Source organism: Pseudonaja textilis, chromosome 4, assembly GCF_049901715.1.
Source record: "Pseudonaja textilis isolate UNSWEBS1 chromosome 4, rPseTex1.2, whole genome shotgun sequence".
NCBI classification, from domain to species: Eukaryota; Metazoa; Chordata; class Lepidosauria; order Squamata; family Elapidae; genus Pseudonaja; species Pseudonaja textilis.
This window is the reverse complement of record NC_141993.1, coordinates 68377385-68449473: the sequence shown is the minus strand read 5'-3', so window position 1 is coordinate 68449473 and position 72089 is coordinate 68377385. Positions and strand designations below refer to the sequence as shown.

At 36.0% G+C, this 72089-nt stretch overlaps 2 protein-coding genes and 1 long non-coding RNA gene across 4 annotated transcripts; 1 reads left to right on the top strand and 2 right to left on the bottom strand.

The window, feature by feature from the left end:
- Nucleotides 1–9430: 9430 nt before the first annotated feature.
- On the bottom strand, nucleotides 9431–14029 carry SUCNR1 (succinate receptor 1). Its single transcript, XM_026701142.2, has 2 exons — nucleotides 13794–14029; nucleotides 9431–11614 (listed from the first exon to the last, which is right to left on the bottom strand). Exons 1-2 carry the CDS (start codon nucleotides 13794–13796, stop codon nucleotides 10670–10672), a joined length of 948 nt encoding a protein of 315 aa, XP_026556927.1. The 5' UTR covers nucleotides 13797–14029; the 3' UTR covers nucleotides 9431–10669.
- A 27273-nt stretch (nucleotides 14030–41302) lies between these two features.
- On the bottom strand, nucleotides 41303–51021 carry AADAC (arylacetamide deacetylase). The gene is made up of 5 exons (XM_026701625.2): nucleotides 50440–51021; nucleotides 46495–46717; nucleotides 45284–45353; nucleotides 44117–44288; nucleotides 41303–42167 (listed from the first exon to the last, which is right to left on the bottom strand). The coding sequence occupies exons 1-5, from the start codon at nucleotides 50575–50577 to the stop codon at nucleotides 41559–41561; spliced, it is 1212 nt and encodes a 403-aa protein (XP_026557410.2). The 5' UTR covers nucleotides 50578–51021; the 3' UTR covers nucleotides 41303–41558.
- Nucleotides 49103–71618, top strand: LOC148125878 (uncharacterized). 2 transcript variants are annotated; one of them, XR_015743599.1, is made up of 2 exons: nucleotides 49103–49446; nucleotides 71339–71618. It is a non-coding gene; the product is annotated as an uncharacterized LOC148125878 (long non-coding RNA). The 2 variants fall into 2 exon arrangements; XR_015743600.1 differs by having other exon boundaries at nucleotides 49115–49446; nucleotides 71036–71618.
- Nucleotides 71619–72089: the final 471 nt, after the last annotated feature.

Sequence of the window (72089 nt, the reverse complement as noted above, 5' to 3'; positions counted from 1 at the left end):
TGCCTTCAGTTCCCAACCTTGACAGACAGTTCAAAAGGATACTGTGGCTTGAAACCCAAACTGGAAGAAATCTAGACTGTGGACCACAGCTCACCAACAGCTGTGGGGTATTTGCAACTAGATGGCATGAGTGGCAGGTTACTATATGCACACACTTGGCAGACCCACTCATGCAAGCAGCAGGCACCAGTGCTTGCAGCCCCAACAAGCAATGGGCACCGGCACTTGCAGCCCCACTCACATGAGTGGTGGGTGCTGATGTATGCACCCATCACTCACACAAATGAAGCTGTGTGTGTGCATCTGCCCCATGCACAAAACCATCCCTTCTCCCACTCTCTCTGTACTGGGCCGTTAATCCAGTAAGTTTGGGGAACCCTGATCTAGACAATCAATTTTGAGAACACACTACCCCTCATCACTCTTTCAATAAAGTTTCCAAAAATGAAAGAATTATGAAGATGAAAGACCAGCCAGTATTTGTTAAGTATAGTGGAACCATGGGTGGCAAGTTAACAGTGGCATCTTTTAAGGTTACAGTGATCATTCCATTCTACAAGAAGATGTTGACAATAACACAGCTCCCACTATTCAACCACCCCATGTGTCCTCAAGAAGCCAAGGTTGCAAAGAGTAGATGTTATCCTAGAGAATATATAATCTAATATATCAGAATACACAGATGAAAAGGAATCCTAATTAACATTAGGTGTTATCACTTCCATCACAACATTAGGCTCCACCAATGAAGAAGCAAGATTATGAATCCCAGCAACTTTATTTTGAAATGCTGTGCAAATCAATTACAGCAACTGGGCAGAAGATTTTTTTTTGGTCATTTCTCCTCAATAGAGTATTGGATACCCTAAACAAGAGCACCAATTGCAAGTTGGCCAACAAAAATGGGAAGAGAAGCACACCATGCTGGTATGTTATAGGTCCAAACATGGACCCATACTCTTAGACTAATTGATTAAATTCACTTTTCCTCTTTCTCGGTTGGTTTTGTGGAAGTCATCTTTGCATTTCATCTCTAAAAGTGCTTCAGTAAACCAGGGATTCAACCAGGAACAGAACATAGAGAGTGGCAACCTTAAAGCAATGGTTTTGTGAGTTTATATCACTTTTAGTTGTTAATTAAACAAGCTACAGAACAATAAAGTGCTAAGGACAGACCATCCTAATCCGTTTGTCCCACAGAGGTTTGACTAAATCATCAATCTCATCCAGACAGGAATGAGGAAATCTGTAGAAATAATACCTATTTCCACAGATAGCAGGTGGGAGGAATCCATTAATTTGTTTCCTTCACAGCAAGGAATCCTTGGCATCGAAACTGAACACGTATGACATCAGAGGTTTCCCATGTGACTTTTGAACAGTTTTATTTTAATGATAGCCTAGAAACTGAACTTCTAAAAGAACCAAGATTCAAAATAATCTTACCTTAATAATATGCTGAACACTGAAATGTTTCTCAGACCAGGAATCATAAATTCTGAACTTCAAATAATACAAAATTCAGACAAGGAAATAAGTTGATGTTTTAATATAAATAACTAGATTAAAATCCCCACAAATAATTAAATCTACATTTGTAGCTTGACGTAACATATCAACTAAAGACTGTTCCAAGTTATTCCAATTTCTATGTTGTCTTGTAGGTACATAAATGCCTACACATTTGTTAACATTAACATTCTCCCTTGGTCCAAGTTTGGAAATATTCAAGTGACAAAGACTTTTTGGAAATTGAGACCATTTTCCCATTGGGATATGCTGTATATCTCATGATAAGATTCAGAATAAGGGCAGACTAGAACTACTCCAATTAATGTATGAACTGATGATGTTACCTAGTTTAGCAGTTAAATGTCTGCAAGAAAACCACCAAGCACCAAAGACTCCTCCATGTACAAATTATAAATGGTCAGTTAGTATGGATCACAATGGGATCAGTCTAGGTGCTTAAATGTCAGCAACAGGGGAGGACTCTCATGATAATATATTCATATCAGTCTTATTGATCCCATTAGTGCAGTGTTTTGATATTATAGAGAATGATCACTTAACCCTCTAGCTTGGAACATGATGTGGCTATATGGATATATGGAAATAACATACAGTAGCATTAGACAGTCATTATAAAAACTGAAAAATGATTAAAATGGACATTCCTCCTTAGCCAAAGCTGTAAGTTTAATGATATATAGTCCAGCAATGTTACCCTTATTCAAAACAAGAAAATACACATAGCATGTATGAGGAAGTGGTTGGCAATCTCAAACCTCTGGCAGAGAAAATAACTGAAACCAGAATTTCTTGGTTTAACCATAAAAGTAAGGAACTGGCTAGACTAGTCAGGCAAATTAAGAAGGATAAATCATTTTACAGGATAGAGGCAGTGAGAGATGACACCGGAAATACCAAACACTGATAAGAAGTAACAAACAGGATTATTATAAAAGCCAGTGGCAAAAATTAAGACTATTGTGTTTACAAAATAATGATACAGAATTCTGGGAACTACTTTCCCAAGGCCAGAAAGAAATAAAAATAATAATAGAAGCACAGATTTCACCTGAACTTTAGATCGCTTATTTTAAAAATAAATTTGAAGATATTAGAATACAACCCAAGAGCTAATGGGAACAGATTCAGTGAAATCATCATTAACATTGTCCTCAGTAAGTGCTGTAGAAGTTAAAAGAATAATTCATGTTAATTTACCACAGACAGCTGGCAAAATCTTGGGAGAGGAAGTTACCACCATTAATGCTTAAGACATTCACTGACTGGTGGGTGCCCATGCTCACCTCCTTGCTTACTTATATCATTAACTTAAACCATTAATGTGGTTTCCTTTTGTTTCTTTGTAGTGTGTATGCTTTGATGAAGATAACAATTCATTTCCCTTACCATATTTAAGACCCTGTAGGGAAACTGTGGCTAAGTTTATTGCTGAAGAAAAATTGATACCCATGAAGATCAGAGCATTCTATGGGCCAGGATTATTTCAATAGAATGAACACTTCACTATGAGAAGGTACAACAAGATCCAGATACACTCTGAACAAATGGGGTTATCTGGTGGCTTCTGCTCTTTGTGATAGTGGCGACAGCAGACAACAACACATAGGTATATCTGCCCTTTGTTTCCCGATCAGTGTCCACTTGAGCACCTCATAGCATTGTAACAGAACTCAATGTTGCTAGTTTCTGAGCAAGAACTGCTTAATTTGTACATATTTTAATCTCGTATTTCATATTTTAAATTTATACCATATAGTATGCCTTAACTATTTTAATTGTGATGCTTCAGACATGAACAAACAAACAAACTTCAAGAGAAAAAGGTGTTGGTACTAGGACTTTTCATGAATCTTTTTGCTTATTGTCCAGGGGTCTTCTTCTTCCTAGTGTATTCCCACAAGTGCAGGGTATGCTTTTTGGATCATTGAATGCCACTTTGCATGGTCAGCTGTATCTCCAGGGTGCAGGCCTGAGGTTTGCATATCTTTGTTGATGGTGTCTTGCCATCTCTGTTTTGGATGCCTGCAAGGTCACCGGCGAATGACTTCTAGTTGGTAGGCAGTCTTGGCAACGATGGAAGGTGATACTCTCAGGACATGTCCATACCAGCAGAGCCGTCCTTCTCTATAATTGGTGCCACATCAAAATGTTGCCAAAATGTTGTATGGCACTGAGAAAGCAACAACAGGGCAGCAACAACAGGGCTGAAAGCTATTTCCATGCCATGGAAATGCGAATGCTCCATTGGGTATTGGACATTTCCCTTCTTGACCACATCAAAATGTTGTCATTTGTGATGTGGTCAAGAAGGGAAATGTCCAATGCCCAATGGAGCATTCGCATTTCCATGGCATGGAGATAGCTTTCAGCCCTGCTGTTGCTGTCCTGTTGTTGCTTTCTCAGTGCCATACAGTATAACATTGTTGCCCAAGGATACTACTACTATATTAAACTTGGAGAGGATTACAATATCTGTAAAATTCCTTCCCTTCTATTGTATAATCTTTTGGCATTTCACTGTTGGAAGGAAAACACTGAATTAGAATTGCTTGGAGTTCTTTGGTGAAAGCCAGCTGGGTTTTTCAGATGTCCTTATATGCCCTGGCAATCTGATTACCCACAAGAAAAGAATGGCTGGTCATAAATCAAGACATGCAGCTGATTTATCAGAATTATTTATCCATATTCCCATATAAAATATGCATATTTTATAGACCGTGGAGATGTTGATCTATTTTCTATGAACTTTAGATTTTCCTCAGCTCCTGCTACTTTTTGTTTAGCTTTTTGACTATCACAAATTTAAATCTAACAGCATTTTTAAAATGAGGTAACTCTAAATTGTATCTGTTACCCTGGGAATCTCTTCCTCAATGTCAACTTATAAGAATGTTTTTTTAAAAAAAAAATCAGCTGTGAAATGAAAGTAATTTGTATGTGTTTAAAGTAATTGTCAGTTCAAGCAGAAGCACATGATTTCATGACAGAATTTGGTTTTCAGGTAGCACAGGAGTCTTAAATGCGACTACTTATATTTAGCAAACAATGAATTAAGACAGTGGTCGCCAACTGGTAGGCCAGGGACCACTGGTGGTCTGCGAGAAAATTTTGGTGATCTGTAGAGAAATGTCCCCCACAAAGCACTCCCCACAAAACAATTAATCCAGGCTGCATGAGAAGACAAGGCTGTGCCACCCACATGGCCTGCCCACACCCACTGGCCTCCATCCTTTGGCCGAGCACAAACCTGAACTTGAGTAGAGCCATACGAGCTGGAACTGGAAGGTAAGACCAATGACAGGGGAGGAAAATCCGCCCCAGGGTGGCTTGCTGATGTCAGTGGAAAAGTCGGTCCCATATTCCAAAGCTGCAGTAGTCACGGGACTGGCCCTTTGGTCATCCTAGAGCAGCTGCTCCTCCACCCGGGTGCACCAGCTTTCCCACCAATGTCAGCAAGCCACATCAGTCAAAATTCACATTAGTGGTCTGCAGGATTTAAAATTATGTGTTTGATGATCCCTGAGGTCCAAAAGGTTGGCGACACCTGAATTAAAAGTTAGAATAATGTGTATATAGCCAGTTGTGGCTTTCTCAATCAACTTTGGTTAAACAAACTGTGGCTTAACACAATGTGTCAGTCCTGTCAAAGTAGAATTCTGAAGTTTACCTAGCATCAGTGTCAATTAGCCTAGCATACATTCCTCATCTCCCCCGTCCTTTTTTTTACTCTTTTTAATTTGGTATTCATTGCTTCAATGAATAGTTGAACTTCAATCCAAGTTCAAATAGATTCACAGATTTATATATAGTAATAAAGTGTGATACAACAGAAGTTGTTTCCACTGAATCTTTCTGTGTATAAATAGATTACAGAACAGTTTAGGTTCACTAATTGGATATAAGAGTGTAGCCAAATGTGATTGTTCATTCAAACTGATAGAATTAATCTTCTTGGTTTTTACTTGTTGAATATAAATCTATGCACTTCCTTTGGATGAAAATAATTTCTTCCCATTATCTATTCCTATTTTGCCCATATAGTTCACTTATTTATTTATAAAAAAAGTTTTGGCCATTTTGAGGAAGCAAATTTTACTCTTTAATTCCCATAGTTAAATTGTGTCTGATTGGAGAGGAGAGTTTAGTTTTCATATTATAAGTTTCTCATTTTCATGTTATAATTGCTCATAAAGTAACATTTGTAGAAAGCTCATGAACAAAAAGATGCATTACCAGAGTTAAAAATTATTTTCCAGAAAGAAACTAACAGTGACAACAGCTGTATCAATTTGACAAATAAATAAGGCTGCTGAATATTTTGTTTTACTTACCATTTTTTTTTATTTCAGGGCAATATAAACTTAAAATAATCTACATTTGTTTTAGCCAATATAAGGTAACCCTAATCTACACTACCCTGAATTTCTGGCAGTCTCCTGAGCCTCTAAGGCTACTCTATCAAAAATCTGTGGGATATGTACCAACAATTTCACAAGAAAACAAAGAAACGCTTGTATTTCAATGGTTCTATAAAAATAAACACTCTGCTTCCATTTTCCGCCAAATTGTATAACTACAAGATCTTGGCTATGAACAGTGTTTGCAGAAAGAGGTTATCCTATTCCTCTCAGTCCTGAAAATCCCACTATCATTTCCATTATCCCTTCTGTTTTGATGCAGATCTTTAAAAAAAGACACAACCAATTAGCAGCAATGGACTTTTTGAAAAGAGTTAGGTGGTCCTCAACTTATAACCAGAATAGGACTGCAATTTCCACTGCTAAGCAATCATGCTCAATTTTACAACCTTTTTGATGCAGTTAAATGAACCACTGCAGTTACTAGGTGAATCTAGTTTTCTCCACTGATTTTGCTTGTTGGAAGCCAACTGGAAAGGTAAATAAATGCCAGATGTTAAACCCACCAATTTTGTTCACATGAATGTGGGGATGTTGTGACAATTATAAGCATGAGTACCAATCATTAAGTCACTTTTTCCCAGTAACTTCAAACAATCCCTGAACAAATGGTTGTAGAATAGAATAACAGATTTGGAAGGGACCTTGGAGGTCTTCTAGTCCAACCCCCTACTTAGGCAAGAAATCTTATACCATTTCAGACAAATGGTTAGCCAATCTTTTCTTAAAAACTTCCAGTGTTGGAGCATTTACAACTTCTGAAGGTAAGTTGTTCCACTGGTTAATTGTTCTAAATGTCAGGAAATCTCTTCTTAGTTCTAGGTTGCTTCTCTCCTTGCTAAGGTCCTTCCCTCAGGTGTTTTGGAGAATAGCTTGACTCCCTCTTCTTTGTGGCAGCCCCTGAGAGATTGGATAACTCATGTCACCTCTAGTCCTTCTTTTCACCAGACTAGACATACCTAGTTCTTTATGTTTTATCCTCCAGTCCCTGAATCATCTTTGTTGCTCCTCTCTGCATTCTTTCTAGAGTCTCAACATCTTTTTTACACCATGGTGACCAAAATTGGATGCAGTATTTCAAATATGGCCTTACCAAGGCATTATAAAGTGGTATTAACACTTCACATGATCTTGATTCAGTCCTTCTGTTTATGCAACATAGAAGTTTGTTGGCTTTTTTGGCAGCTGTAGCACACTGCTGGTAAATCAAGGATTATCTGTATTGGATGGCAGAGAATTTTTTTTAAATAAATAAATAAATAAATAAAGTGTCATGGGCTATAGTGCACTTTCTTTGCAGTAATAAAACATAAAAAGTTGCACACTGCGACTTTAATAGAGTTATTAGTTTAATATGTTGTGAAGACAAAAATAGAATACTTCAAATGATACTCATGCTTTCATTCCTAGTACCACAATCATCTCTTTCAGCATATTTCTTAACTTGTTTCCACTATTTATAAGACTTGTACCAGCAATTACTGTACTGCATTAGGAGTTCCAAAGATAAAAGGAAATTATTTATAAATGTATCTGTGAATATTCACTTTCAAAAGGTATTTTTTAAAAACTTCCATTTGAACCACTGACACATGGCTTCCAGGTTTTATGATGGGAGCATCCAACTGTGTCAACTTTCATGCTAAAGTAAATAGAAGCAATGCCTTTTTAAGTAGCTGAAGGAAGAAAAATCAGTTTGCCCAATCTTTGGTGTTACCCCATGCATTGGAAATAAACAATATTGTCACATTAAATAGTTCTAGCAAAATGATTTCGATGTACCTAAATGGGCTTGTTTTAGCAGTTCATCAGTTGGATCTGTAACACATATTTTCAGCAAATAAATCCTTGCTATTTTTAAAAAAATTAATCCTGCCATGTCTTTGAATTGCAGGAGCATAGATAAGCTAATGTTAATGCAGTAGGTATCTTGAGTGCAATTTGTATTTTTAAAATTTGTTTACCTAAGCCTGTCGGCATTGAATTAACATTTGTAGGGCTATGTTTAAATATTTGTCAACCCGATTTAGGGCTGGGGTGGAGCGTGGTGTATATGTGACAGGTGGCATAAGGCCGAAAAAGGCTCTATATATGCAGATAAATAAACATCTTTCCAGGTTTGAAGGTGTGTTAAAAATATAGGTCCTGCTTTCATTTAATGCTTGTGTTCTAAGTAATAATAGATTTGTCATTTGTTATTTCTAACCTATACTGTATTTTTATTCACTCTGGTAAGGAATTCAGATCACAAAGCTTAATTTAGGGGAATGAACCTTCAGTTCTATGCTATAAGACAGGGGAGACAAACAAAGCACTTAAAACAACTGATACCTATAGAATTTTGAGAACAGACTGTGGTCCCTCTCACAAAATGTTTGTCAAATTGGGGGTGGGGTTACCTACTATGAATGACTGCCATTTATTCATTTATTTATTTATAAAATTTATAGGCTACCCATCTTATCTCAAGCTCATTGTGGGTCTGCAAAGTAATGACTTTCTTCCTTTAAAAAAAAATACCATTCCAGATTGTTTTTTTTTCAGGGTCGATAAATATACTTATTAATATAGCATTTATTTATTTATTTATTTTAGATTTCACACTTCTTAAACACTCTCCCCCTCCCCCCCAATCTCCCTCAGGCAGGTTCTAATTTGCAGTCATTTTTATTTTCTAAGAATGCTAATGCACGCCAATGCATTTGATAAACAAATATGTTTTTAAAAGTGAGTGTGTTAGCAGCATTTAGAGATTAACTGTCAGTTTTCATTATTTAAAAAATAATAATTTTAAAAATTGAAATTCAGTGATAAGGAAGAAGTTTGGTTGGATAGAAAAAGTGGTATTACCAGTACATTAGCTCCAGTGGTGGGATTCAATTTTTTTTACTACCGGTTCTGTGGACATGGCTTGGTGGGCGTGGCATGGCTTGTTGGGCATGGCTTGTTGGACGTGGCAGGGGAAGAATACTGTAAAATCTCCATTCCCACCCCACTCCAGGGGAAGGATACTGCAAAATCTCCATTCTCTCCCTACTCCTGGGGAAGGTTACTGCAAAATCCCATTCTCTCCTCACCCCACTAACCTGCTTTCCAGCTCTGTTCTCCTGTGCAGGGCAACAAAAGAAGACCCAGACAATCAGCTGGGACTCGGGAGGCAGAGAATAGATGGAGGAGGGGGCCAGTCAAAGGTGGTATTCTGAACTACTCAAAATTTCCACTACTGGTTCTCCAGAAGTGGTCAGAACCTGCTGAATACCACCTCTGGTTAGCTCTACCCCTGCTTCTTAAATTTGGATGTAAGAGGGACAGAGAGTTATAAAAAGATTCAGAGTTAAAACTTAATTTTCAATCTTCAGATACCAAAAGCAAAGAACAGTTGTTGAAATGGTGTCACTGAACTGAAGAAATCTTATTTTCAACAAGATTTATTTAAGAAAATAGATAAAAAACAAATGTATAAATACAAATATGCCAAGTTATATATAAAATATCCTATTTTTCACATTTAGAGTGCTCTTCTATGCAATCCATGAAAAGTCATAGGCTCAGGGTAAAGTAACAAACCCTGGCACCTGAATGAATGAATGTATGAAACAAGCTCATATAAAAAAATGCAGACAAACCAAAAGGCAAGGATCCCAGATTCTATTAAAATTATGAAACAGTGATTTGCTTAACATCAAAAAATTACAGTAATGGCAATTCTGGAAAATGCCTATAAAGTTTCCCTGAATTCTGTGCATCGCAGAAAAATCCTTCTTTTTAGTAATCGTTTGTCTAATCCTCAAAAAACACTCAGGAGGTCAGCTGATTGAGAGGTATATGATGAAAGTTATTTAAATAACTGGTTCTAATTTATTTAGACCTTTAAAGGCTAATTACTACACAGTAGAGACAACCTCCTGGGGTTTTTTTTCTGTCAATGTTCAAAATACAATTGCATGAAAGAGAATTTGCTTTAATTCTCTTATTTCAAAGAAATTTGAATAACTTCTCCCATAATCTAATACTCTTGCATTTATAATTTAAATACTTGAAATGGGTATCCTGTTTTTCACCATACAAACCTCTCTTTAGCAATCAGCAATCTTCCACTAATGACCCAATCTCCTTGGGTCATTTTTAAAATGCCACTATTTTAATTAACTCTGGCAGCCAGTGGTGGATTAAGGCTCACTGGTTCCCTAAGCACTGACAAAACTCACATACTGTACAAAAGAAGCTATATTCTCAACTTTGAGGTGTCCCCTTTGGGCCTGGTGCCCTAAGCATGTGCTGAGTCTGCTTAATGGTTAATACACCACCACTGGCAGTTATATTAGGCATGAGTTTAACTTTCTCTTCAGAGGCAGTCCACATGCAGTACAACATACCCCAGTAATCCAGCTTGAATGGGATTCAGCTAGCATGGACCACCATTTCAAGTGTATGTCTTTCTGAAAAAGGAAGTTGCAGATGCAACACACAAAAACTGATGAAAGTCACTAAGCTGGTAATAATATCTGGCCTTTTATCCACCTAATGGGACCCAAACACGCGCCATAATATTTCAAGCTGGGATGAAATACTTGACGAAAACAACAGAATTTGAAATCCACATTTAGAATCCACTTGAGTTCATGGACAATTGACAGATTGTTAGTAAAACTTGTAGCTTGTACCCCATAAACTAGCAATCTGATGTGTTCCATCTTGCTCAAAGCTTCCTCAAAACTTCATTTATAGCAAGGTAGAATTCTTTTTAAGAAATGTCTTACATTGATCACAAGCATCTCTCTGAAGTGATCCCCCATTAAGAAATAAAAGATGGGATTAATTACACTGTTCAAGAAGGCAATAGGCCTTGTTATTGTGTAAACAGCTTTAATCAGGTTCTTTGTGCATTCAGAAGACTTCCAGAATGATGATGCTCGGGAGGCAATTCTAACATTACGCATGACATGATAGGGAGCAAATAGAAGTGAGAAAATGCTCACTGCCATAATGATTAGCACGAGAGGCTTCTCAAGTGGCAGAGTGGTAGTGATCTGCAAACTGTGGCTTATAAGGAGAGCACGAGTCTTTATGTAAAAAAACCACATGATGCACAATGGGATTATAAACCCAGTGACTGTTAAAATCAGGCTATAGATGAGGTTGGGGATGGCATTTCCTGAACTTGCATAATCTAAACATTGGCTGCCACTGCTGTTCTGAGTGGTGATGAAGTAGTATATGGGAGATAGTTCCAATATAATCCAGATCCATATGGCTACTGAGATAACAATAGCTGTGGCTCTCTTCTGCAGAAAGTGATTTTTGAAGGGGTACTTTATGAGCAGATACCTGTCAATACTTATAAAAGTCAGGAAAAGGATGCTTGTGTACAAATTAAAGAAGAGGATAATTCTATTAAATTGGCACCACGTGTCGTCATCTGTTCCTTTGGAATAACTTGACACTAGCCATGGAAGCGTGCAAAGGAAAGATAAATCTGACAGGATTAAGTTGAACAGGTAGATGTTGCCACTTTTCCAGGTCTTCCAGTAGAAAAGTGAACCCAAACCAACAACAACGTTTCCAATGAAGCCAAAGATGAATTCAAGAGAGTACATGGTGGTAAGATAATATTTTTCAAGATAGTCAGGTAGCTTCATGCATTCTCTGGTGCCATTTGTGTCCTGAAAATATAAAATAGATGTAAATAATGATATTTTTTTTAAAAGAAATTTTTATTATTTTATAGAGATTCTCACTCATCCAGGTCATGGTTGTTCCAAAGGTGCTTTTTCTGGAGACAACTGGGCTTTATTATTTATTTTATTATTTTGTCTGGTGAATATTTGATCTCAAGACAGTCTTTACTCGCATTTAAACGATAAACTGTTCTCAAGAAAAAGGAGGTCCTCCTATGTCTCTTATTTATTTGGTTCAATGTCTAAAATAAAACTACCAAATTTGGTCTACAAAAGTCCAAACGCCAATTTGATAGCATGGATATATAAAATTCTGTTCGTTGCCACCTAGTGTCATTCAGATCTTTTCAGCTGTATATTGCAGCTTCTCTGAATCTTCTTTTTGTTTCCCATGGCATATTTGTAAACAGATAATGTCCTTTTTAAATTAAAGTTGGGGGGGGGGGAAATCTTTGCTTATGACTAAGACCAGAGCCAGTAAATGTAGTGACTGATATGTTAAGAATTAACAAACACTTATGATTTGCTGTCACCTAACATTGTGATGAACTAAAGGCTGCTAGGAACTTGCATCTTGAACTTCTGGTGGGGCAAAAAACAACAACTAAAGCAATGTTTTTAGGTAAGATGCAATATAATATCTCCCTGGCTGCTGGATTCTGTACCAATTAAATTTTGGGACTAAATACAAAGGCAGCCCATGATGCTACCATGGGGTGACATGATAGCAGTATTCCAACATTTAACAGGTGGCTGTAAAGAAGAGAAAGTCAAGCTATTCTCCAAAGCACCAGAAGGCAAGACAAGAAGCAACGAATGGAAACTAATCAAGGGGAGAAACAACCTATAACTAAGGAGAAATTCCCTGACAGTTAGAACAATTAATCAGTGGAAAAACTTGCCTCTAGAAGTTGTGAATGCTCCAACACTGGACATTTTTAAGCAGAGATTGGATAACCATTTGTCTGAAATTGTCTAAGGTTTCCTGCCTGAGCAGAGGATTGGATTAAAAGACCTCCAAGGTCCTTTCCAATTCTGTAATTTTGTTATAATCTACTACATAGTAACTCTGTAATGCCTGCGGATTAGAACTTTTAAGATTATTTCCTTCCAAGATCAAACATGTCTTAACTGACACTGATAATAGGAGATTCTATGGGTTTCCTCAGCCAGCACAAATTGAGATTCACATCCAGATATTCCTTGAGACTTCAGGCTTATTGTAAAAGAATGAATAGTAGACCTACTATCTTTCCAAAATTGTAATTACCCACAATATCTATCTTTCACGGATTCAGTTTAAATTCTTCATCCAACTCATTACCAACACCGGCAGGTATTTAAAAAGCACTGGATTTTACAGTTATTCCAGAAGATACCATGATAATGTGTATTGAAATCCCACAATAATTCAATAAGTGCTAACAGAATCATCTGGCCTCAAGTACCATCAAGATAATCTGTCAGGCATTTTAACCTTAAACTCTGCAATAAACTCAATTGAAAATGTTGTCAGAATTATTTGTCTACCAGTCAAATGTAGATGAGTTCCATTGAACTCTATCAGACTTGAATCAGCTAACAGTAGTATATGGTTTTAGTCAGAATTAATGTGGCCAATCCAGTCTAAATTTAACAAGACCAAAGGAAAGGAACAAACTATCAATTCTGAGATAACTGAGAAAAAAAGTTGGTATGAATTGCATACAAAACCACCATACACAATGCCTTACTTTTGAAAATTACACATGAGTCTTCTTAAAGAAGAAGGCAATTCCAGAAAAGGCATGGATTAAAATAGTGTGTGTGTGTGTGTGTGTGTGTGTGTTTAAATTAGGGATATATTGATATAGTTTCAATATAAAACTATCAAATAATTTCATTAATAAAATAATTTCAAACTGCATAATCATTATGACTGAGGAAACAGACTTTAATATCAATACAAAAAGCAGTATTTTATTTTATTTTGCAAAATTGTTTACATAGTTGTTTAATAATCAGGATAAGATTGTTGTTTTTAACTGATACCATTAATTTAAGAATATAAGCATTCATATCTAAACATATTTATAAATACAAAGCACTGAAAAGTTCTCACAATATTCTAGTTAATAAACTATCAATTATTTGATTTGATTCCTTTTCCTTTAAGGCAACTTACCATTCTGTAGAATGGGTATTATCCTTACAAGATATGTCTTGACCATGTTCTGAGGGATGAGCCAGTATATTTGAAAAGAGCCCAAGAGAAGACTCTGCCTGATTTGCATACTGTATTGAAAGTGGTTAATGATTCAGTAGTTACTGGAAGTTTATTGGACTGAGCTAGGTAGGCAGTTCCACTGTAGCAGAAGTGTTGCAAAACTCATTCTGAAAACACTGAAATAATGAAATAGTTATTTGCCTTCAGTGAGCCACTAGAAACTAGCCAAGTGTCCCATAGTTAAAGGAACAAAATGCATTTATAAAGTTCTGCTTGAGCTGATTACACACACAAAAAAGGCTTTCAATAACCAGAGAATGTAAGAAGGAAGTTTAAAAAAACATGCATGCTTTTTTTTATCAAACATTATGCAATTAGAATAAGAATTATTTCTGTCACTGAGTCATAGAATGAGATGCTACAATGCCTAAAACTAACTACCACTTCCTTATTTACATTAATAAACCTTTAGAAATTACCACACCTTATATTCCAGTATTTAATCAACTTAAGTTAGTTGCTAGCATGAAATCCTAGATATCTCAATAACTTAAAAGTTAAGGAATTATAGTTCAGTCTCCATTATGATTCATATTTATTGAACTGGATGAGCAAAAAAAATATTGCATCAAAAATATTTATTGAACTTGATGTTTATATTTGTATGAAAAATTCTTTCCAAATCACCCTGACAAAGTCCTCATTTATTCAACCTCATAGTAGCAAATATCCTCTAACACTGTAAGTTTGAAGTGGGGGTCCTTTTGGCAAGTACAAATATCTTCCCTGTTCTACCATCAGTTCCTAATGAAAATATGTTTGACCATACTTTAATCTCATGAATACTCAGATTCTATCTATACCCAGATGCAGTTTTAGAGCCTAGCAGGTAGTTACACTAGATAATGTGGTTGTTTCTAATCTTCTACCATAAGAATCAGCTTATGGAAAGCTAGGTTAACTTCTACATTAGTGTTTTTCAAACTTGGCAACTTTAAGATGTGTGGATTTCAACTCTCAGAATTCCCCAGTACCACACTGCATCCAGCATGTTGCTTTTAAAAGTTACATAATTTTACTGATAATTTTACTGATATAATTTTGAGAGCCTGGAAATAACATGGAAGGATGTTATGAAGATAGTGTTGCTCATCCATAATATGATATTCACCCTCATCAATTCTACCACTTTATTCTCCCGCTGTGGAATGGTGAAGAGACCTTATCTTGCATTAATTTATTACTGCAGGGTTGGATTTGGCTACTGTCTGTAACTCTAGACTGTATAAGAAGTTTAAAAGGAAAAAAAATATTAATAATGGTCTACTTCTAGGAGCAATTTTCTCAAGTGGAAGAGCTGCTTCACATGGACACCATTTACTCACTTTTTATTTATTCATCAAACAAAAATGACAAATTCAAACAAAATTAAAGAACTAAATTAAAGAATTATAGGATGAGGTTTACAGAAATGAAGTTGGAATTAAACTGTGAAAGTTAGTAGCTGAAATAACTGAATCTGGTAAGATATTCCAGACATCAACAACTCTGTTACAAAAAATGTTGTTGTTTTACAATTAAGTTTAAAGCAGTTTGTATTGAAGTGCTTGCTTGCAAGCATTACATTACGATTGAAACTAAAAGAATAATTTACAGGCAAACATTACTGTGTACAATTTTATATGCAGTACCTACTTTTGTATGCATTTTTATCACCGTCCAGTCCAATGATTCGCTTACATGATATATAAGAAAAAATCTACACGACTGAAAGTATAAGAACCCAAACTAAAAGATGTAATATAATCAAAAATAAAATATCAGAGAAGTAAAGAGAATTAAAAGAAGTATACCTGCATTTGTGCGCAGATATAATATTCCATTTTGAACATCTTCATGAAAGCCAACAAGGAGAAGAACTCTGTCTAGAAACTATGACCGTTTTTATACCACCATGGAGAAACAGAGTCTTTTTTCATCTCTTTATCTCTCAGAAATAATAGGCAATAGTGGACAACTAATTAAATATGAGCCAAACATGTGCAGTGGCAATTAATAAAGCCAATGCAATCCTACAGGGATACAATCAAGATCAAGTGAGGTACTAATACCACTCTATAAAGCTTTAGTAAGACCATACCTATAATACTTGATCCAGTTTTAGTATTTAGTATTTTAGTATTTGATTTGTCATTTGCTTACAAGATACAGGTATAAGAATAAATATAGTTTTGAATACATGAGATAGATACTTATAAGAAAAATAAAAAAACAATAGGACAGGGACAGTAGGCACGATTGGTGCACTTATGCATGCCCCCTACAGGCCTCTTAGGAAGGAGGTGAGGTCAATAATAGACAGTCTAAGGTTAAAGTTTTTGGGGTTTGGTGAAGAAACCACAGAGTCAGGTAGAGTATTCCAAACATTGACCACTCTGTTGCTGAAGTTGTATTTTCTGTAGTCAAGTTTGATGCAGTTAACCTTGAATTTATATCTATTGTGTGCTCTTGTATTGTTATGATTAAAGCTGAAGCATTCATTTGCAGGTAGGACATTGCAATGTATGATTTTATATACTATATTTAGATCGGCCCAGAGGTGGTGTAGTTCTAGGTTTTCTAGTAGAGGAGCGAAGAACTCTTCTTGTGAAATATTTCTGGACTTTTTCAATTGTGTTAATATCAGATACATGATATGGGTTCCAGACTGATCAGCTGTATTCAAGTATAGGTCTAGCAAATATTTTGTATGCTCTAGTTAGTAGTGTGATATTACCAGAGAAGAAGCTACGTAGGATTAGATTAACAACTCTTAATGCCTTTTTGGCTATGTAGTTACAGTGGGCTCTAGCACTAAGATCATTTGAGATGAGTACGCCAAGGTCCTTGACAAAGTTTGGATCCTCAACAAGGTCTTGGCTATTTAGCTTGTATTTTATTTTCTGACTTTTTTCTGCCAATATGTAAGACAGAGCATTTATTTGTTGAGATTTGAAGTTGCCATTTGATTGACCATTCTGATACATAGTCAAGGTCTTTTTGAAGGGTAGTAGTATTGTCTGTGGTGTTGAATAGCTTTACATCATCAGCGAAGAGAATGCAATTGCTCTTAATATGATCACAGAGGTCATTTAGGTAGAGTATGAAGAGAGTTGGTTCTAAAACACTGCCTTGGGGGACACCACTGTTGACAGGTACAGAATTTGATAGGATGCTATAAATAAATAAATAAACAAACAAACACACTTTTGGTCACTACACTATAAAAAAGATGTTGAGATTCTAGAAAGAGTGCAGAGAAGAGCAACTGAGATGATTAGGGGACTAAAACATATGATGAACGATTGCAGAAACTGCAGGAACTTTTATGCAACATAAAAATATCATCCATGTGGATCAATTAAAAAAGTAATCAATCTGAATTTGTGTTTTTACCAATGATTATTAGGGAACTGAAGACTAAATATATGAAGAACGGTTACAGGAACTGGGCCTGGCTAGTCCAGTGAAGAAAAAGACCAGGGGAGCCATGATAGCAGTGTTCCAATGTTTGAGAGGCTGCCACAGAGAGGAGGGGATCAGGCTATTTTCCAAGGCACCTGAAGGTCAGACAAGGAATAATGGATGGAAACTGATCAAGGAGAGATTTAACCTGGAAATAAGGAGAAATTTTCTGACAGTGAGAACAATGAACCAATGGAACAGCTTGCCTTCAGAGGTTGTGGGAGCTTTCAAGAAGAGACTGGATCTGTAAGAAATGATATAGGGTGTGCTTGGGTAGGGGATTGGTCTAGATGACCTACAAGGTCCATTCCAACTCTGTTAATCTATATCTGATACCAACATGTTCAAATATCATCTATACATTGTAATCTTCTTCCTATTGTTCCATTTCTTTTGGTTTTAGCCTGATGATGATGATGATGATGATGATGATCTGTATATATTTGTATAAATCAAAGCACAAAATCATACCTAGATTTTTAGGTATGCTGGGGACAATCTTTGAAAAGAGGACAAAAGTTAAATTTAGTTCTAACATTTTATAACTGAATTAATTTAAATCAAATTACATTTTCATCCAGTGGTATATTTAAACATTATTCTCTTCTGTCTCTATTTGATCATGACCAGTGTGATTTTCGAACATGAGATTTGAGAAGTTGGGGAGGCTCATATTGTTGCTGGCTTAAGATGATAAATTATATGAGCTGCATACTTTTGTGAAAAATGAAACAAATAGTCTTTGGACAGTTTTGCTTTTTTAAAAAAAATGCATGAAGCAAACGGCTGTTGAAAATGCACTGTGTTTCTCTTCTGGGTAAACTATTTACATGAATAATGGGTGACAGTTGTCAAAGTTAGCACAAGATTATTCATACCTTTATCCTAATTGTAAATGGGGAAGGCAAAAAATGCCAAACAATTTTTGAGAGAGAGAGAGAGTAAAATCAAATTAATCATTTCAAACATCTATAAACTGATTTTGAAACTAAAGAGCCTTTAGGTTTTTTTAAAAAAAACCCTAAACTTCAAAAATATTAAGTCTGTAGACATTATTTTTAAGTAGTTATTTGTTCATAATATTGAAGGCAGCTTTGCAGAAACATGTCACAAGTTCAGCCTGACCAATCTTTAAATGAACTAAGAAGCACAAGCCTGAGAATGTGTATGAAGACACTTGCCAAAGCTATAAACAAAGATAATCAAACTACAAACTAAAGTAACTCCCCACCCAAAAAAACTAGAACAGGCATTTACAAATTATTATCATAATGTCACACTCCCTCCCCCCATCATAAAAAAAACCCCTACATGTATCACTTATGGATTGATTTGAAGTCAGCCTCAAATGTATTTACCATTTTATCAGAAAAAGCTCTTTATGGAATGGCACAAGAGGCCCTACTAAGATAGGATGGCTAATGCTGGTTGAGGAATTCTGGGAGTTGAAGTCCACAGTTTTTAAAGTATCTAACGTTGAGAAACACCCTCCTAGAACTTCCAACTATCCTCAGATGGCCAACTCCCATACAGGCAGGATACATAATAAATATTTGATTCATCAGAAATTCCCCATGTTCTCTCAGAGAGAGCTCTATCATTCCCTATGTGGATTCACTCAGTAAACTTCAATTCCTAGAATCCTTAGCGCTGTCCATGCTGTGAAGGATATTCTGGGTGTTATCCTACTCATCTGGAGGGATCCATTCCAAGGTTGACAAGACTGGGGTAGCTAGGTAAGATGGGCAGATTCTTTGAAAACCTTCATACATGAGGTGCAGAAATGATTCTTGGTAGTAGCTGTAACAGTTTATTATTAACTTATCCATAGTTTATTACACAGATATCCAGATGTCTAGAGACTGGATTTGACATTTTTATCCATGTATTCCAAGGGCCTGGTGTAGAATATAAGCTATTCGAAGTAAAGCTGTCTTTTGCAATTGATTGATGGTGATTTTGTCAGTGCCGGTGGTGTTCAAGTAGTGAGCCAGTTGTTTTGGAATTAGACCCAAGACACCTATTATTTTTGATACTACTTTTGCTTTCTTTTGCCACAGTCATTCTACCTTTACTCGCAAGTTTTTCTATTTTGTTATCTTGCCCAGTTCTTCTAACCCATTAAGGGGTTTGGGCAAAAATGTGAAAATGATTTGCCACTATCTGATTCCAGGTTTGAGGTCCCCCCCCACCTCAGTTCTCAATCTAATCCAGTATTTCTCAACCTTGGCAATTTGGAGATGTGTGGACTTTAACTCTCACAATTCCCCAGCAAGCAACTCCAAACTGCCAACTCAACTGCCAAGAATCTAGCTTTCAGGTCTCACCCAAAGCTCTCATCCAACTTGAAGGACCTGCCTAATTGTGCCTAATACAAGGCTACTTTTGGCTTCGTCGCCTTGATGTAGTGTGTGAATTATGCCATTTGGTAGAAAATGTCTTACTCTTCATTTTGCCATGTGTGTGAATGAACACTTTACAAGAATGGTTAGTCAATCTTGCTCATCCATATGAAGAAGTCCAGGATTGTGGTTTTAAATGTACATTTAACTCAAAATAGTATCTGACAGACTGAAACACAAATCTCCTTTATAAAGAGGGATGTGATTGTCAAGCAATAAAGAAAATGCAAGTGCATATTAATTGTCTGAAAAATTGACCGGGAACATACTTTTAATTTTTAAGATTCTTTTCAGTGATGAAAGAAACAGGTTAACAAAGAAAGACTACTGGAAATGAAACAGCTCTTACAATTCTCAGAAATTCTTCATACTTTACCCTTTCTCTCAAATAAGCACACGCCTCAGAAACTGGATTTGTCATTTATGAAGCATAGGATTATGTAACCTAATCAGGAGAGCTCATGTTCCCAGTTCTTTAGAAAGGCTTCTAGTTCAGTATACAACAATTTAAACCATTAAAATGGTGTGCCTCATTTGCTATAATTATACAGCACTGCTAATGAACGTCTTAATGTTTTTCCCCCAATGATGCAATAAATAGTTGCCTTACTCTTATCATGTTTGCTAATGGCATATCTATAGACAAATAGAAATTGTCCACAAATATAATACTACTGCTGGAAAACTGGTGTAGGCTTACCTAAATACAGGTATGTGGATAGGATACAGATGGGTTATGTGACAGCAAGAAGTTTGTTGACTCTTAGCAACCACATAAATCCATCAGCAGTCCTGCAGATTTCCAACAAAGTATGCATTGCCACTGTAACTGAATCCATCTCCTTTGTTGCTGGTCATTCTCTTCTTTTTTCCTTCTGCCTTTCCCAGCATTACAGGCTTTATAAGATAACTAAATAGATCCAGTATAAAATCATTTAAATTTAGTATTTTGTGCATCAAATGAGACCTTTGGATTGAATTGCTCAATGATATCTTTGTTTTTGTTTGGTTAACTATGGTATTTCAGGAGTTTTCTTAAGCACCAGTAGTTCTTTTCCAAAGTATTCATTGATACTCAGGTGCCAGTCTGCTGCATACTTTTTGTCTGCTGAAGGGTGGGACGGGTACTTTTTGAGTTAATGTTTGATTCTTGCTGATTGCCTGGACCACTTCCTGCAGTTTTCTTGGCAAGACATTTTTTTTTTTTGAAGTAGTTTGCCTATTGCTCCTTCCTATTGCAGAAAAAGAGCCCTCAGATCCTCAGGACCCAGATTGTTGGCCGCAATAGGCTGACTCTGTAAGCCACTTAGAGAGGGATGTAAATCACTGTGAAGTGGTATATAAATCTAGGTGCTATCGCTATTGCTAAATAGAACAGTCTTCATCTGGAGTAGTATAATGGACAAAATATTAGCAATTTTTTAATGCTTCTGTGAACATTTTTGTTATTTTTTAGTTGCCAAAATTCAGCAGTGCAGTGTGTTACTCTGTGGGAAGCTTCCAGTAACTTTGTTTGGTGAAGCAATTAAAAGGAATCCAAGGCATATGGTACTTATTCATAAAGTATTCTCTTTTATAAACCTCTATATTCTATGCACCTGAAATAGGTTTATTTTACAATACAGGTAGTCCTCAACTTACAACAGTTCATTTAATGACCGTCTGAAGTTACAATGGCACTGAAAAAAGTGACTTGCAATTATTTTTCACACTGTTACAGCATTCATATTTATGACTGCTGCATTATCCCAGGGTCATGTGCAGGGGTGGGTTTCTACCGGTTCTGTCCACCTCTGTAGAACCGGTAGCTCTGAAGAGCAACAGACATAGAACCAGTTCTATGTCTGCTGATGTTTTTGCCCATCCGCCCACCCGGGCTCTTACCTGACCTTTATTTCTTGATTTTTTTCAACTTCAGCTCCCCTGAAAGGCACAGCTGCAGTTAAAAAAGCAGGAAAAAAGAGCTTTTTGAAAGGCTGCTTCTCGGCACGCAGCATGCTGATGATGATTTACAGGCGCATGAGCACAGCATGCAGGGAAGCACATCCTGATCACCGAACCTCGTAAATGACCAAACTGGTAGTTAACCCTGTCGGATCCCACCCCTGGTCATGTGATCACCTTCTGCAACCTTCTGGCAAGCAAAATCAATGGGGAAGCTAGATTCACTAAATAGCTGTGTTACTAGCTTAAAACCTGCAATGATTCACTTAACAACTATGGTAAGAAAGGTCAAAACTCACTTAACCATCTCACTTAACAACAGAAATTTTGGTCTCTATTTTGGTTGTAAACTGGGGACTCCTTGTGTAGATTAACTTGCCTTCTCAAATATTTCAAAGTATTCAGAGAACATTCAGAATGATCCCAAAACATCTTTATTTTATGCAATATCCAGGGGTGGGATTCAACTGGTGTTACTACCAGTTTGGTGACTATGTTTACACGCTGCACGTGAGTGTAAAAAAACCCCTTAAGCTGTGCTGCCCGGACAGCTGAAAAGCACTGCGCGCAGGTGCACAGCGTTTGAAAAGCCTCCTTTTCCCTGCTTTTTCAACCTCACCTGTGCCATGCAAAACAGCTGAGGTTGAATAAGCAGGAAATAAAGGACAGGTAAGAGCCCGGCAGGCAGGTGGGCCAAACAGCAGCAAACACAGAACCAGTTCGGTGTCTGCTGCTCTTCAGAGTTACCAGTTCTTTAGAACCAGGCAGACCATGCTACCAGCATCCCACCCTGGCAATATCCTATTTTTTAATTTGGGTTTCAGCATATATTGCTGATGAAATTAACTTTGAAATTTTACACCTATATCAGTAGAATAGGACAGAACAGAACAATTCTTTATTAGCGAAGTGTGATTGGACACACAAGGAATTTGTCTCTTGTGCTCTCAGTGCATACAAGCAACAGAGTGATAAATCATAAGATACAATCATAAATTGTAAGATACAATCAAAAAAATGAAAGTCATAAGATACCACAGGAGTAGGTTATAGGAAAGATGAGAAGTATAATGCTAATTCAGCCCTACTACATGGTTAGATATCCTTAGGCATAAGACAGTACTGTGGTAATTAGTTTTTTATCAGAGTGATGGCATTGAGAGGGGGAACTATCACTTGCCATCCTATTTGCATGGTAGACAAATTGCAACGGCGTCTAGCAGTGGAGAAACATGGTAGCTTGATCGTCTATATTTTGTTAGTCAAATGGTGAGAGGCATAGCCATAACAACCACCACAAAATAAACTGTGCTGGCTGACATATACGTTGTATTGTAGAATGACTTTAAAAAACATAATAGTAGATCTTTACCCTTAACCTTTTTTATCCTTGACCTTTTTTTTCATAATTGTATGATTCACTTTGTACCTGTTAGAGACCAAGACTTAAAAGGTTAAACTGATAGTTTATGAAGTCTTGGACTGAGGAGTCAACATTTAAGCTACAGGCTTGCTTCGATGGCACAGACTGGAGTGATGATTTTCAGATGGGCCACCACTAACTTTTCGAAGGTTTTCATAATTACAAATGTCAAAGTAACCAGTCTGTAGTCATTCAGCTCCTTCCTGGAGGGTTTCTTGGGCACTGGGATGATAGTAGCATTTGAAGTAAGAAGGAATAAAACTCATCTCCAGTAATTTATTAAAGATGCGGGTAACGATGGGGGCCAATTGATCAGCACAGACTCTTAAACAAGGGGCCTGGTGCTATTCTAGTGTTTTGTCTATGAAATAGACATCAGAACTCTTTTTCTAGGATCATCACAGGTGTGGGACCCAGAGAGATGGAGTCAGGTGTAGAAGACTTGGATGTTGCTAGTGTATCTGAGATGGGGAGGGTAGCAATTGTTGAAAGTGGCCTCCTCTCAGGGGTGGGATTCAACCAGTGTAACAACTGATTCAGTGAGTACGTGCATTGTACACGCGAGGATTGTTTACAACTTACCTTCTGCTTCAAGCTCTGTGTGCCACACAAATCAGCTCAGCTGGAAAACCCGGAAATAAAGCTCAGACTAGAGCCAGGGTGGATGGGCAGGCCCAACAGTGAACTGGGCCCAACCAGTAGAATCTCACCCCTGCCTCCTCTCAAACCTACAGTAGTACACATTCAGGTTATCTGCCAGTTTCCAATTCCCTTCAGTAAGGGAGGGAGATCTGTTGTAGCCAGTTATATTTTTCAGGCTTTTCTGAACTGATTCCTCAGCTTTTCAAAATAGCTTCTCCTTGCAGCCCTGATTTTCCTTGTTAATACATTCCTGGCTTGATTGTACAGTATCGTATCTCAGTTCCTGGAGGCTTCCTCTTTGGCACAATGTACTTGAGCTTAACTGTGAACCGAAGTTTAATGTTACGGTACATGCATAGGCTCTTGGTTGGCACACAATAGTCCTCACAAAAACTGATGTATGTTGTCACAGTAACAGTAAGTTCATCCAAGTCTCCCAAGGCAGCTTCAAAAACACTCCAGTCTGTGCCATCAAAGCAAGCCTGTAGCTTAAATGTTGACTCCTCAGTCCAAGACTTCATTGTTTTAACTATCAGTTTTACGGTTTTAAGTCTTGGTCTCTTAACAGGTACAAGGTGAATCATACAATTATGAAAAAAAAGGTCAAGGATAAAAAAGGTCAAGGATAAAGATCTACTATTATGTTTTTTAAGATCATTCTACAATACAATGTATATGTAGCCAGCACAGTTTATTTTGTGGTGGTTGTTATGGCTATGCCTCTCACCATTTGACTAACAAAATATAGACAATCAAGGTACTGGGTTTCTCCAACAATACGGCTTCCCCCAATAGGAAGTCCCAGCATGTTTATAGTCGTGAAATGAAATTAAGCCCCTCCCCCAAATTAAGGCCTATATTAAAACATGGGAAATGGGGGAGAATGGTGGGGGGCCTGCCGTTAAAAAAAACATTTACAGGAACTGGGCATGGCTAGTCCAGTGAAGAGAAGGACTAGGGGAGCCATGATAGCAGTGTTCCAATGTTTGAGAGGCTGCCACAGAGAGGAAGAGGTCAAGCTATTTTCCAAGGCACCTGAAGGTCAGACAAGGAATAATGGATGGAAACTGATCAAGGAGATTCAACCTAGAAATAAGGAGAAATTTTCTGACAGTGAGAACAATCAACCAATGGAACAGCTTTCCCTCAGAAGTTGTGTAAACGCCATTACTGGAGGCTTTCAAAAAGAGATTGGACTGCCATTTGTCAGAAATGTTATAGGGTCTCCTGCTTGGGTGGGGGATTGGACTAGATGATTTACAAGTTTCCTTTCAACTCTATATTAATCTAATATAGCAATGTTCACAGTTTCAGTTAATTCAACCAGTACAGTCTTTGTCCATAGTAGATATACTTCTTCTACTAATATAAAGTTGGTAGCACAGCTTTTATCTTCTGCCTATATTGGCTTCCTTTTTTTAATGCTGTGACAGTTGTCATGGAAATATCTCGTAGCATGAAGATAAATGGTAGGTGTCCATTGAAAATGTCCTTCGGGGCTATTTTCAGAACATCATTATCCTTGCCTTCTATGTAGACTGATCTGGCATGTGTGCCTGCTAAGAATATAATCTCAAACATTGTAAAACATAACAGAGTGGTTTGCTTTTTATAAGGAAAATCCCCACATTCATTATTACTTCATTATGGCAGGTGTGGTTCTTGTAAAGAGACTTTACCCAGTAGCATCTTTCTGCAATGATCACCCATTAGGAAGTAGAGGATTGGGTAATGGTGTTGTTTAAAAAGGCAAAAAGCCTTCTAAATACATCAACAAACTTGATGAGAATGTAGTTGTTAACAGAAAGATCTCAGATCATTATCTCACATGCACTCCTAATATTGTGCATAATGCGATACAAAGCAAAAAGAGGTGAAAATATATTCAAACCTATGATAACTGTAGAGAATAATAAAAGTGACTTGCAAAAATATATTGAAACCATTATCTGGGCAAAAAAGCTGAAGCATTTTATAAGAACGATGATAATATTTGGATTTGGCTCAGGAAGCCATATAAGAGGGGGAGGTGCTAAACATGGACTTGATTATGTTGTTGTTGTTATTTAAAATTTAATTTTCAATTCAATTCACAGTCTGGGACTGATCAAAGCTTAAAGTTCAAATCCTAACCTAGAACCTGAGAGTAAGGTGTTGTTGTTTTTTCTAAAGTCAGAATATTCAGGTTTGATCAGTTCAAATTTTCCATGTATCTAAAAAACACTTTGGGTATTGCTTCAAGGGCTCCTATTACTATTGGTACAACCATTGATTTCTTCCTCCACAATGTCTCAACTTCAATTTGCAGATTACAGTATTTTGATATTTTTTCTATTTGTTTCTGTTCAATTTGTGCATCACCGGCATTGTAATATCAATGAACCCAGATATTTTTCTTTTCCATAACAGTGATGTCCAACATGTTGTGGGCCAGATGTCTGTTTGGATTCAAAAGTCTCAAAAGATCTTGACCTGTTCATTTTCAATAATTTTGTCAATTTGGTGTTCCCAGTAATTTTTGCTGCTTTCGAAAATTTCTGGCAAAGCTTCCAATGAATGATTCAGTCATGACATTATAGATCATCAATTTGTGAGATTTTGCAGCAGCCACTGAGAAGGTGATCCATTGTTTTATCTTTCTTGTTGCATAAGCGAGATTTGCTGTTGTTACTGACATGTTGAATTTTTACTTTTATGGAATTGATCTGCAGAGGTTGTTCTTGGGCAGACAAAATGTTTCAGTTTCTTTCTTCCGTACCCCTGATCTCAACCATGTCTATGTTAGCTTTGTATCTACCTTTCCATCAATGTCTCTCAGGTATTGACAGTGCATAGGCTTCTTTTTCCAGTTAGAAACTCGATTTTTGATTGCTTCCTTTTGATATTATGCTTTCAATCTCATGTTTTCAAAATGTTTCCCTTGTTCAGCTCCTTCAGCAGAGTCTCTTGCTTTTTTGTAGTCATTTAAGCCTTGTTATTGTTAGTATTATTGTTATTATTAATCATCGCACAATCAACTGGATGTTCAGACAGGGTTTGGCATTTTTGTCTACCTATCGAGTCTTTACCAAGGATAGGTAAATCTGGATGTTTGATGGTGTTACAGATATCGCTGCAGGATGGAAGCTGTTCCAAGTAAAACTGTGTTCTGTAATTGACTGATGGCAAATTTGTCAATGCCTAGGGCATTCAAGTGATTGTTTTGGGATTGTACCCAAGGTGCCTATTAAAAATTGGTACTACCCTTGCTTGCCTTTGCCATAGAAATTCTATTTCTATGTCTCGGTATTTTGTTATCTTCTCCATTCTTTCTCTTCTCTTCTGCTGTCTCCAAGCACCACCACATCCAGACTTTTTTGTCCGTCTTATTGACAATTGTTAAGTCCAGGGTATTATGTGGCAGGTGCCTGTCTGTCTGAATTCTGAAGTCCCAGAGAAATTTCACGTCTTTATTTTCTATGGCTTTTTCTATTTTATGGTGCCACCAGTTCTTTCTTGCAGGCAAACGATATTTCTTGCAGATCTTCCAATATACCATTGTTTGCTACTTTGGTATGCCACTGTTTGTAGTCAGTTTTTGATCCGTGGCAACTACTGTACTTGAACAAGTCCTTGTATTTTTCTTGGCAAGATTTCAAAAGAAAAGGTGTGACATTGCCTTCTTTCTAGGGCAAGGAAAGTATACCTGCCCAAAAATCATCCATGTGGCTTTGTCCCTAAGGTGGAAGTAGAATTCACAATCTCTTGGTTTCTAGCTTTATATTTTAACCACTACACCAAACTTGCTCTTATGTTATTACAGCCAGTTTCAATAAAAAATAGTTTTAGTCTTCCCATGAAACTGAAATCTGGTCTGGTCTTGTCCATATAGTGGAGCTGCCACAATTTCATGAGGAGTTAGGGTTATAATTAAATGCATAATTATCTTGATGTAGCATGCAGTAAATTAGAGTAGCTGACCTTCTTTGAAGTAAGGAGAAGCAAGCCCAGATTTTGACCCAAAGAAAGTATACTTGAAAAATTTAAGCAAATCATTACAGTGCTGAAAAGCTGATACTGTTGTCTAGGCAATTCAAAGCACAAAGAATACTCCAGGAACACCAAAGAGCAGCTAAAACATATCTTATGATGGAAATTATTTTTAGAACATTCATAGTCATTGAAATAACTATTGCTTTTGTCAAAAGAAAATTGAATTGGAATATGTAGCAGGGCCATTAATAATGGTTGAAGGCCTCTGAAAAACTTCAGTGCTGCTTACAAAGATAAGATATTTACCATAGGTCCTGACATGCTTGTCTTTGTTTTGTATGCAACAGTGAACATACTCTTTTTTCGTATTTTTTCATTTCAATGAAAAATAACCTTAGTTATAAAATATATTCCAAAGGTTTTTGCGGGATTTGCTTTAAGATTTTTTTTTTTCAGTTCTCAAAAAAGCACACCTACCCAGGACCAACTACATACAAATTAAATCAATCATTTGAAAGTTTGCCAAGTGATTTAAATTCTATCACATGTTATAACTTTTATTCTTTTTGATACATTTTTTTGCTTTACCCACTTTAGGGATTGTTTTTAATTGATAAAAAGATATAGGTATTTTCTAAATAGCATACAACATTCATACAGAGTGGACTTGTTTTCAGGGTCATTGTTTCCTATGTGAAGTTGCTGGGTTTACTTTTGTAAACAAGTTTGGGAGCACTTGTTAACTTACATTCATATATAAATACATGAAATCAAATTTATTTCAGTGGTTCCACCAGGATGAGAATCAGAAAAGATTTTTATTAGCAGTTAATAGGACTAATTCACAGAGAAATATTTGGGAATGACTTATCATTTACTGAGTCTAATTTATATAAATTGGTAGATTTTCTGTGCTGCAATAGTAATTACATTAGAGATACTATCTTACCTAAACAGTGAACCCAAATGACTATAGATAGTATAAAAGCAGTGTAAATGGAAGCAACTTCTTCTTTTTTAAATATATTTATTTTGGTTTATCATAAAAAATAAAATACAAAACAGAAAAAATATATCCAATACCAACAAAAAAAAAAAATACTGTACAAAAAATGAGAAAAAATTATCCAAGTATCAAATAAAATTAACATTAAACATATAAAATCCACCCCAGCTGGATGCTTTAAAAAAGAAAAAAAATATAAATTATCCTCACTTTTATGTAGCAGGTCTACAAATCATTATAAGATTTCCTATCCCTATTTAACACAAATACTATATTAAGTAATCAAATATTCCAGTTGAGGAGATTTTTATCTAATAATCAAATCATTGCTGAAGCAACTTCTGATTTCCTACCCATGTGGGAAGCTGGAAGGAAGCGTCAGAAACTTTCCTTCCTTCCTTCCTTCCATTCCTGCCTGATTGATGGACTGTTGGAGTGACGGACTGATGGGCTGACTGCCTTTCTCCATGCCTCCCTCCCTCCTTCCCTCAAATTCTTGTTGAGATGGATGACTGTACAAATAAAATAAGTAAATAAATTATGGGGTAGAATTTTTCATGCTGGTGTGTCGATTTTTATGTCTGTGGAGATTCTCAGTCATCCAGGTTATACCTGTCTCCAAGGTGCTTTTTCAAAAGGTAACTGGACTGTTTGTTTTTTCCTTTCTGAGGAAGACATTTTGCTTTTCATTTAAGAAGCTTCAATGGTTCTGGCAGGATAGTGGAGACGATGGAAGGATTTGATCATTGGTTCTTGCAGGATTGGGAGCGGGGGGTTGAAAGGATCATGTTTCTTTGCAATGATCTGGTTGACTTTTACATTTTTGAGTCAATACACAAAAGCAAACCCAGCAATCCTTCTAAATTGGCATTTTCTTTCTTATTGCTCTGGTTTTAATTCTCTTGCTGATTTCACTAGAAATAACTAAAAACTTCATGTTTGCTAGGACAATCTCTCTCAACTTGATTCAGTTGATTATGTGGCCACCTAATTTGCAACACATTAGTGTTTCTCAACCACAAGATGTGTGGACATTGACTTCCAGAGAATCTTGAATTGAATGTCTTCCAGTTTAGATCAGAAGTGGTATTCAGCAGGTTCTGACCAATTCTGCAGAACCGGTAGTGGAATTTTACAGTATCCTTCGCCTACCATGCCCATCAAGCCACGCCCACAGAACCGCTAGTAAAAAAAAAACGAATTCCACCATTGGTTTAGATGTATTTCAGAATGAATAGTTTACAGAACAATTTAGAAAAAATAATGCTAGTACTTCAGAACAGGTCAATTCCAATTGATGGAAACTTTTATTTTTTGGTTTTTGACTCTTCCTGCCAATATTTAAGCATTGTGGTATCATAGTAGTTTCTCCACTATTTTAAAAGGGGCAGAATGGCAGCCTTCAAGGTTATCTTCAAAGGATCAGCTTGGTTTTTTTTTTTTTTTTTTTTTTATCTCTAGAAACTGAGGACAAAAAAAGGTGGTATATCAATGTCTATGTTTCCTTATTGGTCAATAGGAAGAAATGTTGATTGTTGAGGGTAGCATCAGTGTAGTTATAAACAGAGATGCTTCAAAAACGCTTCTAAGATTCTTTCAAAACAGTGGCTTTGTTTTGGCTTTGCTAATAGACCATGTGGAAATAGAATCTGATTGTCTGAGGATGCCATATATATTTTTAAAATGCTCTAAACTAAAACACCACTTCCCAAAACATACTGTTGTAGCTCTGGCTGATACCTGGAATTTACTTTAAATAATATCAATTATTATGACCCTCATTTCAGTAGATTCAGAATACTCCCTTGGTCCTCCGGCACTAAAATTCAGGAGTAATAAATTAATCAGTATTTGAGGAAAATCTGGAATATATGAGATCAAATATGAAATGAGACCCAACAGAACTCTGCATTTCTCCACTGCTCTATTTGCAGAGAGTAGATTACCTTCAGCAGTGTCTATCGTTTGCCATTATAATTGAGCAGGAAGACATTCAGAGGCTAACTGTGAAAAATCTAATTCTTTGAGGATACATTTTGTCATAACAGTCTTAATTTAAATGTCGTGTTTGGGGAGGCATGATTTATGTGGTTTTTGACCAATTTGCAATCTTTTCAATTTATAATTCTTAAGGTGGGGTATCAAACTATCATCCATTATTCCCTTTAATGAGTCAGAGTATTGGCGAAATGGTTACAAGAAACCATTAATCCATTTTTTTTTAAAAAGATGATGAAGCAGGGGATTTTTTAACTTTCACCGCAACATTGGATTTTAATCAAATTCCATGTCTAGGAAAACTGAATAGTGATTGTGATCAATTGCAAATTTATAACTAGATTAATTTCACTTGGAATTTTTCATCTGTTACTAAAAAAAATTGGGTGAATCTGAATCCCATCAAATGTATGAGTTGTATGAAAAATGTGAAATCCCGCTTGTCAAAGATCCAAATCAAATCATTAAGTTATGTGATTTATGTTTATGTGATTTCCTTTGTCCCTTTCTTTTGAAACAAAAGAGCAATCTGGTTTCCATAGAGATGTTACTTTCAGCAAAGCCATTTATGTTTGCATACAAAATCAGGGTTTCAGTCCCCATTGACCAGAGCAGACTTGTTGCAAATAGTAAAGCATTGTTGCCTGGTTTATTGAACTGTTTGTGTTTCTGATCATATGAAAAGATTCAGTTTGTTGATGGGGAATATTTGCCTGATTTTTAGTAATTACCTCCATGTAGTTTTCTTGATCATATTATGGAGGTGATTTGCCATTGGCCTCTTCTTTTTTTCTCTCTGAGTTACCTATATTAACATAAAGGATTGCAGTATAATTGAAATAAATCAGTAGAAAATTCTGTATGTCCCTGAAAAATGACCTGCTATTTCCAATAAGGCCAGACCATATGTTCTGCATTAATTAATTAGAGACACATTAATTATTGCAAACTTGCTTCCTCAACAGTAGTGTGATATCAGTAAAAACAACAGAGTAACAACAATAAGGCAAAACCTATTTTCGAAATTTAGCCCAGATGTTCATGCTAACGAGTGACATGATGACATCAAACCAAGGTGACTTTTATCTGTTATTTAGCATCTGAATATTTGTTCCATTACTCCCCCATGTGGTGAGATCCAAAATGTTCGTATTGTATTCTACAGAATCCAGCAGGCTAATTTAAATTCAGGCTAATGGACATTCCCATAACTCAAATGAACGAGAGGGTTTTGTTTTGTTTTTTACAATCTTGACCTCCAGCATCTAAAAGGACAAATAACAATTGAACAACATTCATGCCTTGTCTATGTACAATCTGAATAGAAGCGTGTGTGTGTGTGTGTGTGTGTGTGTGTGTGTGTGTGTATACTGTATATCTATGTGTGTATGTGTGTGTGTGCACTTTATTTCTTATATCTTAGTTGTCTCCAGCTTATGGAGCCATAGGTAGTTGACATCTAAAAACTTTTCCTTTGTTAGTTTACCTGGGGCCTGATTAGATTAGGGTTGAAAAGAAAACTAAATAAACTTGTTTATTTACAAAAAAAATCTTTTGCTTTAATATACAAAGTGTGGGAGGGAAAGGAAGAGAGAAAAAAAGGGGAAATTTGGGGAAGCAGAAAAACAGGTAAAACAAGAAAGAACAAAAACAGATTATGTTACATACAGTATAGGAAATCATTCAGTGTAATTTTTAAGCACATCAACTGGAATGATATTGACTTGTCCATTACACTGGTAGAGAGCCAGTTCAAAAACACAAAGCAAACATATGCAATATAGCTGTAATTCAACATAGCAATCTGAGGTTGTACTATTTTTTTCAACAAGGAACAGCAATCTTTTTACTGCACCCAATGCTTGATAAATCCCTAACTCTTTTTTTTTTTTTTGTAAATTTTATTTGAGTTTCCACAAAAAGAACAAAAATACAAATAAAACATCTTTTTTGAAAGTAGCATAATCCCGAGTTACATTTCTTTGTACAGACACAAATTCAGGTTCATGCTCATTTTTATATCTATTCCATATCTTACTACTATTTTATATTTTCTGCATAGCTTCTCCCCTCTTTTAATTTTCTCAGTTTTATTTCAATTATCTCATCTCAATTCAAATCATTATATTTGTATTTTTTGTCTGTCCTGTTTCAATTATCTATTATCTTTTCTCATTAAACAAAATTTCTGTAGTTACTGATTGGAGTATGACGCCTTTATTTCTTTTAAGTTTATCCATTTAACTCTTATTTAGGCTTCAATATATACCCTAAAGTTATAACATTCAATATAATACATAAATTCCATTCAGATTCTGCTTGGTACATTCTTAAAATAAACACTATATTTTTTAAAAAAGAAAAAATTATAAATGTATGTAATTAAAACAACACATTCCATTCCAATTCAATTCTATCATTAATATCATTATCATTAATATTAGTATTCATTAAAGTCTTAACTTCTTTAACATTACTTTTCATTAAATATCATACTTCTATGGGAACAATTATAAGCTTTCCATAATTAATTCCCCCCCTTCATTTATATTTTATAAAACATTAACTAATTAAAATGTTCCTGTTCCTTCCTAATTCAATTTTCTCATTTATTTTATTTCACTTATTTTATTCACAAACATTTCACTAAATTACACTAACTATTTTATCCCTCATTTTGATCATACATTGTTTCCAATTTTTTAAAGTTATTTCTATTACTAATATAACAATACAATCTTATGTACCTTTACAGAATCCCTTTTTCAGTTAGATTTTCACCCATTATCTCTAAATAGGTCCTGTTTCTCTATATCTTGCTCCAGTCCTTTGTAACTTCTTTTCCTTTCCTTCTTCCCTCTCTTCTTCTCTCTCCCCTTTTTACCCCCTTGTCTCTCTACCTCTATTTCTCTCTTCTGTATTCCCCTTTTCTGTTGCTTTCCAGTATTATACTTATTTTTCAAATTATTTTTCTTTTCTTTGGTTGTTTTTTAAAATCTTAAATTCTCCATTCTCTTCCCCACCTTTCCTTTTTCTTCCCCACATAAAATTACTTGTTCATTAAAGATGGCTTCTTCTTTGTCCCAGTCTTCTTGTTTTGCAGTCTTTTGTTGTTTCTCATAGTTACAAATCTCCATTTCTAAGAATTGAAAAAACGAAGCCAAAAGAACCCTTCCCTTCTTGTGCATCTTCTTTGTACTTTTTAAGTTCCATTTTCAATTCATCCAGAAGTGGTGCCATTGTATAAATTTTTAAGCAACCACCCAATCAATTTTAGTCATTCAAATGTAATAACCAAGAATCCAAAACTCACCAAATAATCCAAATACACGCAAGCTGTTTCTTTTTTGCTCTTTTTTTTTTACTTTCTCTTCTTGGGGTTACTATTTAGTTGCAAAGTTTCGGTTAAAATGTATCTTTTAGAAGTCTTGTAGAAGTTTTACTGTAGATTCTTTTTAATTCCTGGCAGTCTCCTCCCTCTTCCAGATCCTGCCCTTATTTTTTTCTCTCCCTTCCTGCTTATGAAAAAAAAAAATTAGTGTCCAGAAATCTTTATTATTCCTTTGGCATTTTATTTTATTTTTGGCTTAATTGCCTATTGATGTCAAAGTGGATTTTTCTGGTTTCTTATTTAAGTCTCTTAGTTGTCAGTATAGGGAAGGAGAGAGAAGGAAAAAAAAGCCAAACCTTTCCCTTTTTACTTTCCTTCACTGCTTCTGACTCTTCTTTGGGAGCGATGTTATTTTTTTGTAAGTTTAAATTCCAGGGTACCTTAGTTGTTGCTTTCACAATTTAACCCGGTCAGCCAAAACTTTCTCTTCTTATCTTCCTCCTGCACATTCTTTTCCAGTCGAGTTCTTCTTTGTGGTGGCCATTTCTGACCACCTCTGCAACCGCCTTCAGGAAAGGGAAAATGCAGCTCTCCTCAACCCTGCTGGCAGTCTCCCCCCTCTTCACCACCTCTACAGGGTGGCTTAGCCCTGAAACCAGCCGGCTCGGGGTGCTCCATTGGCAAGCCCAGACTGAAACCGCGCACGATTGCAGATTTCTGTCTGTTGCCAAAGAGACTTCAAACCGGAAGGCGATAAATCCATAATTCTTCATAAAGTGGGAAGTTCCAAGCTTGGTGTATATAATTCAAAAGTTTAAATCAAATTATCTTTGAAATATGTATTGAGTTTTATATTACCTTATGGACATTAAACTCAAATCATTCAATAGTGAGGAGAACCCATATGATATAAATGTGTCCTCAATCATTTTACACTACCAACAAAATGGCATAGACTGAAAACCCTTTAAACATTTGGGATGTGCTGCAAATGTAAAAAGTATTATTTTGCTTTACTGTACAGTGCAGGGATACTTCTTCATATGATTTGGGCTTGTCACACTATTTATTAGATGTTAAATTACTTTTGCTTTATATCCATATGTTTACAAAGTTTTAAGGATCATCAACAACTTACTTAATATTCTTTAAGATCTCCATTTGTTAATTTTATTAAGAGCAATTGCATTCTCTTTGCTGATGATGTAAAGTTATTCAACATCATAGGCTTCATAGGATTCAACATCGACTATGTATCAGATTGGTCAAACAAATGGCAACTTCAAATCTCAACAAATAAATGCTCTGTCTTACATATTGGCAAAATATATATATATCAGAAAATAAAATACAAGCTGAATAGTCAAGACCTTGTTGATGATCCAAACTCTGTAAAAGACCTTGGAGTACTCATCTATAATGATCTAAGTGCTAGAGCTCACTGTAACTACATAGCCAAAAAGGCATTAAGAGTTGTTAACCTAATCTTACATAGCTTTTTCTCTGGTAATATTACACTAATAACTAGAGCATGCAAAACATTTGCTAGACCAATACTCAAATACAGCTCATCAGTCTGGAACCCACATTACCGTATCTAATATTAACACAGTTGAGAAAATCCAGAAATATTTCACAAGAGTTCTCCACTCCTCTACTCATTGCAGAATACCCTATGCCACCAGACTTGAAATTCTAGACATAGAAAACCTAGAACTACGCTGCCTTTGGTCCGATCTAAGTATAGTGTATAAAATCATACATTGCAATGTCCTACCTGTCAATGAATATTTCAGCTTCATAACAATACAAGAGCAAACAACAGATACAAACTCAAGGTTAATCACACCAAACTTGATTGCAGGAAATACGACTTCAGCAACAGAATGGTCAATGTCTGGAATACTCTACCTGACTCTGTGGTTTCTTCCCCAAGCCCCAAAAACTTTAACCTTAGACTGTCTACCATTGACCTCACCCCTTTCCTAAGAGGCCTGTAGAGGGCATGCATAAGCGCACCAAAGTGCCTACCATCCCTGTCCAATTGTTTCTTTTATTTTTCTTATATGTATCCATGTATTCATAACTATGTTTTTACTTATACCTATTATCTTGTAAGAAATTGAGAAACCAAATAAAATAAATAAAATGAATAAATTTAATAAGAGATGTTCCCATTCTTCATTCCAGAGTTCTAGAATTGAATGTATTTAGTATTTAAAAAGAAGAAGAAGATATATAATCATACAGTTGAAAAATTGAAGGACAGTCACACAGAAAAAGATTAAAGGAAAGAAATTCCTTAGAATACACAGGAGGGTCGTGGATGAGTATTTGATTCATTATGAGAGTTATCTCTATAGTGAACATTCTCAGGAGGCAGCATACGATGTACAGTCGCCTTCATCTTTTGACAGTTCCATTTTCAGTAGCATTTCTAATGCAGACTGCCTTGTTAGCTTCATAAAAATGATTGATTGCACTAGATTTATAGGGATCCAAAGTGGTACACTTGGTACCCCTTTCTTCAATTCTCCCCTGCAGATTTTACTAAAATGGGAAAACAGATCATTCACACCAATGATCTGTTGTTTACATTCTCAGGCAAACTGCATGAATATAACTAACACGAGCTGAGCTTTATTTGAAGGCATGTTAACTTCACTGTCAATATTTATTTTTATTCTTTACATGATAATACCATACTTCTTGACTATTCCTAATACACATTGCAGTTGTTCTCTATGGATCTGTGTTTACTGTGTGTATTGTTACAATGGTATCCTGACTTGATTGGACAGATGTTACACAATATATGTAATCTCAGAGAATACAAACATTAGGGAATACAAGCAATTAGAACAAGCCATTTTGCAACTGCACTATATGTCTTAATTATAATCATATTGCCAAACACACAAACAGTGTCCTATAAGTACATCATTTTTTAAAAAAATCCTTCCCCCATTGCACATTATAATTTCCTTTTCTCAAAAGAAATTATACAGTATTCCTTTTGGGCAAACAATTCTTGAGCAAACAAGATTTTTTTTCTCTGCAGAAACATTATCCTCTGAGATAATTTCCTAAAGAAATCTTTCGGATGCCACCACGGCAAATTCTTTTTTTAAAAAAATATTGCTTAACTGAGTAGGAAAAAAAAATCAACGCTAAATCATTTTCATGGGTTTTAGCCATATGGGGGCGTATTAAAATAGGCTTTTATTTGTTTGCCTTGTTCTTTTTCTTTTCCAAATTGATGGATTATGCACTTGCTCCACTATCTTGATTTCTGCCAGTGGTGTCAAATGGTAGTCAGACATGATAAGCCATGTAATTCAGTGATATTGCCTACTTCACTATGACACCTGATACTGCAGCCCCTTTAATGGATATGGAATAGAGCTCATGCTGAAACTTGTCACACCCTGAAGCAGAAGAGAAAAAGCATTACTTTTCTCACAAGTCACTTGTTCAGAGTTGGGTCACTGTGTCTGGCTGTGAATACATCACTCTGTTTCTTCTTCTTGTGGCACTTTCCCATCATGTCTGATTATGAGTTATTTGCACTGAAGTCAGTTTAAGGGAGTAAGCATCTCTGCTTGCAAATTGTTAAATGTCTTTTCTCATCCTGTTCTCCTTTTCTTTCTGATGTAACTCAGTGGTGGGATTCAAAATTTTTTACTACCGGTTCTGTAGGTATGGATTGTTGGGTGTGGCTTGGCTTGGTGGGTGTGACTTAGTGGACATGGCAGGGGAAAGATATTGTAAAATCTCCATTCCCACCCCACTCCAGGGGAAAGAAACTGCAAAAATACTTATCCCACTAACCTGCTTTCCAGCTCCATTCTCTTGTGCAGGTCAATGAAAGAAGACCCAGCCAATCATCTGAGACTTGGGAGGCAGAGAATAGATGGGGGCAGGGCCAGTCAGAGGTGCTATTTGCCGGTTCTCTGAACTACTCAAAAATTTCCACTACCGGTTCTCCAGTACTGGTCAGAACCTGTTGAATACCACCTCTGATATAACTGTTTTACTACTATTAATTTAAAAAGAGGCAGGAAAATATATGTATGTAAAGAGAAAAATAATATGAAGAGACTAAGAAAAGCAAGAAACTTCTGTAATTATTAGAATATGGTCTTGGTGGAGGAGTATGGCCCTTATTCTGGAACAGATTCACTACTGTGATATAAACAATATGGGGGAATATGATGATGGTAGTAGTGGGATGTGACTGAATATTTTCTTTTTAAATATGTTTAAACTTATTCATTACAAACGTTCACCAATCCTCTAAGTATTGTGAAAAATATGAAAAGCCTTAATAAAACTATTCATAGCATAGAAGCAAAACTGTATCATTATAACATACATATAAGATACAAACTCAAGGTTAACCGCACCAAGCTTGATTGCAGGAACTACGACTTCAGCAACAGAGTGATCAATGTCTGGAATACTCTACCTGACTCTGTAGTTTCTTCCCCAAACCCCAAAAACTTTAACCTTAGACTGTCTACTATTGACCTCACCCCTTTCCTAAGAGGTCTGTAGGGGGCGTGCATAAGCGCACCAACGTGCCTACCGTCCCTGTCCTATTGTTTCTTTTATTTTTCTTTTATTTTTCTTATATGTCATGTATTTCATGTATTCATAACTATGTATACACTTATACTTATTATCTTGTAAACAATTGACAAATAAAATAAAATAAAAATAAATAAAAAAACATCCAGTATTGGTTTTATATCATGTTCAAATTCCATACATTAGTACTTACATACCAGGAATCAGTTGCAAAAAGAAAATATTAAAAAGAGATTGAAAAAAAATCTTAATATAGATTTGTATAGAATGTCAAATAGGTTGGATAATATCATTTGGTCTGATATTCATCCAGGGTTTTCTTGTAAGCTAAAAATCATATAGATGTAGACCTGTTAGGGTGATAGAAATGATTCCATGTTTTGAAAATCACACCTGAAATATTAAAATATGCTTTGTTGATATCCAATAGGCTGTGATATAAAGTAAGATAGACATTAAAAACCAGGGACATAATCCCTGAAGACCTTTATAAGGAAATTACTATAGATCAGTGATGGTGGACCTTTTGTGTGTGTGTGTGTGTGTGTGTGTGTGTGTGTGCTGAAAGTGTGTGCATACCAGCATCCACAATGAAATGTGCCCTGCCCCCCGTTACATGCGTGGCCAACAATCTTGCCCTGCCCAGTTATTTGTACTGTGCATGCGCGGGTGTCCCAGCTGATTTACAGCCCGTTTGAGGCCATTTTTTCACCCTCTCGGAAGCTTGAGGGAAGCTTCTGTAGCCTCAGGAGGCCAAAAAATGGGCCTTCCGGAAATACCAGAAGTGCCTGTTTTCAGCCTCTGTAGGGCCTCTGGAGCCCACAGTTGGCCCTTTTTGTCCTCCTGGAGGCTCAAGCCTCAGGAGCCTCAGGAGGTTGAAAATGGGCCCATTTCAGCACTTCTGGTATTTCTGGAAGACCCGTTTTTTTGGCCTTCTGAGACTGCAGAGGCTTCCCTCAAGCCTCTGGGAGGGTGAAAACAGCCTCAAATGGGCCAAAGTCAGTTGGGAGGTGCACACATAAGTTTGGCAGGGGATCATGTGCCCACACAAATGGCTCTGTGTGCCACCTATGGCATGTATGCCATAGGTTCACCATCATGCCTATAGATGGCTTTTTTCCCTATTATTATAGTTGTTTTTCACTCACTCAGTAATAAGCAGAACCACCGTATTATGAAATTTCATTCCTAACCTTCAATGGCATTTCAGAACAATATGGAGCTTGATAGTATCAAAAGCTACTAAGAAGCCCCAATACATTGGGAGACCTGTTCCATGTCCAGGTCTCATAAAAGTCATCTAATAGGACAACCAATGTAATTTCCATTTCATGCTGTGGAAGAGCATACGTAAGAAAACTGAAAGCATTTGTGACACCTTTCCTTCCCATTTGAGTTTTTTTGCCTATTGTCAGCACAACAGAGTTGCTGATTAAACAACAACCTTGAAAGGTGTAGGAGGAGAAAAGATGAGATGCTGTGCAACTTTTTGAATTTCTAAAGACATCATTGAACAGAGAAGTGCAGCAGCAAAAAGACATGAACTTTTCCTTCAGAGGGAGTGGAGCAAACAAACAAAACTATAGAGATCCAGCAAGAAAAAGCACAATTTGGCAAGGTGCCAGCAGTAACAACATACTTGTTAGCTGTAACAACAGAGAAGAAAAAAAAAACCACAGAGAAATTAAGACAGAGAACAGGTTCTGTAAGAGGAAAACATTGCTATGCATTAGTAGCAGTGAATAGTACAGAAGTAATAGTAATAAAGTGCAGAGACAATTGTAATAGTAATAGTATAGAGGTAATAGAAGTAGAAACTGTATAGATATAATTGTAATAATATAGAATAATACATGGTAATAATATAGAAACAATAGCAGTAGATAAGAATATGGAACAGAGGTAATAGGAAGCAATTACACATATATTTGTAAGTCTTACGCATCCAAAGACCAGAGCTTTTGTGTCTCTCTTGAATCTGGGTCAATCTAATTGGATATGCTTTAAAAAAAATGCATCACATTCCCAAGTCAAAAACAGATTGTCTCCCCTAAAAAGAGAAAATAGGAGATTATTAAATAAACTGGATCTATATCCTCAGGAATATATCTACCTAACTGTTCCAACAGCTCACCATGGGGAGTAGTATAGAATACATACATTTGTGGCATAATATATTTCATAGAACATTTTTGTCATTTTTTCAGAATCAACAAGCCAACTTGAATCCCAGATAAATTTATGGACACTATCACACCCATTTCCTTTGACACCATCCAACAAAATCCAATCAAAAAGAGGTTTTATTCATAAAATGCTATTCAAGAGCTTACAATTGTGGTACAGCCAAATCAGTGGTGGGATTCAATTTTTTTTATTAACAGTTCTGTGGTATGGCTTGGTGGGCATGACAGGGGAAGGATGCTGTAAAATCTCTAGTCAGAGGTGGTATTTGCCGGTTCTTTGAACTACTCAAAATTTCTGCTACTGGTTCTCCAAAATTGGTCAGAACCTGCTGAATACCACCTCTGAGCCAGATGTTCACACTGGTTATCTTAAAAAGCCCAGTGGAACACATTTTGCTGATGCCAAAAGACTATAGAAATAAATAATGACTTTTAAAGCAATCCTGAATAACATCAAGACACAAGCCTATAATTTCACACATGTCAAAAGCTTTATTTTTCATTTTAAATTATGAATCATTTAATGGTTATACAAGTTCCCCACATATTCTACCAAGCTTCATATACTTATTCAAACAGCAGGAATCAAGAGATTCTATATTAAGTATAATAACTGCAGAATTACAGTGTCAAATTTATAGACCAAAAGGATAATGACCCTGAAAAAAATATTATAAATTGAATGAATCCAAGGCAACATCTTCTGGTTGTATATATGTGTGTTTTCAGAGATTCTTATTTAGCCACTCAATGTAGTTGTTAGCTATTCTGTGTCCTGTATTTAAGGCAAAAGGACCTGAAAGAAATGTCATGCTACCATGAAAAGCATCGTCAAAATGTTCATGTGCTACTTGAACTCCTGCTTCCCTAAGACGGGAAGCATAAATGATTCCATCATCCCTCAAGATATCATATTGACAAGTGAGGATATATGTAAGTGGTAAGCCCCGAAGCTTGATGTCCTCAACTAAAAGTGGTGCTATCCTTGGATCCACAAAATCTTGATATTTGGGTCCAATTTTGGAATTTCTATGTGATGGGTCAGTATAAACATGACCTTTTTTAAATCTTTCAGGTAGCCAGTTACTCCAGTTTACAAATGTAAACAAATGGTTGTACTCTACAGGAACATGTTGGTTGGTCTCTAAAGCTTTGAGAAAAGGGTCATCTGTTACAATATATTCACTGAAGAATCTGATCATTAAGGCTTTTGGCAGAATTGGCATGTTTTTATTATCTTGATAGGATGGCAATTCCACATCAATAATTTGAAGACCAGGGTATAATAAAGCTTGAACCTTGAATTTAGCTTTGACGTCAGGGTCATCTAGAAGCTAGAAAAGAAAAGTATTTATTAGAAATATTTTTCCTATGAAAGATGGACTATTTAATATGTTCCATATTTCATAACGTAAGCAAAGCAGTCATTAAAATGTCAAAGCTTATACATTTTCTATCTCTTTTATTCAAAACCATTACTGATATGTTTTTCACAGTATTTGTAATCTGCCACTTTTCTACAGCAATGACTTTGCAATAAAATTGCAAATAAAATACTGGAAGATATTTTATTACACTTGCAATTCAAACATATCTTGAGAACTTCAGTATGTTCCAATCTTATTCATCAATGAATATAATTTAAATATTCTTTATTATTACTCTGTGGAGTTTAGAAGTTTTAGGAGTTATCTGATTCTTTTTCAGTTCTTTTTCATAGTCAAAATAGGCTGGGTAATTTAGCCATCAATTAAAACTCTCATCCTTGTAAAGTACAAGTCATGTCCGACTCAGTATACAAATATTGTCTCAAAAAGTGTCTTCTTATTCCCCCCAAATTATTTCCTCTTGATAAATGTTTGTTGGTTTGTCTTATGTCACTCATTGCTTATATGAACATGTTAAATTTACTTTGATGGTGTTGTTGAGCTTGCTTTATTCTTACAATGGGACTGAAGTTACATCTTTCCTTTATATTTAGGCCTCTATGGCTTCTTAATATGGAAATGCTCCATGGTAAAGTATACAGGCAGTCCTCAAGTTACAACAGTTTGTTTAGTGACTGCTAAAAGTTACAATGGCACTGAAAAAAGTGACTTATAACTGTTTTTTACACATATGACTGTTGTGTCAGGATAATGTGATCACTTTTTGCAACCTTCTGACAAGCAAAGTCAATGGGGAAGCCAGATTCACTTAATAACTGTGTTACTAATTTAACAACTGAAGCGATTCACTTGACAACTGTGGCAAGAAAAGTTATAAAATGGGGCAAAATTCATTTAACAATTGTCTTGCTTAGCAATAGAAATTTTGGGCTCAACTGTGATCGTAAGTTGAGGACTGCCCGTACTTCTCTTGAGATTTAAGACTGGAGACAAACCCAGATTTCAATCTCCTGGACACAACCTCCCTCAATCACTTCATAATTAAGGTACATAAAAGAACAACACAGCAGATAGCAATTTCTCCTTTTTCTCTCTAAGAAAATTCAAAAATATGCAGATGAAATTTTTGCTCAGCATTAATTTATAAAATATATGTCAGATCCTACTTCTTTATAAGTACAAAGTCACTTCCATTTCAATTCTTATTGAAATTTCATCTTTTTAATGCTTGAATAAATGTAATAAATCAAACACGTAATGAGCAACTATATCAAATAAAATGTAAGAATCGGAATTGTTTGTTTGTCATGTCGTTCACAGCTCACATGTTAAATTTACTTTGATGGTGTTGTTGAGCTTGCTTTATTCTTGAAATGGGGCTGAAGTTACATTTTTCACAATGAAATAACCATTGACAAGGTGCTATCTAGTGGATTTCCTCCTGAATCAGTTTTCTTCTTGGGCTTCGTTGAAGCCATGGTAGATGGCCTGCATGCCATTTCTTGCTCTGGGGCAATCAACAAACTAAAAATCTAGGACTTTCTTTTAAAATGATAGATAACCAGTTTTACCCTTCTAATGTGAAAAGTCCCAGCAGTTGCCCTGATTGTTAATTGCTGCAGTTAGTTCTTATTTATATCCCAAGGTATTAGGTTACATGATAATTTCAGACAGTTGGGGTTGAATTAACATGCATAATTCTATGATCCTCCATTCTGGACTCCTTAGAAGATCCTGAATCTTTTGGGGTAACTGAAAATTGTGGCTTCCTAATCTTAGGTATCCAGTGTGAAAAGCCCCAAGGTACCTAGCATCTGGTTAGCTTCAGATAACAGAGGTTAATGACATGTGTAATTCCATTTTGGATTTATTACTTTCAAATGGGTAATTCTTACCTGCTGGGTTACAGCTGCAGCTAAGTTACCTCCTGCACTGTCTCCTGCAATGCCTATACGGCTTGGGTCTACAGTATATTTCTCCAGAATGCTGCTTTGTAGAAAGTATTTTGCTACCGAGTACACATCTTCAAATGCAACTGGGAACCGATATTTTGGAGCTAGTCTATAACTTTTTGGAATTGATTAAAAAAGACAATGACAAAAAATAGATAAATTTCCTGTGTTGGTAAAACAAAATTAATTTATCACTAGATTTATACTATTGATACTAGATTTTAAAAGGTGATTTCCTTCAATATAGAATTTGCTTCATTTTTTTTGAACTCCTGACTTAATGATCAATAAAAAATGATTAATAAAATTTCTAAATGATCAATAAAATTTCTTTCCCTTTTACTGACTAACTCTAATCTGGTCTGTTTTATCAATAGCTTCATAGGAAGTTATGCTTAATGGAAGCTATAAATTATATGGAATAATCTGAGACAGAATAATCTTTAGCTTTGAAAAATACCATTAGCTTTTTTTTAAAGGAGCTGCTAAGCAAGATTGATGTAATAATCTGTGGGAAATACCCTTAAGAAAGAGAAAGAAGAACCACAGCCCATAGATAAGAGATAAGAGACATCTCAGCCCACAGAAGGAATGGGATGTGGAAAGCATCTCAGAAAGGACCATCCTGGTTCCTTTGAAAGTAAAGGCAACAATGGGCAAAATGCAAGATTATGCTACTATAACCTTGCAATAATGGTAGTGTTACTACTCATAGTGTTGGTTTCTTGTTGAATTACCACAAAAGGCTAACAATTGGGATAGTTATATTTTTATATGGTGAAATGGTGATTTAGTCTGTTGAAATTATTTGTGCATTTCAGTTTATGTATTTAAGTATTTTGTACCATCTTCCAATCATATTCTGTTTGTTTACTCTTTGTAAAAAGATAAAAGACAGTAAATGTAAAACTACATTAATTATCCATTATAAATATGAAACAATACTTAGAGCAAAGCATATCCAAGGAGGTATAATTTAGAAATCAATAACAATATAAATGGGGCTTCATGCTAGTTTGTGCTATTACTAATCATTATTTTTTTTGTTTGTAGAAAAAGACTAGGAAAATATTAATGAACAAAAATGTATACTTCAAACACTATTCTTACTCAACTGACACCACTACAGCACTTAGTCTTTCTGACGTCCATCTTGATAAAAGGTCATAGGATTTCATGGCTGTGAAAAATAAGTGGCAAAGCATGTTTTATTACTCTTGCAATACCAATACACAGTACATGCTTCAAAACCAATATGGAACAAGGGCTTTAGACTAGCAGAAAAGTGAGCCTAGCATGTCACCATAGAAAACTAAGAAACATCAAGCTCCTTTTATGAATTGCAAAAATATTCCTGCCTCATGTTCATGGGAGATCTGAAGTCCTAAGCCTACACAGTTCTAAGGAGCTGTTTTGAATTTCTTTTGGAAGGGACTTTCTGAAAGTTTTCCATGAACCTCTAATCCAATGTTTCCCAATCTTGGCAACTTCAAGATTTGTGGGTGCCAATTCCCCAAATTCTACTGGCTGAGCAATTCTGGGAGTGGAAATTAATTTTGGGAGCACCATAAAATTGCGTGGCAGAGATAAATGGCTCTAATCTTTTACTATTCAGATATTCCTTGGAATGACACTCCTCCTGCTGAGGCTGCCAAGAAAAACTACCAGAGTAAAGAAGCAAGTAGTCAACAGGATGTGAAGATCTTTTTAAAGGGGTTTTTAACATTCCCATCTTTACATTGGAGTAGGAATACTTTTTCATTGATTAAGCACAGTTTTAATGTGCCTGGGGATATCTTCCTTTATCTTTGTGAAGCTCAGCGTTCTATCTGATTTAAAAGGAGTAGGATTTTTTTGTTTTTTTCTAATGGAAAACTAACATGCTACAACAAGGTAACAGCCTCCTTTATGTTTGAGAATGCTGCTTGGTGTTACGTCCCATAAATATCTCTAGGAAATTAAAATAATGGGATGTCAGCAAGTTAGTACTTTGTTTCCCACTTCTCTCAAATTACATTGTAAATTAAAATTGGCAAGCAGATAAACTGGCAAGAGGTAGAGAGGTTGGGAGGACCAACCTCTTCAATTTACCTTTTGACAATTGTAAATCTTGTACCTTCTATGTGATTCATTTTGTAAGAATCATCAGGACGTTTTTTTAAAAATTAATTAATTAACCACTGACTCAAGAAGGTTGGATATTTCTATTATACCTCAATGAACACTGATGTCCCTGGGACATCAGAATAAATAGATACATTTTTTTATTTTAGACATTAATCAAATATTCCACATTAGTAGAATAAAATACTTATGCTTACTTGCTGATCCTATACACCATCCACCTCCATGGATAAAAATCACTGCTCTTTTCAAGACATTTGACTTCTTTATAGGAATGTAAAGACGTACTGGAACATGGCTAAAGTCTGTGTCTGTTACAATAACTTTTTCATCAGATGTAGGTGCCGTATATTCAGCAATTGTGTGCAGATTTATAACATCCATATAGTGTGCAAGATTCAACTTCTCAACAATTGTGGCCTGCAAAGCAAAAGAAATGTTAACATCCTTGTGCTAAGCAAGGGCTTCTAATACTATAAACTCAATTTCTTTTTCCATAAACCAGTGTTTGGCCACCATCTGGCCAGCAATTGCTAGGAGCCAAACAGGCGATCCATCAGAAGGGGCTCAGGGAACAACAAGAAAGCACCTGATTGGAATCAACAAGGACCAGAAGACAGTTCATGAGATAATCTAGCACCCATTCAGTAAATATACTGAAAAACACTGATATACACCACAGTGGTGGGATTCAAATAATTTAACAACTAGTTCTCTGCCCTAACGATTTCTTCCAACAACCAGTTCACCAAACTTCTCAGGAAGTTTGTTAAATCTGGGAGGATGGGTCCAAGAATGGAGACAAGACTCAGATAGCAACAATAGCTCTTTATTAGTGACTTCAGATCTGAGCGAAATATCCCAGCCGCAGCAGCCCCTTATATAGGGCTGGCTGCGGCTAGGCAGCCAATGACGGCGATTTGAGTTTGCCGTGCTTGGCTGGGCCAATCGCGGCAGCCCGTTTACTAGCCAATCAGATCAGTCTGCGGTGACCAATCACGATCCGCTATTCGCGGGCCAATCAGAGTTGCAGGCTTTTGAGCCTGCTAGTCCGGAACAAAGTTAACAACTGGTTCTCTCGTACTGGTGCAGAATTTGCTGAATCTCATCACTGATGCACCAGACACCAGATGTGATGGAGGAAAATATCCACAAAAGCTTTGGAGAAAAGTATCATGCAAGAAAAAGAATTATTTTTGCTTCAAAGAAAGACCAGTATCTGTTGCCCTGGAAAGGACACCATGAGATACTCCAAGGAGATTTTGAAAGGAATTCATGGCAATGGAGCCCATCATTTCAGGCACCTGCAGATACTAGAAGAGGGAGAGAAAACAGGGAAGTAATAAAATAATAAAGCCTACACTCACAAACAAAAAAATCTCCACACCACAAGCCAGGCAAACACCTGGGCACAAACAGAACCCCCCCCCCCCCATACCTCCAGCTCAAACACACCCAGATGAAACCTAGCTTCCTAATAATGCTTTTAAAGTTGTAGCAACGTTTCAGCAGAATCTCATCTGCCATTATCAGGCTTCTGTATTGTGTTCGTCTGTGAGTCAGGCTTTTGCAGTGGTTTCAGTTTTAAATTTGGGGCTAGCCTACTGCTGTGCCAGAATGGTTGTTTCTTCAATCCTGATTGGTTGGGAATCTTCGTCTGTGTTTATTGGTCTTGGAGTTTGCTGTGTTTTGCTTGATTGGTGTTTCTAATACCTTCTGTCTGTTTTGTGGCTCTTTTTGTCTCTTGATTGGCTGGCAACATTGTGTTCCTTTATTGGAGGCCTTTTGTGCAGCTTGGCTCTGAGTAAATGGATGGCTATCATTTGTTAGGAAGCTAGGTTTCATCTGGTGCCTGGTTGGGGTGTATTTGAGCTGGAAGTATCAGGGGGGATCTCTTTGTGTCCAGGTGTTTGCCTGGCTAGTGATGTGGAGATTTTTTTGTTTGTGAGTGCAGGCTTCCAAATGATTGACAGTCTGGTGGAATCATCTCTTCTATTCATGCTTTCAGGTCTTTTTTCAATCTCTATGGCTTCTCTGATGGTTCTGTAGCTGGGGTTTTCTATAGTGGCTAGGGTTTTGGTGCCATTGAAGTTGATGCTATGACCTGTGGCTTTCATGTGTTGGACTAGTGAGGAAGTGAGGAAAAATGCAGTCAAAAAGCTGGAACACACACACACACACACACACTGCCCATGGATGCCCATCAAGCCTTTGTGTAAATTTCTTGACACAAACTGCTTTACTTAACTCTATTCCCACTTAGTCTTACTTTGAATTGTATTTTTCTTCCCTGGTCTGCCAAATGACTCTATTCTAGTTTTTATCCTGGCTTCCTTTTATGCCTTATTATCATGATCTCCTGAAACATGACAGGTATTTCAGGTGACCTGAGAGGTAGTTTGGCCTAGTAAAATGGCTTCAGCTTGTACTTAAAAAACACTGACCTGGGCTGAAAAAAGAACAAATGTAGGAAAAGGTTTTGCAGTTACATAAAGCAGAAATGAAATCCAAGAAAAATTGAGAAATGTGGAAGAAGCCCTGCAGGACTAATGATTACTATATTTGCTACTATTAGATAAGGCAAATAGTATTCTAGGTACGACCAAGGGGAGGGTATTGTTGCTATGGAACATAGTTATTTGACTACACTTGTAACATTATTCTGCAAACTGCACTTGCCAAACAGGTAGAATTGTGTGTTCTCCCTCAAGCAGTCAGAATAAACTCCACTTCCTGAAAAGGGTAAGGTATTTGTTTTCTTTCCCTTTGCAGGCACCTACCAGCAGCTGAAAACTGATATGTTGTAGATGCAATCCCAGCAAAGGTTTTTGCACACCTCAACAGAAACTCAGAAGGCTGCTCATGGAGCAGCATGCAAAAAGACTAATCCATTTCAGTACACTGGGTGGACATGAACAGCTGAAATGCAGAAACAATGTATATTAAGCAATGACTGTTAAGATTTCCCTACAGATAAGAGTGTAATTAAGAAAATATTAGAATGTGCAGAAATGGATAGACCAATGCTTACTATGAAGGACAAAGAAGAAACTGAATATTTGTTGATATGGCATCTATTTTATCAATGGTTAGATAAAAGAAAGAGAAGTTAGAAATGTGGGGACATAAAAAGGATAAATGTTAAAAAGGTAAGTTAAAGTAGGTAAGTTAAATATTATTGTTATTATAGTATTAATATTATTGTGATGAACACTATTGTAAACACTTTGATTATGGTTGCCTAAAAACAATTGTACCCAGACTGTTTAATGGAAATTGAATTTTTATATGTTATAAAAAAAAATTAAAAATGAGGGAGGAGACATTTCCCCATTTGAGATGACTTGTGGAGGCCAATGAAATGAAAGTAAGGGCTTCCCATTCTGTATGCAGGCACAAAATAAAATAGACAAAATACATTTCATGCTTTACCAATTAAGCATTGCAATCTGGAAATAATGAGATGGTAAAAAAAAGGGCAAGAATTTACTCAGTTCAGCAAACAGTTCCATAAGATAAGAAGTGAAAGAAGTAGTTTTCTTTCTTTTTTCCCCTAGCATTTTCCCCCAAGTGCACTGTCTGATTTATTCCTGATCATCCAAGAATTGCTCCATTTAGTTACAGCAGGAATTGATCACACAGCTGACTTTCATGTCTAAGACTGGTCTGCAATTCAATCTCCAGGTTTTTAGCCTAGTGTCTTAACCATTAGACCAAACTGGCTTTCTTGAGTGTCTGAAATATACTATATATCCAATATAAAAAAGGCATCCTGCTCAGAGTCTAATGTTCTAGAAGAAAACGTTTTGTAAAAGGATAAGTTTCTAAAATATAGAAAAGAAGTTGCTCCTGTTTTTATTATACTTTTAATATATGAGATAATTATATCCAGAAAAGGAGTAGAAAAAATGCATACATTCCATGTCTATTTTCCCCTTCTCTCCCCCCGCCCCAATAATATTCAGTATCTGCTTTCAATATGATATGTCTTCATTTTACATGTACTTCATTCTATACTTCTTTTACATGTTCTTCATTATTGCTTGTTGTTTTCTCCGGCATTATCTTATTTCCCTAGAAGCACAACTTTTATCTTCAAGCATTCTCAGGCATAAGCACAGGAAATAAATGTCTCAACTTACCACATGTCTTAGGCTTCTAATGGCGGCATCCAAAAGCAACACCTTCCAGGGTTCCTCCACATTCTCTGGTAAAGGTGTGTAAATGTAGTAGGCTATCAAAGTTGAAGCTACTAGAAGGTAGAAGAATTTTCCTCCCATATTTTCCTCCGTCTACTTTATTCAACCCTTGCTCTCACTGACTAATCTCAGAAGGATTGCAATACTGACAAATCAGCTGATCAAGCATTTCACTTGATCTTAATAGTAGTTAGTGCCAGAGGCACTTCAATAAATATTTACCAATCTTCAGTTGATAAAAACATTTTGCTTTGGTGATTCCAGGATGAGACAGTTCTTGATTATTAAAAATCTTCATTTTTTAGGGTAACTGTTTCTATATTAAATTTAAGGATTCCAACACACTTTCTTCACTTTACTCTGGAAATTGCCTTTGAATTGCATAACTGAAATTATAAGTTGCAAAGTTGCTGGAGAGAAAATAGAATTGCTGGATTTGCAGAGAAGAAATCAATAGAAAAATCATATGATTCAGATTAATAAAATAAAGATGCCATCACACTTAGCAGCTTTCTTGGTTACAATTATTAGTTACTGCCTTCTACTGGCTGTTCTCTTGCCTTTAATAAATAATGTGTAACATTTAATGAAAACATATCATTAAAATAAATTAGTTATTCAAATATATTTAATAATATGTTTTCGGATATCCTTTGCATTCTGCTAGCTAAGAAGAACTAGTTAAGAGCAAATTTACTTTGGTTGAATGATGATGATGATTCAAAGTTATGTGAAATCACCACTAATAGTTCTTTAGCTGGAGTTGATCTTTATTCATATTGAATTCTTCCCAAGAACCTAGGATGTCAATATATCTTGGCATAGTATATACATCAATTTAAGTAAAGTGCTCTTTGTGATTGACATAAATTTTGTCAACTGTATAGATTTTCTAAGTTCCACCCATGGCTTTCTGGTATGGCACTTAAAAAAATCCACATATTGATAAACTTTGATTTGATTGAATCTTGATTAACATTATTATTAGTTTGCCCAATTCCCTGTTACTCTGAGTGGTTTACAAATTTTTAAAAAATGTTCAAAGATGCCAAGAATAACAAAATCCAATGAAAACAAAGAAAATTCTAAAGGGGATTTAGTCAGCTTTCCCAAAGAGCCAAATCCTCAAAGACCTTTGAAACCCCAGTAGAATGGGAGGTGTTCAAACCTCAGGATGAATGTGAACTCTAATCATTGCAACAGAGAAGGCAGAATTCTGGATTCTGGAAATATGGCATTGTTTTGTCAAAGGAACCTGGAGTGTAGCAAACCTGCCAGACAGGATTGGGCAGTTTCTGTGGGAGGCAAGTGGTACTTCTATGACATGTAGGGCTTTGAGTCACACTAGGAAGCAAGCTGATAATTAGTGCAGCTCACAAAGCAGGGGCATTATATGGGCATACTGAGGCATGTCTATGCTACTGCATTCTGGACCAGTTGAATCTTGCAAGTAGTCTTCAAGGGCAGCCACATTGCAGCAGTCAAACCAGAAAGGATATGAGTGATTGTATGAGGTATCGCCTAATCTAGGAAAGAATGAAACTAGCACACCAAATGAAGTCTACAAAGGCTTTTCTGGCCAAGTCTAGGACAACTCATCATGGCCAACTCATCATAGGGCAACTCTTCATGGGACAATTCAATGCTATATTAATACTTTCATTCAGTTCATATCTTTGTCAACATTATTGTAACTTGTATTTCTAGATTGACTTTCTGTATTTTATCATTATTGGCCACTATTCTGTTGAAATTAATTTAACCACTGCTGGCATCTGCTTCTTAAGCAGAAGCTTTGATTCCAGGGAGATCCTGAAATTGCACAACACCTTGGATGGGTTATCTGATTTCTCTTTTCCCTCAACTATTAAAAACACAACTGCAATCAAACACACACACATGCACACATACACAAAAGTAAAAATTGTGTAATTTTTCCTCATGTATTTCAAATAATTTAACAAAGAAGAATTTAAACATAGGCCAGAATGTTTTGTTCTTCTCTGAAAGAAAGCTTTTTAATTTATTATTACCTTTATTGTCAGAGTACAACATGTGTACAATGAGATTGGCTGAGCGTCCTTTCATGCACCCCTCCCCAAAACAACTCACAGTGAAGACAGAAGTCCCTAACCCAGTCCCAATCTTATTACACTATGAGTTTTAATAAAACCATAATGAGAAAACATAAAGTACAGACAAATTAAAGCAGATATTTGTGGAGAGGTCTTTGCTGACAGCAATTTTGATGCTTTGCAAATAGTTATAAAGTAGCTTCCCATCTTGATAGTGACATTATTTGGTTGTTTATTCATGACAGCTATATTAGCAGAAAACATTTAGCTATAGTGAACTTTACTCAGTTAACCCAATTTTCAGTTTAGCTAAGACATCCTGTATTATTTATAAAAGGACAAATTCCGTTGGAAAGGACTATTTGCTTGTGACTGATAACTAAAACAGAAAAAAATTATTGACAACTTGCCCAATCCAGCGCCTTTTTTGAAGAGGAAGATTGTATGATATGCTGACAGTTATTGATTATATGCAATGAATGCAATTTCCTGCATTTGCACAACACTTCAAAACTTAACCACTTAGATTTAAGCTTGGATTTTCACAATGTCATTCCTAATGAGTCATTCTGCAAATTCCTTAATTAAATAAGGTGTCAGTATACAATATTGATATGCCCATTTCCTAAAGAAAATTTTGAGCCATTGACATCTCTGTATTTCATTTTTAATTGTGGCTTTGTAGAATAAAATTAAAAGATTGCCTTAAATTGGCAAATGGGAGGAATTTCTTCCAAGGAAACTCCACAGACATTCATAAGAGATCTTATAATCAATATGGTAAGAATACCTGCTCATAATGATCCCATGAATTGTGGGAGTAATGGTTAAATGAAAGGGGTTTTTTTAAGGCAAGGGTAGATTAATTGGTGAGAAATGAAATAATGTTAGCAAGATCATTTCTTCTTGGCAATGAATCATAAATGAAAATATTAAAATTAAATATGCAGATAACATTAACATTCCCCAAACTCACACAGGATCAAAAGGATTTGGTGCTCTTCCAGTGAGTTTTTGGATGAAAGCCACTGATTTCAAAAAGAGTACATTTGCTGTACAGCCGGCCAGATAATAAATAAAACATTAATCTTACTGATATTTGCCTTGTGTTGATGCTGTTGCCCTGGTTGCTATTTCTATGCAAAAAAGGGTTTTTTTTTAATACTCTACTTTTTTAAAAAATAGATACACCCAGGCTGTTGAAATGCACTAAGACACAAACACATATCTGTAGGTGTTGGAAGAATTTATAATGGGAAATGCTTCCTTCATGCTGAAAAAATTCTAAAAACTTATTGTCCCCAATTTAATAAAAATTCTCTCTCAACCACCAAGAGGCAGCATAATATCAGAAATAACCAGTTGCCTTTAACTGAAGTAAAGGCATTTTTAAAGTGTATTAATATTTCATTAAAAAATCTGTCAACAACCTTGATAGTTTTAGATAGCTGGCTAAATCCCTGAGCATATATTTTGAAGCTACCTTTGAACAGCAATGGCTGTGGAGAAGAAAAGAATGAAGTATGAACATCTGCCCCCAAGTTGTAATAGGAAATCTTTAAGGCAGCAGGAAGCAATCAAACACAGAGAGAGACTTAGAGGGAAAGAAGAAGAGTTTTTGATTTTATTTTATTGCCCAGTTTTCTTCCAAAGCAAGGTTTTCCCTTACTTTGGAAGCAAAGAAATCTTGCTTTGGTAGCAAAGCAAGATGACTTCACTCTCAATTTTACTCAGTGTTAATTTTAGATAGCATAGCTATTGTTCCTTTATTGTGCTTCTTTTCTTTTCAGTCTAGTGTCCATCCATTTTATTATATGTTAGTTCTTAATGAAGTCTAAAATTATAGATAATCATCATTTAATGACCACTTCTTCAACAACAGTTTGAAGTGCTACTTATGACTGGTCCTAAAGTTCTGACTGTTCCAGCAGTCCTGTGGTGACAGTCGCCATTTGCAACTTTCCTGCTATCTTCCTACAAGCAAAGCCAATAACTCACTTGCACTCTGCCATGCTAAGCAGCAGCTGTCCCCAGCTATGAAGGACTCCCATAGCTGTTCCCCCTATGTCTTGGCACTTGAACTCTGATAACACATTAAAATGCCTAGATCTCTAGATTGACTGGCAGGCATTCCTGTGTTTCTCACCAAAAAAAGGCAAAGGTTTTTAACCTTCTTTTGATCTTGCTCTCAAGAATATGAAAGCTCACTGATTCAGGAGTAGAGTGTTTATTTGATTTATCTCACCTTTAATATTTTATAAGTAATTTCAGCTTTCATGCCTAAAGTGAGATTAGAACTCACAGTTTCTAGTCCAGCACCTTAACCACTACATTAAACATCCAGAAAAGTCTACAATATTCCATTCCCTTTCATGTCCAAGACAGCACAAACCACCTCCAGTTCAGAGGATTTCCTTCTGGTAGGTGTGAGGAATAGCAGAGTCTTTCTAAGGAACAGGATAATCCAGAGAAGGTTGTGATAGGATGTCTAACAGATTCTGTGAACATGGACACCGAAGCACAACCATTTCAGAAGGAAGCAGGGCTGTTACAGAAAAGTTCCCCTGACACCAGGGAAGAGGGGAAAAGCTGAAAAAGAAACTTGGAATAATCCCACACATTAGTTACAATAGGATTGATTGAGCTGGATTAACTCTGGCAAGCTTTCAAAATTCCATTACCTTATACTACCAGCAATAAAGACAAGATTGTGTTATTATAACCCTATACGAAGAGTAGTTTTAGCATTCATCACTTTGGCTTCCAGATTGGTTCTGTCTTAAAATATTGACATCAATCGTGCAAGTCTGCAAGTACCTCCCCCCTCATTGTCTTTCTTTATATGAAACTTGGGAGGGTCAAGTCTGCAAATTACCTTTTTGCTTCAAACTTAGATTTCTTGGTCTTGGTTTTGGCTGTTCCTCCTGCTCCCCAATATTATTCACACTACCCATTACAGTAGCTGGCATTGAAATAGTTCATTCTGGATCTCATTTAATTATTTAATTCAGATATCTGATGACCCACAAACCCATCTCCATACAGATAGTTTTCAACTTACAATCATAATTAAGACAAGTATTATGGTTGCAATTCATGCTAGTCATTAAGAGGGTCGTCACATGACTGACCTGATTTTATGATATTTTTTGATGTGGTCATTAAGCAAATCACCATGGTTTTTAAGTGAATGCTATGGTTATTAAGCAAAGCCTTTGCCAGGAATGGGTAGTTTTTGTTTTTGAAATAAACACCAATTGTCAGCAAAAATAAAAAATTGTAAATCATGATCATGCAGCCTGGGATGCTATAAATGATGATAAATGCAGAGTGTTTGCCAAGCCAAACTCTTTGTGAACATTGGTCTGCAGCACATACACAAATTCCATGTTGTAGAACAGACAATAGATGATGATGAGCATTTGAATTTTCTACAGAATATATGCATATGGAAAAACTGATTTTCCAGGGATAAAGCTAATACAATCTATCATATTTGATAGTTATCTCATTTGTAAATTAATAAAGCGTGCCAGGATTGGCAATACAATGACAGGGAAGAAGTATGTGGAGTGTTGGAGCCAAGGGGCTGAATTTCACTGAGCAGGATAGAGTACAATTAAATATTTGTGCTTATATTCATTCATCATAAAAGCATAGAGTTGTAGAAGAATACTTAGCTTATAGAACTGAGTCTACCGCTGAGTGCAGGAGTTCAAATTAAGGCATTCTCAAGAGAGAGCATTATGACTTCTTCCTGAACACACCCAATGAAAGACAACCCACACTTTGCATTGCAGTTCGTTCCATTGCTGAACCGCTTTTATATTAAGAAATTTTTTTCTCTAACATTTAATCAGAATTTGAGTTTCTCCAAATTATACAATGGCCTGTGCTCTGAGATGATAGACAAGTTATCTTGACCTTCTATAATACTTTAGATACCTGAAAAAATGTCCCTTTCTTTCTTTTCCCTGCTAGTAACTCACACCCCCTTTTCCTTCTCTTAATTTCCTATTTTATTTTCTGTTCTTTGTATTTTATATAACAAAACAAATACAAATTTGATAGATATCTGAATGTTCTATATCCCTACACAGTTATTTTTCAATGAATAGAGTGGGAAAAGAGGAAATGAAAAGGTGATAATTCACATAAAATATTGTTGGGTATATGGATACACCAACCAGGTTTGGGTTGAATAAATATGTAAACCTAGGATTAAGTGTCTATGTAGCTTTAAGCAAGAAACTGCAATGTCATTGTGGGTGCGGTTGCAGGCAGTAATATAGGTAGGAAGGGAAACGTAATAGCCCTGGCTTCTGGATGCAACTGTCTGAGTCCCTGGCTTCTGGATGCACCTGGTTCTGTTCCTGGTCTGCTGCCTGCTGTGTTGGAACGTCTGTCTGCTTACTTTTGGAGGCTACTGTGCCAGATACCATTTCAACTGAACACAAGGACTGTTTGCTTGGTGAGCTGAGGATTCAGCGTTGTCTTTGAGAGAAAGGTATCGGGAGGAGAAGATTTACAAGCAGATAAGGACATTGTATTTACTGTTAATGGACTTGATAACTGGATGGATATACTGGATAATGATATATGGACTGAATGACACTTCTTAATCTCTGTGTGAATTAAATAACTATTTTAAAACCACAAACAGTGTTTTTGTCTCCAGTGTGTGTATACTCTTGGGCCCACTCTCTCTCTCATTTGCCTGCCTGGCTTGACTGCTGCTGCATACTCTGCTTGGGGGTTTATCCCCAAACACTAACATTGGTTATGGGCCCAGCAGTGAGCACAGTCTAACTAACCAGGATATAGCAGTGAGAGCTGGTGTGAGTTGCACATTACTGTAAATACAAACTGTTTGTTAAATAGTTGTTTATCACAAGAGCAATGGCACAAGTAAATTTGCCACATCTGTCCATGATATCCAGACTAGATGGAACAAACTATGTTTCATGGTCAATGAAATGTAGTTTGCTTCTACGAAGAGAAGGTTTGTGGGACATAATTACGAACCCACCAGACATATCTAACTTAAATCCTAATGATGAAGAGGATTATAAACTGATACAAGATTATGAACGAAAGAATGAACAGGCTTTGTGCATCATAGGTCTCACCCTGTCTGACCAGCAACTCATTCATATCCGTGGAGTGGAAAATGCTGCAGACTGCTGGAATAATCTCAAGAAGATTTATGTTCGAGACAGTGTAGGAGCTCATATCAATCTTACACGGAAGCTGTTTAGAACACATCTTGAGAAGAATGGAGACATGTTAACTCATTTAAACTGTATGAAAAGCATTTTTCAAGAATTACAAGAAAAAGAGCTTATCTTTAATGAGTTGCAACAAGTATATATCATACTGTCTTCTCTGGATCGAAGCTATGATGATTTTGTGACTGCTTTAGAGGTGTTGCCAAAAGACAGTTTATCAGTAACTGAGATTACCGGCAGGCTATTAGAAGAAGCCAGAAGAAGGTTTGAACGTGACCAGCTGAGAGAAGATAAGCCTAATAAAGAAGAGAAATTATCTTCAAAGCTGGAAAGAAACCAGCTGTGTAAAGTAAAGCACCCGGAAGAAGAGAAGTTATCTTCGACGGCATACACAATTAAAAAGTGTTTTAATTGTGGAGGCAGAGGACATTTGGCAAGATTCTGCAGAAAAGGAAAAAGCCAGAATGTAAAGAAGCCAAAGAAATCCTTTGAACTGGCCATGTTTGGCAATTGTGATATGAAGAATGATTTATGGGTGGTGGACAGTGGTGCATCCCACTGCATCACGAGAGATAAGACAAAGTTTATAAAAATGTCTACAAGTTCTCAACGTATATCACTCGCCAATGGTTGGCACCTCAAGGCCAAGGGTGAAGGTATTGCTTATTGTCCATGTTTAAACCAGAATATAAAAATGTTATATGTACCACAGTTAAAGATGAACTTACTTTCTGTAAGAGTATTAGATAAACTAGGATATGTAGTTACATTTAAGAATAATAAGTGCATACTGGAAAGAGATAACAAAAAGGTAACTGCAGCTTTAAATGGAGCATTATATGTCTTACATGATAGTAAGAAAGGGGAGGCACAGACTGTATTTATTAATATCAAGCCTCATGATGAATGTATCCATTTATTGCATAGGCATTTGGGGCATGTAAATTTTAAAATGCTAAAACGTACAGTAGAGTTATCTGAAGGAATAAGGTTAAAACCCTGTGATAAGTATTTGCGTTGTAATGTCTGTTGTGAAGATAAGAGTAAAATATTGCCTGCAAATAGGCTAAATGGTTTCAAAACTAAAGAACCTTTAGAAGTAGTATTTGCAGACATTATTGGTCCAAAGAAACCCAGTATGGGGGGTGCTCAATATATACTGAGCATTATGGACCATTACTCTAGATATGGGTTTTGCTACCTAATGAAAAGCAAAACTGAAACATATCAACATTTCTTCAATTGGTTAAGGTTTGCTGAAAGAAAAACCAAACGGCAAATTATAACCCTGGTGACAGATAACGGCACGGAATTTGTTAATAGCAAATTCCAGAATAGATTAAAGGCAGCTGGAATAGCTCATAAGACATCTGCACCATACAGACCACAGCACAATGCATTTATTGAAAGGCGAGGCCAAACATTGCAGGCTATGACTCGTACTATGTTAACTGATTCTGGGTTACCTGATTCTTTGTGGGGGGAGGCCACAATGTGTGCTAATAATTTATTAAATAACGTTGTTAACTCAACTACTGGTGAAATACCATTCACCCTGTGGCATGGCAGGAAGCCTGATTTGAGTTACCTGCACACATTTGGTGCACCAGCATGGGTGCATATCCCTACACAATTCAGGCGTAAAGGGCAACATAGAGCTAAACAATTTTTCTTCGTTGGTTACCAAGCTAACCATAGGGCATATAGATTTTGGGAGAAACGCACATCTAAGGTGTTATGTAGTGCTAATGCCCAATTTCTAGAGCACGTAGGATGGGATAAGTTAGAGCAGGATAGCAATAACGAAGTGATTATTGAATCACATAGAAATCCCATTAAGTATCCCTGTAACTTTAAAAATAACGTAAAGCAAGAAGTACAGGATGAAGTAGAGCCCCTAGAGGAAGAAATAGCTGAAGATGAGGAACAGGTAGTAACTCAACCAAGCCCAGTAATACCCAGAAGGACTACACGTATTTCTAGACCGCCTGATAGATACCAGGCTAACACAGTGTGCCAGGAAAATAGAATCCCAAATACTGTGGATGAGATTAAAAGATATCCTTCTAAAGAGAAAGAAAATTGGTATGCAGCAATTAATAAAGAATTGAAGTCTCTGAAGGATATGCAAGTGTATGAAAACGTGAGATTACCTAGTAATGAAAAACCCATTGGCTGCAAATGGATTTTTAAAATAAAAACAGATAAAGATGGAAACACAATCCATAAGGCAAGGTTAGTAGCCCAAGGCTTTAGACAAAGTGCAAAAGACTATGATGAAGTATTTGCACCTAGTCTGAAAGCAGCAACTTTAAGGGCAGCATTAGTGTGGGCAGCAAGCAAGCAATATATAGTTAACCATCTTGATGTGGAAACTGCTTACTTGCACGCTCCACTAAGACATACAGTTTATATGAAAAGGCCTAATGGAGTTAAAGGAGACAATAATAATGATTGTTGGTTATTAAAGAAGAGCCTTTATGGTCTTAAACAATCGGGCTATGAATGGAACCAGTATATTGTAAAGGAACTGAACAATATAAGGTTTAAAGCTGGTTTAGCCAACCCATGTCTATTTAAGAGAGAAAAGAATGGGAAGATATCATTATTATTGTTGTTTACTGATGATATTGCTCTGATTACTAAAACTAATGATGAAGCAAATGAAATAATATCATCATTAGCCAAGAAAATAAAAATCAAGCAATTAGGGGAGATAAAGAGATATCTAGGATTGAATATACCGTACTGAAAACACAGAAAGGTTTTAAGATATCTCAGGAAGATAAGATATCTAAATTGCTAATAGATTATAAGATGGAACTTTGTAAGCCTGCAAAGACTCCAATGAGTCAGGATATTTGCAAAATGGATACTCAAAGTCCCAAATGTGATAAGGCATTATATCAATCTTTGGTTGGTAGCTTATCTTATATTAGCAATTGGTCAAGGCCAGATATTGCTTTTAGTATTAATCAGCTGGCACGGCACAATAATGATCCGCTTCAATGTCACTGGATAGCATTGAAAAGAATCCTAAGATATCTTAAAGGAACATTACACCATGCACTGTATTTAGAACCAAAAGGTGATCTCATATTGAGTGCTTATGCAGATGCTAGTTTTGCAGCAGAAAGAGATACTAGAAAGTCGACTTCAGGAACAGCCATAATGCTGGATAATACATTAATAGGCTGGAAGTCTATAAGGCAACAGCATATAAGTTTGTCTACTATGGAGGCAGAATTCTCCTGTTTATCTTTATTGTGTACTGAGTTGATTATGTACAAACAAATGTTGAAGGATATGGGTATAACTGTAAACTACCCTATAGTTGTACATGAAGATAATCAGGCAGCAATTCAAATGGCCACTAATATTGCAGTTAAAACGAGAAGTAAACATACAGATTTGAGGTATCTTAATGTAAGACAATCTGTACAGAGTAAATTGATACAGCTGGAATACTGCATGTCGGAGGTCAATGTAGCTGATCATTTTACTAAAGCCCAAGGTGCCATTAAGCATCTAGAGAGTTGTGAAAAATATGGGTTTAGAATGTAAAGGCATTACATATTTATATCACCCAAAAGGGGAGAATGTTGGGTATATGGATACACCAACCAGGTTTGGGTTGAATAAATATGTAAACCTAGGATTAAGTGTCTATGTAGCTTTAAGCAAGAAACTGCAATGTCATTGTGGGTGCGGTTGCAGGCAGTAATATAGGTAGGAAGGGAAACGTAATAGCCCTGGCTTCTGGATGCAACTGTCTGAGTCCCTGGCTTCTGGATGCACCTGGTTCTGTTCCTGGTCTGCTGCCTGCTGTGTTGGAACGTCTGTCTGCTTACTTTTGGAGGCTACTGTGCCAGATACCATTTCAACTGAACACAAGGACTGTTTGCTTGGTGAGCTGAGGATTCAGCGTTGTCTTTGAGAGAAAGGTATCGGGAGGAGAAGATTTACAAGCAGATAAGGACATTGTATTTACTGTTAATGGACTTGATAACTGGATGGATATACTGGATAATGATATATGGACTGAATGACACTTCTTAATCTCTGTGTGAATTAAATAACTATTTTAAAACCACAAACAGTGTTTTTGTCTCCAGTGTGTGTATACTCTTGGGCCTACTCTCTCTCTCATTTGCCTGCCTGGCTTGACTGCTGCTGCATACTCTGCTTGGGGGTTTATCCCCAAACACTAACAAATATAATTACTGGTTATTCTTGAACAAGTTAAACAGTAAGTCTTTAACTGCTTACAGAAGAAAAAGTTTGCAGTAGTTATTGAGATATCTCTTTAAAAAGTATCAAAATATCCCATCCTATCCTAGCTACTCACACAATTTTATAATATATATATATATCTACAATTTTAAAAGCACAATGATAAAGACATGGGAAAATACCCGAACAAAGTTGAATACTATATGTGTGTGTGTGTGTGTGTGGTATTCAGCTTTGTTCAGGTATTTTCCCACATCATTATAGTTGCGCTTTTAAATTGTAGCAATGTTTCGGCAGAATCTCATCTGCCATCATCAGGCTTCTGTATTGTGTTCGTCTGTGAGTCAGACTTTTACAGTTGTTTTAAATTTGGGGCTAGCCTACTGCTGTGCCAGAATGGTTTTTTCTTCATCCTGATTGGTTGGGAGTCTTGGTCTGTGTTTATTGGTCTTAGAGTTTGCTGTGTTCTGCTTGATTGGTGTTTCTTATATCTTCTGGCTGTTTTGTGGTTTTTTTTTTGTCTTGACTGACTGGCAACATTGTGTTCCTGTATTGGAGGCTCTTAGTGCAGCTTGGCTCAGAGTAAATGGACGGCTATCATTTGTTAGGAAGCTAAGTTTCATCTGGGTGCCTTGTTGGGGTGTGTTTGAGCTGGAAGTATCGGGGGGATCTGTTTGTGTCCAGGTGTTTGCCTGGCTAGTGATGTGGAGATTTTTTTGTTTGTGAGTGCAGGCTTCCAAATAATTGACAGTCTGGTGGAATAATCTCTTCTATTCATGCTTTCAGGTCTTTTTTCAATCTCTATGGCTTCTCTGATGATTCTGTGGCTGGGGTTTTCTATAGTGGCTAGGGTTTTGGTGCCATTGAAGTTGATGCTATGACCTGTGGCTTTCATGTGTTGGACTAGTGAGGAAGTGTGTTCCAGCTTTTTTACTGCATTTTTGTGTTCATCCAGGTGGGTACTTATTCTTCTATTGGTCTGTCCAATGTATGTGGCCGGGCATGATGCACAGGGGACTTCATATATGCCTTGGTTTTCCAGGTCAATTTTATCTTTGCGGTTTCTAAGGATGGCTGTCTGTTTTGAAGGCAATCTTGATGTGATGCCTGTGTAGCATCTTACTGATTTTATCTGTAGTACCTCTTATGTAGGGCAAGACAGCTGTTCCATAGGTCTGTTCATCTTCTAGGTCTCCATTATGTCTCAGTGTGTTTTTGTTGATCAAGCCACAAAATATCACCGGCTTGATCCACAAAAACACACGAGACATAATGGAGACCTAGAAGATGAACAGACCTATGGAACAGCTGAATACCATACATGTAAGGACCCACAAAAACTTAAGAAAACACACACACACATACACACACACACACACACACACACACACACTTAACACTCAAGCAAACAACAAAAGCAAACATGCAATTTTTGTTTCAGTTTAAGAACGCTAATAGAGTTCTATTAAGTTAAAGTATAGACCATTCTTAAAGATAGATAGTTATCTATCTCTACACAAACTTGGAATAAATTATGCTATTTCTTTAGTCATGGGTCAGTGTATTACTCTAATTTCAATCAAATAAAAAGATGTGGCTTTCACAAGAGTTTCTGTTATAAAGCCATTCTGGATCCTGGTCCTCCATCTGTTTTTTATTATTGAATTATGAGCTATATAAATGGAAACAAATGTCCTCCCCGGTGCTGCCCTCAGTTTCTATCTGCAAACGGTAATATGTTGCAGAACTAAAGATAAATAAGCATTCAGTTAGCATGTGACATTTCTTCATGTAAAGCCTACAAGATTATGTAAGTTGTTTGTGCATGCCGAAGTATGAGCACAAAGGCCTCGGGGTAATTCAAAGGTTTTTAAGAACTAGGTTAAATAAACTAGTATTCAATGCTATCATTGAGAGTCTTTTTTTTATTTCAGTAAGCCATTTTCCTTGCTTCCTCCCCCTTCCAAATATATTTCTCAAATATGAACAACTCCTGGGCGGTCAAGTCAGGAAAAATAGCTTAGCTAATTTCTCACTCAGCTGATACATATCCTCTATATTTATTTATTTGTGTTTTAAGTATGAAGTTTCAATTTGTTTGAAGTGTTACTGTTGTTGTACACTCAGTGTTGGAAATAAAATATAAAATGAAATATAAAGGAAACCTTAAGAACATTTTTCAAACCTGGCTAAAGTCATTTGTGAAAAAAAAGATACATCTTCAGCCCAATTCATGAAATAGGGAAACCATTGTAATAAATTATAATTGATGTACAAACACTAAGATTAGCTAGTTTCAAAAGACCTTTTAAAAAAGACTTTTCTAAGTACTTGGCACTTTTTTGCATTTATGATCTGTGAAAGCTTTGTTCTGATATATCTGTTAAGTCTGAGCAAGTCATATTTGAAGAAATGAGGCTTAATGAAATATAACTAATTTGCTACAATGAAATTTAAGGATAAAGTATGCATATAGTCGTATTGCTTCCAAGAAGAATAGCTTCCAACTACATAGGACATTATGGGAATTGGAGAAGTGGCAGGTAAAATAAATGTATTCTATCAAATGGCCTGACATTTCTGGGATTCACATTCCAAATGACATATACACTTTAAATCTATAATTTCTTTAAATTCCCAGCCAGAAATAATTCAGATTCGAATGAGGCATTCAGCATTTTGTTCTTTGACAGGCTTATCATAATTAACAACCACATAGCAGATCGATACCATAGGATCTTCTTCAGGCGGGAATAGTTTCACTGACTGAATAAAGTAATAAAATATTTAAAAAAATAGACTTACCAAAATGCACATTTTTCTTTTAAAGTGTATTTTTCAATAAAATATTTGCATACAAGGTGCAGAATTTAATTTATTTTTAGTAGACTTCAAATTTTCCATGTTTTATCTAAGGGAGAAAAATATGTCTAAATAATAGATGAAACTTGCCATGGTAAATATTATTTCTTCCATCACTACAACCTGCACTATGAAAAAATTCAGTGAAATATGAAAGCATGAACAATTACAAACCACATTAGGGATGAAGAATAGATTCCCTACTCTGACATATTCCCCCCCCTACCCCCCAATAAGGAATGATTATTTCAGTGTAGGTTCATGAGATACTGTAAGGCAGGTGAAGCAAGCAGTTTCTTCAACAGAAGCCTATAAGTATGTCATTGTACAGATCCCACTCACTTTATTTTCTCTTGAATTTGTGGTTTAGAATGGATCAGCAGACAGAAATTAAGGCTAGGAAACTCTTTGTTTAGATTCAGTTGATGTGTAGTGGCAGCCTTTATTTGAGTGGAAGACTCTAATAGATACTCATAACCTTATCATGTGCATTTTGACTATTACAATCTGGATTGCATGGCCCTGAAAGGATGGACATAGAAACAGGTCACAATGTACAGCTAATACAAAAAAAATAGCTTCCCGCCTTCTGACAGATGAGACTCGAAATAACATTTACTCTTTCAAGTAGAAATGGTGGTAAACTTTAGAAGAAACCCTACTACCACCTCTTACAATACTGGACAACACAGTATCAACAGTAGAGACTTTAAAATTTCTAGGTTCTTTTACATCACATGGCCTAAAATGGACACCTAACATCAAAAACATCATCAAAAAAGCACAACAAAGAATGTTCTTTCTGTGCCAACTCAGAAAGATCTAACTGCCCAAGGAGTTGCTGATACAGTTCTACAAAGGAATTATTGAGTCTGTCATCTGCACCTCTATAACTGTCTGGTTTGGTTCTGCAACCCAACAGGACAGACACAGATTCCAGAGGATAATTAGGACTTCAGAAAAAACAATTACTACCAACCTGCCTTCCACCGAGGACCTGTATACTGCACGAGTCAAAAAGCAGGCTGTGAAAATATTTACAGACCCCTCACATTCCGGACATAAAGTGTTTCAACTCCTACCCTCAAAACAACGCTATAGAGCTCTGCACTTCAGAACAACTAGACACAAGAACAATTTTTTCCCAAACGCCATCACTCTGTTACACAAATAATTCCCTCAACACTGTCCAACTATTTACAAATCCTGAACTACTATTACAAACCTTCTCATCACTCCTTATCACCCATCCCCTGCCATTTGTGACTGTATGACTATAACTTTGTCGCTTGTATCCTTACGATCTATATTGACTGTTTCCTAGTATGATTTGATTGCTTATTGTACCCTGTGACTATTATTAAGTGTTGTACCTTATGATTCTTGACTCTTGGAGAATGTATCTTTTCTTTTATGTATACTGAGAGCATTTTTACCAAGACAAATTCCTTGTGTGTACACTTGGCCAATAAAGAATTCTATTCTATTCTATTATGTTCTGTTCTGTTCTATTCTACTGTATTCTCTCAAGTAGATTTTTAACCAACTAGTCACATCCAATCATATCAATATTAATCTGAGATTTTAAAATTACAAACATTAACCTCTGCCAATAAAGAAATCTTTTCAAGTGTCTGTGTGGGTGTTGGTGAATCCATATAAAATCTATTCTTTAAAAATATCCATGGAAACTTTGGAACCCACAGGAAATATATTATATTACTTATTCCAATGAATAGAAAGTTCTGGAAATTTGTTGGTGGTGTACATGTCCAATTTTTTTAAATAAATAACATTGTTACTGATGAATAAGGCATAAAATATCATCAGTATCTAATAATGATTTATATTCCACTAAGCTAGCAAACCAAATATCATATGCTGATGATGATCCATCATAACTTCAACCAATCCAAATTCTTCCTGAATTTCATTTTTTTTTTATTTTTTATTTATTTATTTTTTCAATTGCTTACAAGATAATAGGTATAAGTAAAAACATAGTTATGAATACATGGATACATATAAGAAAAATAAAAAAAATAAAAGAAACAATAGGACAGGGACAGTAGGTACGTTGGTGTGCTTACGCATACTCCCTACAGACCTCTCAGGAAAGGGGTGAGGTCAATAGTAGAAAGTCTAAGGTTAAAGTTTTTTGGGTTTGGGGAAGAAACCACAGAGTCAGGTAGAGTATTCCAGACCACTCTGTTGCTAAAGTCATATTTCCTGTAATCAAGTTTGTTGCAGTTTACCTTGAGTTTGTATCTATTGTGTGCTCTTGTTGTGTGATCTATTGTGTGTGTTGTTATGGTTGAAGCTGAAGTATTCATTGACAGGTAGGACATTGCAATGTATGATTTTATATGCTATACCTAGATTGGACTGAAGGTGGCATAATTCTAGGTTTTCTAGGTCTAGAATTTCAAGTCTGGCGGCATAAGGTATTCTGCAACGAGTAGAGGAGTGGAGAACTCTTCTTGTGAAATATTTCCAGACTTTCTCAACTGTGTTAATATCAGATACGTAATGTGGGTTCCAGACTGATGAGCTGTATTCAAGTATTGGTCTAGTGAATGTTTTGTATGCTCTAGTTATTAGTATAATATTACCAGAGAAAAAGCTACATAAGATTAGGTTAACAACTCTTAACGCCTTTTTGGCTGTAGTTACAGTGGGCTCTAGCACTTGGAGCACTTGGAGCACTTGGAGTACTCATTAGAGATGACTACTCCAAGTTCCTTGACAGAGTTTGGATCATCAACAAGGTCTTGACTATTCAGCCTGTATTTTATTTTCTGATTTTTTTTGCCAATATGTAGGAGAGAGCATTTATTCGTTGAGATTTGAAGTTGCCATTTGTTTGACCATTCTGATACATAGACAAGGTCTTTTTGAAGAGTAGCAGTATTGTCTGTGAAGAATTTTTGCAGAGAATTTTAGGATGAACAGAAATTAGCAGGATCCTCCCATATGGTAGCTGCTTAAATGTATCCCTTATGAATTCTTTAACCATGAAAGGAGGCCTTTCCCAGGAGATTTTCCCCATATGGCCAAATCAAATCCTTAACCATATTTTCAGGTAGATTTGTATACACCTATACAAATTTTGGCATTGGTGAAATGGGAAAGAACAAGAGAATGAAAGAGAAAGAATAAGAAAGCGAACTCTTGCTATATCTGGTCTTGGGTTACTTTCAAAAGTCTTCTTTCACTATTATTACCGGCTCTTGTGCAAACATATTTCTCGTGAAATCATTAATTACCCATAAATGGTTTTACTGATTTCTTCCAGCTCCCATCCCATTCATATCAACACACAAGGAATTCTACAATATACTTATTCTTGGACTAGGAAGGGTATCTCATATGATATACTGTAATCCTCAAGAGGAAAAAAAATCAGTGGATGATTTAAGCAAATATTTTTTAATTGTAATCATTTTTCTGTAAAGGGAACAAACAAGCAAAATACAGATAGGAAATATCAACAAGATCAGAGAAGTACCATTTATTGTTTGCTGAAATGTCAACTCTACTAAAACTAATATTAGTCACAGACCTTGCAACTGTCTCCCACTGAAACATGTTAACAAGTTAATTGCAACTGTGTGCCATACCAAAACTTCTTAAACAGCAAATCTGCATATTAATAAAATGTTCAGCTGCCAAATTGTAGAAGACCACACTCCTTGGATCCACACATATACTATGATATATATTATGACATCCTCGGTTCTTGGAAAAACTGTGTATAAAAGCCAACACCAATTAAAGGGCTGGCAGCTGTGATTGTTGTAAATAGATAGTAGCAATAATTTGACCCCCAGTGAGGCATTATCTTATAGGGCTTGTATGCTGTGAGGAAAATAAAACCTGCACGCTAAGATTAGATGCAAGAAAGCTAGAACAGGTGGAAGAAAATAAGCTAAAGAAGACCAAAGAATACCTGATTAAAGGAGGTGGAGTAGGCTGGCATTCAGTGGAAAGGATTTTAAGAACATACTGCAGGGATGAGAAACTGAAGATTGGTTAAAATCTGACCAAACCTACCTGATAGGGAAAGACCCAAGAAAAGCACTAGGCAACTAAATGCTAATTACTTGCTTAGTAACAACTTTCAAATTCTAACCAGCATGGTAGCTGATATTAGTCCAACAGTTAATTGACTACAGTTGAAAACAAGTTCTTCATCTATACAGTGATGTTGCCAAACTATACATACCAATGAATATAAGTGAGCATGGAATGTTGAAAGTTCACCAGACATTTGAAGATGAAAAAATAGTATTAGAAGAATATCTGAAGGACAATGAAGGTGATGTGAATATACTATGAAGGCTTACTTTCACATTGCTGTGTATATAATAATTTATTTAATGTATGTGTTGCCCCACTTCTGGTGACTTTGGGTGATGCAAAACCTGAAACCTACTAAAGTTATTATCATTCAGTAGTATTTAGTGACAGCTAACTTGTTTGGAACAGTGAATGTAATCATTATATGCACCTTTCACAAAAAATACATTTCAAATCTAAGAAGCGACAACTCTTTAAATGTATGTAGCAGATTACTTTTGCTAAACATAATAAATTTCTTCCTCAAACACATGCTATTCACTGAGGCTCTGTACGAACAAAATTAACTTTGTTTGTTGTAATGTTTTTGAGATAATCTAATCATGTCTACCTAATCTTAATCACATTGATTGAACAGCAGTGAACTATCAAAATTCTTAATTGATCTAGGTAGAACAAAAAAGACTATTATAAATAAACTTTTCTCATAAACATATAATTCACATCGAATATCATATAGAAGCTATTACTACATGAACCCTATATGTTAGACTTAGTTCAAGTTGACAGGTTCAGCTCCAAAAATGAATGGGAACACATTATTTTTCCGTTATGTTCTCTCTCTTACTCTCTTTCTGATGCCGTTTTTTAAATAGTTATTTCTCTTTACATAGTAGGATGTGAGGAAGAGATATTACTTTTAACAGAATAATTATTTGCAAAGAACCACTGAAATTTAACCAGGAACCATTTTTTCTCTCTCTATACTACACACTTGTAGATCAGTGTGGATATTGTTACAATAGAGTTAACTCCAACTGTTTCAGGTTTCTGGTGTTGTCCAGGGAATGTTATGTAAGGGTTGATTCTATTCTTCTTAATGTGAGCAAATCTGCTTAATTAAATTAAGATGAATTTGGATCATGTAGAAATTCCTGTTTCTATTGTAAAAATTTCTCAAAGACTTAGGAACTTTGAATCCAAATATTGAATTGTGGAACTATTTTAAAAATGTAAAAGGTTGAATGAAGCTTGTAATTAGCAAAGCAAGTTTATGATTCCAGAACTGAATTTTTGCTATACAGACAGAAACCAGAAAAACAAATCAACTCCTTTGTTGTATTTCATCCTGCTACAGAGAATTTGGTGAAAATGTTGTGTTGATATGTTATGTTAGTAAAGAATATTATCCCAAAGTAGATGGTACCACCCTATTATAGACTTCAGGTTATTTTATTTATTTATTTATTTATTTGATTTGTCAATTGTTTACAAGATAATAAGTATAAGTGTATACATAGTTTTGAATACATGAAATGGGTACATATAAGAAAAAAAATTATGATTATAGTTATGATTCTTAAAACACAAGATTTTATACAGAAATTATTTAACTCATGATCTAAATATCTGAATCTATCACGAACTTACTAGTTGGGTAAATTCAACATACAAAACTCATGTAGTATTTAATATCTTTCTTTCTGCCCTTCTATCCTTCCTTCCATTCAATGTGGCTTACATGGGAATTTCTTAAGTGAAGACCTAATGGGGGCCTCTTTCAGATCACCTCATCAAAGGAGTGAGGTGGACTATATAAAATGTTTTTTTCTACACTTACCGCCCCCATTAGCATCATTTTGATGCTTTTTGGGTTTTTTGCCTTGAACTGGTTTTTTTTATTGTCCTTTTTTCAATTTTTAGTTTTTTGAGTGACTACCATGCTGTTGTCTAATTTAAATGGTGAATTTATTTTGAATTTTATCATGTATGTTTTTATTCAGACTGTACAGCTAAATTGATGTTTAAAAAAATTAAATTTCTTATTTGTCTCTGATGCAGCTCTTTCCACCAGAATACAAGAAAAGATTTCCCCACTGAGAAACCTAATTTGTATGAAGAAAATTTATCTTCCCCTGAAATGATTCATCCTGGTGTCAGAGCTTGATTTTTGGAATCCATCTGAGGCAATATTTCTGATAAAACAGTATCCAAAAGAAATATATACTGAATACGCCAAGGGACCCTGGTGGCATTGAGCCTATTACTCATCTGCACATTGCTTGTAAAAAATCCAGAAAGGAATATCTGTCCTTGGTTGATCTAAATAACTTCTTTCTTTTTTTCCCCAATAACACATTTTAGCAAGAAGTCTTCGTGGTATAAAGGCAACTGTGACATCTGTGTGGAGGACTAGTTATTGTTTATCAGCTTATATTTCAAAGAATGGAATAGATGATCAACAGTATCAGCAAATTCTCACCCTTTGAAGAACACAGAAATGGAAAAAAGAAAAGAAGCCCGAATGGTTTGGAAACATCATAATCATTTATGGAGTGAGACTATGAAGCTCTTTGCCAATCCTGTCACTTTCTTCAATTAAACTATCAAGAAGTGATATTGAAATTCTAATTCTAAGAGGTCCCCCCCCCAAAAAAAAGTGAGACTCTGCTGGCATTCTCCATGGCATCCTATGTTAAATCCCCAGGGAAGAACTACTACCACAATGCTTTCCACAACAAGGAAATATGGACAATCAAGGGTGTTTCAGTGTGATGGGAAAATGTATAACAGAAAAAGCAATTACTGCATACGCCCTTCTGTACTTCACAATAATACAGTATTTTGATTACCAATAAGCATGCAGGTAGCCTGATTTTTACTTTTATAGGAGTCAAATAATCCATACAGCATTATTCGCGGGTTCTGTTTGGTAGGAATGAGTAAACCTATCATTTTCTTTTTTTCAAACTTAATTTCTTTTTTTTTTTTTAAGTCATCACATTTGTGGAAATAAAATGTAAATGTAGGTCAAGAATTCAATTCAAACATCTGGTGGCAGATGTTTTTTCCCTACGACGCAAAAAAAAAAAATCTGCTGTGAAATCTGCATGGC

What these genes read in the sequence shown, in the direction of transcription:
- AADAC (XM_026701625.2), bottom strand. Translation starts at nt 50,577, where the DNA reads ATGGGAGGAAAATTCTTCTACCTTCTAGTAGCTTCAACTTTGATAGCC. An exon ending in TTAGAAGCCTAAGACATGTG is followed by an intron (nt 46,718 to 50,439) that starts GTAAGTTGAGAC and finishes TTTGCTTTGCAG; the next exon opens with GCCACAATTGTTGAGAAGTT. An exon ending in ATGGTGTATAGGATCAGCAA is followed by an intron (nt 45,354 to 46,494) that starts GTAAGCATAAGT and finishes TATTTTTCACAG; the next exon opens with CCATGAAATCCTATGACCTT.